Consider the following 71,615-nt stretch of genomic DNA (forward strand, 5'->3'; position numbering starts at 1 on the left):
GGCAATAACCTCCTGAATAGTAACGAATAGTAAGTAACTAAATTCATTTAACTAATTCCAGTAATTTTGAGATTCTTCTCAGTTTCGTACATTCATAACAATGAAAGGTTTCATTTCCCTGAAATTAATATCAATATTAATAATTGATTAATAATAATAATTATTAATATCAATTATTCTTGTCTTGTTTTTTTAAAAAAATTTTTTTAATGTTTATTTATTTTTGAGAAAGAGACAGAATGCAAGTGGATTGGAGCAGAGAGAGAGGAAGGCAGACTCCAAGATCCAAGCTGTCAGCACAGAGCCTAACATGGGGCTTGAACTCACAAGCTGTGAGATCATGACCTGAGCTGAAGTCGGACGCTCAACCAACTGAGCCACCCAGGGACTCCTATTGTCTTCTTGTTTTATTGCACTAGATTTTACTTCCAGAACCATGTTGAGTAAAAGAAATAATATAGACATCTTGGTCATGTTCCCAGACTGGGTTCAGTGTAGGTATTATTTTATTGTTTTAGGTAGACTAAAGAAATTCCCCTCTATTCAGCATTTTTCGGGTTTTTACCATGAATTGATGTTGAATTTTATCAAATGTTTTTTCTGTGTTTAATAAGATGATCATTGGTTCTTACATTTATTTTATCGATGCGGTAAATTACATTTTAAAAATGTTAAGCCAATCTTGAATTTCTAGAATAAAGTCCATTTGATCCTGATGTTTCAGCTTTTTCAAAAAAGATGCTTGATTTGATTTGCTTTTATCTTAGTTAACAGTTTTGAGCTTCGCTTCTGTTTATAAGAGATACTGGCCTGTAATAATGCTGTTCTCATAATGTCTTTCAGGCCTGGATCACAGTTATGTTGGTCTCATAATGAGTTGAAAGATGTTTTTTTTTTTTTCTGTAAGATTTCAGTAGGATTGATTTCATCTCTCTTTGCATAGAAAAATTACAAATGAATCTATCTACTCCTGGAAGTTTATATGAGTGACTTTTTAAATTGTAGATTCAATCTCTTTATTAAAAAAAATTTTTTTTTTGTTCATGTTTATTTACTTTTGAGAGAGAGAGAGACAGAGCATGAGCAGGGGAGGGGCAGAGAGAGAGGGAGACACAGAATCCGAAGCGGGCTCCAGGCTCTAAGCTGTCCGTACAGAGCCCCACTCGGGGCTCAAACTCACAGACCATGAGATCGTGACCTGAGCCGAAGTCAGACGCTCAACTGACTGAGCGACCCAGGCACCCCAGACACGGTGAGTAAATTATGGATTCAATCTCTTTAATAGGAATAGGACAATTCAGTTTCCTATTGCTTTTTGTGTCAGTTGTGGTAAATTGTGTTTTTCCAGGAATGTATCCATTTCATTGAACACGTCTCATGTATTGACATAAAGATGTTTATAATGCCTCTTTCTTGTTTTCAAAATATATTTAGGATATATATGAATATCATCTATTTCATTCCTACTGCTGGTATTTTGTGTGTTTATCTTATCGTCTTTTTGATTAGTCTTGTTCAGGGTGTATCTATTTTATCATTCTTTTCAAAGAGCCAGCTTTTTCACTTTGTTGATTTTCTCTGATGTATGTCTGTTTTCCATTGATTGATTTTTGCACTTATTTTTATAGAGCCTTCTACTTTGTGCATTTAAATTCCCAACTTTTTATGGCTTGCTGAGCCATAAAATTAAAAAGTTAAATCACTTATTTTCAACCTTTGTCTTGTTCTAATACCTGCAGTCAAAAATAAAAATTTGGGGGGGCGGGGGAGGGCCTGGGTGGCTCTGTCATTTAAGTGTTGGACTTCGGCTCGGGTCATGGTCTTGCAGTTCGTGAGTTCGAGCCCCGCGTCGGGCTCTGCGCTGACAGCTCGGAGCCTGAAGCCTGCTTCAGATTCTGTGTCTCCCCCTCTCTCTGCTCCTCCCCTGTTCGTGCTGTGTGTGTGTGTGTGTGTGTGTGTGTGTCTCAAAAATAATAGACATTAAAAAATATGTAAAAATAAAATTAAAAAAATAAAAATTTCCCTCTAAAAATGGCTCTAGCTACATCAGACAAATAAGAATATAATGCATTTCATTATTACTCAGCTCAAAAAAATTTTAATTCCATTTTGTTATCTTCTTTGACCCATGGATGACATAGATGTGTATTGCTTTCTGTTCAAACATTCAGAGTTTTCTGGTAGTCCTTCTGAAGTACATAACATTGAACCTTTGTTACAGTTGGTCTATGTTAGTGTTTCTTTAAGCTAAAGACATAGCCGTTACTCCTTTTGTGTGGTTCTTATGACTAGGGTTTGTCACTTACTGCTAAGGGGAAATGCTTGTGAAGTCTCAAATAACAGTACTGTTAACCAAGTTCCCTCCAACTGGGAGAGGCGTGAACTTTAACCTCTGTGTCCCCCAGAAGTATATGCCCGCTGAATCTCTAGAGAACATTATTGGCCTTCCAGCTGCTCTTTCCGACAGAGTTTTGGAACATCTTCCTGTGTGTGTGTGCAGTTGAGGGATTTGTCAATGACATAAGAAGAATACATAGAAATTCGAACTCCTTCTCCGTGGTTCCCTCACCACCAGAACTTTGTCCCTCGGGTTCTAGGTCTCCCCGGCCCAGCGCATCTACATCTTTGCACTTGACATCTATTCCAAAATGCTGGAAAATAGCACGTGTCCTCACGGGGATGCCCTTGTGCACCTCGGGTCCTGTTTCCCTTCTTCCACGGTTCGGAGCCCTTCAAGCCCCGCCCGCGTTGATTGCTCTCAGTGCCTTCGTAGTTCTTATCATGACGAATCATATTTCCTGCATAAAAAAGGAATAGTTTGTCTCTGAAGAAGAGAGACAAATGAGATTCAATGGTAGGTGAAAAGCAGGGGGCAGCCTCCTGCGCCCTAGAGTCGCTTCAGAAATAAGCTAGTGGCCGACAGAGCCGCACGGTAATACTATCTTTTAAACTTGACTATCAAAACTTCATGACAGAATGTTAACAATTAACTTTAAAGTAATATTTCAGATTTAGGCTTTTATCTTGGAAGGGTGGCCCTTCTTTTAAAAAACGATGCTGTTGGGGGGGGTGGGGGATGCCTGGGTGGCTCAGTCCTTTAAGCCTCCGCCTCTTGCTCTGGGCTCAGGTCGTGATCTCTTGGTCGTGGGATCAAGCTCCACACCGGGCTCTGCATCAACCGCAGAGAGCCTGCTTGGGATTCTCTCTCCCCCTCTCTCTCTGCCCCTTCCCCATTCTCTTGCTCTCAAAATAAGTAACCTTAAAAAACAAAACAAAACATTTTGAACCCATTCATTCACCAATCCTAAATTCTTATTGAGTAATTTGCTCATTGCCCCTTTCATATGAATGGTTCAAACTGTGTATTTGTGCTTTTCTTTTTCAATATAATTTATTGTCAAATTAGCTAACATAGTGTGTACAGTGTGCTCTTGCTTTTGGAAGAAGACAATAAATTTCAATGAGTATATTCTTCATTTATGGTTTTATTCTGTTTTCTTCTTTCACCCTTTTATTTTGAAATGATTTAATTTTCAAATAATTTCCGACAGACAGAACATTTACGAGAATATAAAGAATTCCTGGCTACCCTTCACTCCATTCTCCAAAGTTTAGCGTGTTTGACATATTATTGTACTTTCCTTTTCTCTTAATGTCATACTTTTTTGAAACTGAGACGGAGTTTGAATACGCATAGTCTTTTCTTTCTACTCCCAGTATTTTCTTAAAGCCATTCTTTTATATAACCAAAGAACAATGAATACAATCAGGAATTACCACCGATAAAATAAAATTATTTTTTTTTAATTTTTTTTTTCAACGTTTATTTATTTTTGGGACAGAGAGAGACAGAGCATGAACGGGGGAGGGGCAGAGAAAGAGGGAGACACAGAATCGGAAACAGGCTCCAGGCTCTGAGCCATCAGCCCAGAGCCTGACGCGGGGCTCGAACTCCCGGACCGCGAGATCGTGACCTGGCTGAAGTCGGACGCTTAACCGACTGCGCCACCCAGGCGCCCCTAAAATAAAATTATTTAATCCCTGTGGTTCATTCGGATTTCACCGATTGTTCCACTAATGTCCTGCACAGCAAAAGAAAACCCCAGATCATGTGTTGCATTAAATTCTTTTAAGATCTGAAACATTATTCTTCCTCTGTGTCATACTGGTGCGATTTGCTAGGAGGAGAACAACGCAGTTACTTGGTGGAACGACCCTCCTTCTGAAACCGTCAGAGGTTTCCTCTGATCAGATTCACACCACACATTTTTGAGGGATACCTAGAGTGACCTTATGCCCTGCCGACGCGTCACATCCGGGGGAATTCTGATTGGCCGCCAGCCGTCCATCACGTGGTCCCGGAACTGGCACCGCCCCCGGCGCGGAAGCCATTTTCCCCCTGGTCGGACTGCAGCTCCGCCCCCGCCCCCGCCCCCGCCCCCGGACTTGCGCCCTGGCGCCGCAGGTGGACGCCCCCGGCCCAGCGCGGTCCTTCGCCGGACCTCGGAGCGCGGAGCGCGGCTGCAGTTCCGGGGCGGGACGACGTAAAGAACTGACGGGACGCGCCCGGGGAGCGTCCCCTGTGGTGGCCCAGGTGCCTGGTGCGCGTCTACACTGGCTAGCCCCGGCCGGCCTCCGCTAAAGCTTCAGGCGGGTTTTCCGAGGAAAAGAGGGAGCCCTGCTCTCCGGGGCGTTAAAGTAACAGGGCCCGCTGCTCCCGGCGGGCCGAGGCCGAACTCGGACCCGAGAAAAACACGCCGTAGTCGGCAGGATTCGAACCTGCGCGGGGAGACCCCAATGGATTTCTAGTCCATCGCCTTAACCACTCGGCCACGACTACATGGGGCTCGAGCGGCCAGCGCAGGCCTTACCTAGAAAGAGCAGCGGCCGAAGGCGGGGAAAGGGTGGAGGCCGCGGGCGCCGGGAGCCGAGTCGCTGCCAAGTGTGTGCGACCTGCCGGCGGTTCCGGGGCCGCGGGCCCGCTGGAGGGGAGCCCGGCGCCCGTGACCGACCGGAGCGGCTTTCGGGAGGGACTCGGCGCCGCCGGCCGCTGTCGCGGGCGCAGGGCGGGGGGAGGGCTGCGGGGGGCGCCTTCCCAGAGCAGGACCCTGTGTTGATTCGTGTGCAAAGCAGGCGCGCGCTCTCTCTCCAAAGTCAGCGAGCGCCGGTGTGTTTTCTCTTCCCCGACTTGGTCTCCGCCTTCGAGTCCGAGGTCGTGGGGTGCCCCGGTGCCGGGAGTTGGTTGTGGTCTACTCGGGGTGCCCTGCTCACTTAAGAGGCAAACGATCGCAGGTGGAGAAATCACGTCGCCTGTAGAGAGCGAGGAAGAAACGAGAAAGGGAGAGACGTCAGTTAATCCTGTGGTTTGATGGGACAGCCTGCTCCGAAGGGGTAGACGTGAAGCAGTTATTATCCGTAACTTGTGCGGATCCCCTCGTCTTTTTTACTTGGCGTACACGTTTTTTTATCAAGCACGTTGTGGCTCTTTTGTTTTTGCTTAAGTCATCTGGAACGCTAGTTTCGATTGAGGTTTGATACCGAGGAAATATCCAAGATCTGTGCTTTGGAAAACACTGCAAAACAGCAATTAGTGATGTGCCCTTTGAATTACAATTAATCAACTGCTTGTTTGCTTTAGGGTGCCAGTGAGGAAGGAGTGGACACAGGTGCAACTTTGTTTTACTGGACTGAAAATGTTTTTAATGGAATGGGTCTAGGTAAAGGAAGACAATGCACGTTGAGCTGCAGGAAACAAAAGCTAGTCCAGTTATTATTTTAGTCCTGCTTTGGAAATAAACCAAACGTCCATCTGCGGTAGAAAAGACAAATCGTGAGCTGCTGTTGTTGTTTGTTTGTTTGTTTGTTGTTTTCTTATAAAATGGAATTTCATCCCACAGGGAGTGGAAGGAACTACAAGAACAATCACACGAATGAAACCTCCCACGCTAAGAATGAGCGAGGGGAGCCAGGCACAAAAGAGTACATTTATAGTGCATTCCATTGTTCGAAAGTTCAAAAACAGGTGGAACTAATCTATGGTGTTAGAAATCAGAATACTACTACCCTTGGGAGGAGTTTCTAGCATTCTGGTAATGTTTCGGTTTTCAAACTGGGTGCTGAGTCCATGGTTGTGCTGGCTTTGTGTAGACATACTGAGTTGTTCACTCTCTGATGCTTTGTTGTGTAGCTGTTAAAGTCAATCAAATATTTTCCTTTCAAAAGATCCTTCATCACTAGGATGTCATACTTTTTTGCTGCTGCTACAATGTATGTCACACCCAAATATTTATTGGTAACATACTTACTATTTGGAGTAAAAACATTCTGTGTTACCAAACTTCCAGCCATTGTGCAAAAAGACGCATTACTGAGGCAGAGTTATATCTTAAATTATTCATCTGTGCATTTTTCATGAATTTCTATCCTTTCCTGTTCTCTAGAACCCTCAGTTAATATGTTAACTTAAATAAACTGTTCAGAGCGTTGCATCCAGTAAAAACTCAGTAAACTTTGTCTTTTATTCACCAAATTATACCTTCTATGTAGGTAGTGTTTTTTGTTTTATTTTTTAATTGGTTGGTGCGTGGCACATGATAGCTGCTCAATTAATATTTTACCCATGTAGCCCCGGAGCATCTATGTGCAACTTCCTGTACTAGCTTCCATTTTATGTGCAGACCCAGTCACTAAAACTAATATATATGTGTACACACGCGTTCTTGCTGTCCTCAGTATTGAAAGTCTCTTTCGTGTAAGGGATGGCTGAAAATTTTCCAAGTCGTCAAAATCTGGTTCCCTTTTGCTTAACAGTTCTTTCCTCGACTTCTTTTTAAATTTTTGTAAAAAAAAATTTTTTTTTTTAACGATAGACATCAGGGAGAAGTCAAGCTGCACCTTCCACACTGTGCTTGGCAATTTCCTCACTTTATAACAACAGTCACTTTTCTTCCAGTTTCTCATTACGTGTCCTTCATTTCCTTCTGAAACCTTAACAGAGCAACTTTGATGGTCATGTGTTTTTTAATTATACACTTTAAAAAAAGTTTTAGGTTTACAGAAAAATTGAGCAGAAGGTATAGAGTTTCCATATACTCTCACTCCCCCTTCCCCCAACCAGTTTTCCCTATCATTAACATCTTGGGTTAGTGTGGTACCTTTGTTTCAGTTGATGAGCCAGTATTGATATTATTTATGCTGCTAGTTAATATTAGGGATTCACTGTGTCTTGTACGTTCTATGGGTTTTGACAAAAATATAATGACATACATTCATTACGCTATCATACAGAATGGTTTCGCTGCCCTAAAAATCCCCTTCGTTCTATTTATCCATGACTCCTTCCCTCTCCCCAGCACCTTGCAACCATTGTCCTTTGCAGTCTCCACAGGTTTGTCTTTTCCAGAATGTTATATGGTTGGAGTCATAAAGTATGTAGCCTCTTCAAATTCTTTCACTCAGCAGTATGCATTTAATGTTCTTCCGGGTGTTTTGGTAGCTTGATAGGTTATTTCTTTTCCTTGCAGAATAATATTCCATTGTCTGGACGTGCCATTGTTTATCCATCACCTATTGAAGGACATTTTGGTGGCTTTCAAGTTTTGGAAATTAGACTTTTATATGACCATGAGTTTTCAGTTCATTCAGGCAAATATCCGGGAACGAGATTGCTGGATCGTATTGTAAGAGTATGTTTTGTTTTGTGAGAAATTGCAAACTGTCTTCCAAAGTGGTTGTACCATTTTGCCCTCCCACCAGCCATGAATGAGAGATATATTCTTAAACTTGGGAAACTGTTCATGTCTTTACTTGGGGGGGTCTAGTGTTACAGAGATTAAAAGTGAGAGTTTGGGACCAAATTCCTAAACTCAAGTCCCAGCTTCCCCATTTGCTGGCTGTGTGATTTAGGCAAGTTATTCAACGTATCTGTGCCTCAGCTTCCTTCAGTTGTAGAGTAGGAATAATAATACAGAATAACTTCATTAGCTTGTTTTAGGAATTTAAAAAGTTAATAGATGCAAAGCACTTATTAGGACCCTGCCTGGCATAAAGTCATATGAAAATCATAGCTCATTGCATATGGTCACTTTTTCCTGATGGCCAGTTATCCCTATGTTGGCTTTCCATCGTCTGTCCTTTATATCACTTTTTCTTCTGCCTCATTCATCTTTTTCTTCTGATTCATGGAAGAGCTTTTTAAAAGAATATCCTATAGGTAACCGACTCACTTTTCACAGCATCCATTCAGTTCTCCAATATGACTTTAATTATGCTGCTGATGTTAAATATGCTCGCTATATATTTTTATCCTTTTTCATCTAGAATGTCTTTTTAGTGTGTTTTTTTCACATCTTGTTCTCACACATTTCTATCCTGTTTTCATTGGGTCGATGTCTTCTTGGAATCTACTGAGAATATCAACTTGTTCCCTGAAATTTTCTAGTGCCTCCCTTAGATCTTTTTTGAAATCTGGTCTTAGATGTCGTTTCTCCTTTCCTTTCCTTTGTGAATTTGTCTTTCATGTATTCATTGTTAGGATTTCCAAGTTTAATGTTTTGTCATCCAGCACTGACTTGACCTTAGGCCCTCTATCCAAAAGCCTGGGAAGCAGCACAGTCAGTTGTGTGGGCCACACATCGAACAGTATAAAAACCTACGGACTTCTATTGGGTTCTTTTCTGCCAGGGACACACCGACAGACCGGCGTTGGACTCCATTCGCAGCTGACGTAGGCTTACACCGTGCACTGCTGTAGGGCAGAACACGGTAACACCACTTCCCGCTTTCCTTTAGCATGTAAAAAGATGTGGGTCGCGACCCATTTGAAAGTCCTGAAGGCAATATAATGGGCCACGACAAGAAGTTTTAAAATGAAGAAATAGAGCCCTAAATATATTGAATGCAGAACAAGTAGTAAAGGCAAATAATGAATTGTGCAGTGTTTCCCTGCGTTTTAAAATTATACACGTGTGTAAATGTGTATCTCCTACACTACGTTCGGTCACACAAACTTGAGGGTCCCCAGGGTCCGGTTACTCCCACCAGAGACGTTCAGAAGCCAGAGACTGGCGCGGAGAACTCCCGGCCCCGCCCAACGGGAGCTCTGGGAAATGGAGTTCGGCGTCGTGGAGCATTCTGGGAACCGTAGTTCCGCGCGTCCGCCGGGCACGACGAACGGGGGGAGGGGCTCTCTCCGCGCGACCGGAAGTGGCCGTTGAAGCCGGCAGAGGTTGGCGCTGGGGAAGTGCACCCTCTTCGGCTCCCTTCGCTAGGTCTGGTGCCGGTCCCGGCGCTTCCGGACGCGCGAGCTGAGAGTGTGGAGCGCCCTAGAGGGAGGGAAGCCCAGGTATCACCATGGCAACCGCCAGCCTTGCGGCTGCGTGACGTCATCCTCCTCGCCCCGCTGGAAGCGGCCTCTGCGAGAGGGAGCTGGGGAGTCCTCGGAGGGGGCGCCCCTCGCCTCCCTCCGCGCGGGGCGGTTCCGCCCTGATCCCTTGGAGGGCTTTGTTCTTTTGTTCCGGTCTGGGAGGAAGGACTGGGAGCGGGCCCCGCCCCGCCGCTCCACCTTCCAGCGTTTCCACCCCGCAACAGGTGTGTCTTCCGTTCGCGAGCCGGGGTGTGAGCCCGCAAGTGGGCACGGAGGTAACGGGCCGGGTCTGGGGGCGCCTCTGGCCAGACTGCAGGGTGGGCACCAAGGGGTTTTTGAATCCGGGGCTGAACCTGCGTACTCGAGCTCCACTCTCTTTTTGTTCAGCGGGAGTGCCTGTTTGGTGGCTCTCGGCGGGCACTTCTCTTTTCCAAGGGTCTCTCAGCCACTGTGCAAAACTCAGAGGTGCGATTGTGACGCAGGCTGCTGACCCCGGGCTGTGTCTTTTAGGGCTGCCCCGCTCCGCCCGTGTAAGGGCTCAGCCGGCGCCGACTCCTGGCCGGACACCTGAGCCCCCCAGACCGAGGCCCCCGCTGGAAGGACGCTGCTTGAGAAATCCTGGTGTCCAGGCTCCGGAGGAACGGAATGAGCTCCTGAGATGGAAGGTAGTGGGGACTGGAGGGGGGACAGAGGGCTGATGGAGGCAAAAGAACAGTGAGGACCGGAAGATCGACTACTTGACAGAACTCATTGGTAGAGGTGGAAGTTGGGGGGGTGGGGTGGGGAGCTTATCTTAGGGATAGAGAAAAACTGCATTCCATCAAGGGGAGAGATTCTTACATTCATATGGAGAGACTTGCAGGAAGAGTTAAGTCTCCCCGGCTTCGGGATTGGGGAATGAGAAGGAGAGATGATTCAGAATGTCTGTGATCCTCACGTGACTTCTGTTTCTTAAATATTAGGATGGTAAACTTGCAGTCAGAAAAAATCTTGGTAATCATCCCTTCAGTGCAAGAATTAAATTTTTTTTTTTCAACGTTTACTTATTTTTGGGACAGAGAAAGACAGAGCATGAGCAGGGGAGGGGCAGAGAGAGAGGGAGACACAGAATGGGAAACAGGCTCCAGGCTCTGAGCCATCAGCCCAGAGCCCGACGCGGGGCTCGAACTCGCGGACCGCGAGATCGTGACCTGGCTGAAGTCGGACGCTTAACCGACTGCGCCACCCAGGCGCCCCCAGTGCAAGAATTAAAGTGTCCCTTGCTGATGGCCGTCTGTCAAGCCTATGCGAAGTGTGGCATCAAACTCCATTTTGGGTGCAGACTGTTCCCTTGTTGGCTCTTTTTTTTTTTAGTTCCTTCTATTAGGCAGAAGTGCCTAGCCCTGTAACTTCTGTGTTGGATCTTAGTTCTTGGTCTCCGAAAGCAAGAGACTGTTCTCTCTTCCACATTACTGCCCTCCAGAATGCGAATTCAGCTGTTACAACTCCTACTCGCACATTCTTTTCTTTTCTAAGCAAAACCGTCTCAGCTCCGTTGATGGATCTTATAGGACACATCTGGACCTCTTCGACTCTCCTGCAGGCGAGCATGCTTCTTAAAATGCATTGCCTGAAATTAAACATAGTTCTTTACAAATGCTTTGAAAAACACCTAAAAGGACGAATTTGTTTGAATTATATTTCTGCTGTGCAGCATCAGGTTACGTTTGTTTTGAAAAAAATCAGCGATATTGTGCTGTAAGCCCTAGATCTTTTTTACATAACCGTAGGGAAGTAGATTTATGCCATCCTGTGTAAGAGAATTGTTTTTTATCCTTAAATATCAGGACTTCACATATATGATTGTTTAGGGGTTTTTCCAGCTTGTCAGAATAATTACGAATCTTCATCTATTCAGTGTTTTTTTTTGTTTTTGTTTTTACATATATTTGTTGTAAGTAGGCTCCACACATTGAACTCATGACCTTGAGATCGAGAGGCACAGGGTCTACCGACCGAACCATCCAGGTGTCCCATTTATTTAGTGTTTTAACTGTCCTTTCCAACTTTATCTCACTGCCATATTTAATGAATATTCCTTTTATTTCTTTCTTCATGTCCTTGAACAGGTTCAGAGTAAGGACAGAGCCCTGTGACCTGTCATTATAGACTTTCCTCTGCATTGTCACTGTCTTTACATTGTTCAGATATGGCCATCAAGTCAGGTTTGGTTTAACCTATTATCATACAGTTCTTTTTTTGAATTTATTTAACATCATTAGAAGTCTTAATATTTCTTGTATTATTTATGCAGGTTCGAGATATATCTTATTGATTGTCAATTCTTTTTTTTTTTTTTAGGAGTGCAAAGAATCTCTTCTGTTTCTTACAAGTGCATATCTATCTAAAATTATCTCAAAACAAAACAAAAAGTTTGATTTTAAACATCAGCTGTTTTTTTTTATATCATCGAAGAACAATTATAGATTATAATAAAAATAACAATTCCATAAAAATAACAATAGCATCAAAAATATGAAATGGGAGAGGCGCCTGGGTGGCGCAGTTGGTTAAGCATCCAACTCTTGATTTCGGGTCAGGTCATGATCTCATGGTTTGTGAGACTGAGCCCTGCGTCTGGCTCTGCACTGAACAGCATGGAGCCTGCCTGGGATTCTCTCTCCCTCGCTCTCTGCCCCTCCCCCGCTCATGTTCTCTCTCCTCAAAATAAATAAATGAGCATTAAAAAAAACAAAACATTAAAACATATGAAACAGGAATACATCTAATATGTGTAAGCTCTGTACACTTAAAACTACAAAATGTTTCTGAGAAAAAGTTTTTTCTAGCTATATTTAGATATACTTGCCTCATAACATTGTGTAAGTTTAAGTTGTCCATAGTGATGATTTGATATATATTGGGAAGTGATTACCTCAGTAGGGTTAGTTATCACATCCACTGTTGATAGAAATGTCAATGGATATAATCACTATGGAAAGCAATACAGGTTCCTCAAGAAATTAAAAATAGAACTTCCAAATGATCCAGCAGTCCCACTTCTGGAAATGAAATCACTATCTTGGAGAAGTATCTGCACCCCCATATTTATTATAGTGTTAATCACAATAGCCAGGACATGGAAACAACCTAAGTGTCCATCAACACATGAATGGATAAAGAAAATGTGATATATGTATTTCCATAGTGGCTATACCAACTTACATTCCCATTAATAGTACACAAAAGTTCCTTTTCTACACATCTAGCAACACTTATTATCTTTTGTCTTTTTGATAATATTCTAACAGGTGTGAGGTGATAACTCACTTGGTTTGGATTTGCATTTCCCTGATACTTAATGATGTTGAGCATCTTTTTTTTTTTTTTTTAATTTTTTTAACGTTTATTTATTTTTGAGACAGAGAGAGACAGAGCATGAACGGGGGAGGGTCAGAGAGAGAGAGGGACACACAGAATCCAAAACAGGCCCCAGGCTCTGAGCTGTCAGCACAGAACCCGACGTGGGGCTTGAACTCAGGGACCGTGAGATCATGACCTGAGCCGAAGTCGGATGCTTAACCCACCAAGCCACCCAGGCACCCTGATGTTGAGCATCTTTTAATGTACCTCTTTGGTACATTTGTGTATCTTCTTTGGAAAAATGTTTATTCAGGTCCTCTGCCTATTTTTAAATTGGATTACTTGTTTTTATGCTGTTGAGCTGTATGAGTTCCTTACATATATTTTGGATATTAACCCCTATCCAATACGTGGTGTGCAAATATTTTCTCTAATTCCATAGGTTGCCTTTTCATTTTATTGATGGTTTCCTTTGCTTTTCTTTGCAGAAATTTTTTAGTTCGCTATAGTTCATGTTTGCTTATGTTGCTTGTACTTTTGATGTCATGTTGAAAAGATCATTGCCAAGACTAGTGTCAAGGAGCTTTCCTCCTAAGTTTTCTTCTAGGACTTTTAGGTTTTAGGTTTTGTTTAAATCTGTAATCTATTTCAGGTTAATTTTCATGATTGGTATATGACAGGGTTCATTTTCATTCTTCTACATGTGATTATATCTAATTTTCTTACCACTATTTTTTTTTTTTTTTTTTTACGTTTATTTTTGAGACAGAGAGAGACAGAGCATGAGCAGGGGAGGGGCAGAGAGAGAGGGAGACACAGAATCTGAAACAGGCTCCAGGGTCCAGGCTCTGAGCTGTCAGCACAGAGCCCGACGCGGGGCTTGAACTCACGGACCGTGAGATCATGACCTGAGCGCAAGTCAGATGCTTAACCGACTGAGCCACCCAGGCACCCCATCTTACCACCATTTTTTGAAGAGACTATTCTTCCACCCTTCTTTCCCCGCTGGGTATTCTTGGATCCCTTGTCAAATATGAATTGGCTAAACATAAGAAGGTTTACTTCTGGGCTCTCAATTCTATTCCATTAGTTTGTGTCTCTTTTTATGCTAGCACCATATTGTTTTCATTGCTATGGGTTTGTAATATAGTTTGACATCAGAAAGTGTGGTACATCCTATTTTGTTCTTCTTTCTCAGGATTGCTTTGTCTTTTGGGGGTCTTTTGTAGTACCGTATGGATTTTAGGATTCTTCTTCCTATTATTCTGAAAAATGCCATGGGAATTTTGATAGGGATTACATTGAATCTGTAGACAGCTTTGGGTATTATGGACATTTTAACAATAGAAATTCTTCTGATCCATGAACATGGGATACCTTTCTATTTATTTGTGTCTTCTGTGATTTTTTTTTTCATCAGTGTTTTGTAGTTTTCAGAGTAGAGATCTTTCACCTACTTGGTTAAATTTATTCCTAAGTATTTTATTTTATTGTTTTTGATGCTATTCTAAATGGGATTGTTTTCTTTTCTTTTTTTTAGATGCTTCATTTTTAGTGTTTAGAAACACCACTGATTTTTGTATGTTGATTTTGTATCCTGCAACTTTGCTGAATTTGTTGATTAGTTCTAACAGTGTTTTTGGAAGGCAGCTATGCTCACCACTATACCACTAATGCCTAACAGTGGTTTTGGTAGACTTTTAGGCTTTTCTCTATATAATATCATGTCATCTGCAAACATAATTTTACTTCTTCCTTTCTAATGTGGATACCTTTTATTTCTTTTTGTTGTCTAATTACTCTGGTTAGGACTTCTAGTATTATGTTAAATAGAAAAGGTGAGAGTGGGCCCCTCCTCTTGTCCCTTATCATAAAGGGAAGTCTTTGAATGTTTTCCAGTGAGTATGATGAGTAGGTTTGTTATATATGGTGCTGAGTTTGAAAAGTATTGGTGTTAAAAATTGTTGGAAGTATTAGGTAGAGTTCACCAGTGAAACAGTGGGCTTGTCTGTTTGGGGGGAAGGTTGAATACTGATTCAATCTCCTTACTCCTTATTGGTCTGTTCAGATATTCTGTTTCTTCATGATTCAGTTTTATTGGGTTGTATGTTTCCAAGAACTTATTTTTTATAGGTTATCCATTTTTTAAAATTTATTTATTTAGAGAAAGAGTTGAGTGTGTGCAGGGATGGGGCAGAGAGGGAGAGAGAGAATCCCAAGCAGGATCTGTACTGTCAACTCAGAGCCCAACATGGAGCTCAGTCTCACAAACTGAGATCATGACCTGAGCTGAATTCGAGTCAGATGCTCAACCAACTGAGCCAGCCGGATGCCCTGATATAGGTTATCCATTTTGATGGCACAGTAGTTTCTTGTGATCCTTTCTGTGGATCAGATTTCTGTGGTATCAATTTCTGTGGTAATGCTTCCTTTCATTTAAGCTTTTTCTCTTTTTTTCTTAGTTTAGCTAAAGGTTTTTCAATTTTGTGTGCCTTTTCAAAAAACCAACTCTTAGTTTCATTGATCTATTATTTTTCTGGTGTTTATTTCATTTACTTCTGCTCTGATCTTTGTTATTTCCTTTCTTCTGCTAACTTGGGACTCAGTTTGTTCTTTTTCCAGTTCCTTGAGTGCAGAGCTAGGTTGTTTATTTGAGAACTTTCTTTTTTCTTAATGTAGACATTTAGCGTTAATTCTCTCTTAGAACTAATTTTGCTATATCTGATAAGTTTTGATATTTTGTTTCCATTTTTATTTGTTTCGAGATATCTTTTGACTTCCCTTTTGATTTCTTCTTTTACTCTTTTGGTTGCTCAGGAATATGTTGTTTTGTGTCCACATATTTAATTTAATTTAATTAATTAATTAATTAATTTATTTATTTTTACATTTATTTTTGAGAGACAAGAGCATGAGCGGGGGAGGGGCACAGAGAGAGAAGGAGACACAGAATCTGAAGCAGGCTCCAGGCTCTGAGCAAGCGGTCAGCACAGCCTAACGCTGGGCTCAAACCCATGAACCGTGAGATCATGACCTGAGCCGAAGTCAGACACGTAACTGACTGAGCCACCCAGGCAGCCCTGTGTTCACATATATATATTTTTAAGTTTATTATTTCTTTTCAGAGAGAGAACGTGCATGCACGCACATAGGGGAGGGACAGAGAGACGGGGAAACAGAATTTAAAGCAGGCTCCACACCATCAGCGCAGAGCCCAATGTGGGCTCAGAACTCACAAAACCATGAGATCATGACCTGAGTTGAAATCAAGAGTCAGGTGCTTAACTGACTGAGCCACCCAGGCACCCCTGTGTCCACGTATTTTTGAATGACCTCCACTTTTCATATCATTGTTTGAGTAGATAGTGGGTATGATTTCAGTCTTCTTAAATTTACCAAGACTTGATTTGTGATTTTTCATATGATCTATCCTGGAGAATGCCCCTTGTGTCCTCAAGAAGAATGTGTATTTGGTGGTGTTGGATAGAATGTTGTATATATGTCTTTTAGGTCCATTTGGTCTAAAGTAGGTTCAAGTCCAGTGTTTCTTTGTTAATTTTCTGTCTGGATGCCCTACTCATTGCTGAAAGTGGGGTACTGAAGTCTTCTACTATTATGCATTGTTGTCTATTTCCCCCCTGAAACCTGTTAGTATTTGCTTAATAAGTTTAGGAGTTTTGATGTTAGTATGTATTTGTAATTATTATATCCTCTTCATGAATTGACCCCTTTATCATTATATAATGGCTCTTTTGGTCTCTTTTCACAATTTGTGACTTTAAGTCTATTTTGTCTGATATATGTAGAGCTACCTCTGCTCTCTTTTGCTTTCCTTTTGGATGGAGTATCTTTTCCCATCCCTTTACTTTGAGCCTAGTGTGCCTGTAAAATTGAAGTGAGTCTTTTATAAGGCAGTATATCAGTTGGGTCTTATTTTCCTTTATCCATTCAGCCACTGTGTTCCTTTTGACTGGAGAATTTAGTCCATTTAAGTGAAGACCTACTATTGCCTTATTAGGTTTTTTTGGTTTTTTTTCCGGCTGTTTTGTACTTCCCTGGCTCCTTTCTTCCTCTTTTGCTGTCTTCCTTTGTGAACTGATCATTTTCCATAGTGGTAGGCTTTGATTTCTTTAACTTTTGTGTATTTACTGTAAGTTTTGCTTTGTGGTTATCCTGGGGCCTACAGAAAACATCTTAGAGATAAAACAGTCTGTTTCAAGCTGATAACCAACTAAACTGCGATTCCATACAAAAACTCTATCTTATTACTGCCCTTCCTATTATCTGTCTCTGACATCACAGTTTACATCTTTTTATATTCTGTGTCTATTAATAAATTATTGTAGTTAACGTTTTTGTCCTTTAACCTTTATATGAGAATTAAATGTTGAACACACAACCATATTACAGTATTAGTGTTCTGAATTTGACTATATACTTATCTTTACCAGTGTGTTGGGTTTTTTTGTTTTTAATTTTTCCTTATTTATATTAGAGAGAGAGAGACAGAGTGTGAGTGGGGGAGGAACAGAGAGAGAGGGAGACACAGAATCTGAAGCAATCTCCAGGCCCTGAGATATCAACACAGAGCCTGACGTGAGGCTTGAATTCACGGACCATGAAATCATGATCTGAGCCTAAGTTGGATGCTTAACCGACTGAACCACCCAGGTGCCCCATTTACCAGTGTGTTTTGTAATTTCATGTTTCATGTTATTAATTAGTATACTTTTACTTCACCTTGAATGATGCCTTTCAGCATTTCTTGTAAAACAACTCTAGAGGTGATGAACTCCTTCAACTTGTGTTGTATAGAAAAGTCTTTATCTCTCCCTCATTTCTGAAGCATAGCTTTGCTGGGTAAAGTATTCTTGGTTTGAAGTTTTTTTCTTTTAGCACATTGCATATATTATCCCACTCTGTGCTGGCTGCACTTTTTTTTGCTGAGAAATCTGCCAGTAGCCTTCCCAGGACTTCCCTTAAATGTGAACAAAATTTTTTTTTCCCTGTTCCTACTTTTATAATTTTCTCTTTGTCTTTGATCGTAGACAGTTTTATCATTATGTGTTTTAGAGAAGATGTTTTTCAGTTGAAATTATTTGGAGACCTGTGAGCTTCATGAACTTGGAGGTGTTAGTCTCTCCCAAGATTTGGGAAATTCTTAGTTATTATTTCTTTAGATAAGCTTTCTGTTCCTTATTTCCTTTATTCTTCTGGGACTCCACTAATGTGTAGATTGTTTTTCATAGGCATTCTTTTTTTCCTTTATCTTCCTCTGAATGGATAATTTCGATGTTTACTTATTTTTGAGAGAGCGAGAGATGGGAGTGAGTGGAGGAGGGGCCGAGAGAGGGAGATACAGAATCTGAAGCAGATTCTTATCAGCACAGAGCCTGACACGAGGCTCTAACTCCCCATGAGATCATGACCTGAGCCAAAGTCGGACGCTTAACTGATGGAGCCACCCGGATGCCTCTGAATGGATAATTTCAAATGACATGTGTTCTACCTCACAGGTTCTTTCCTCTCCATGGTCCAGTGTGCAACAGGTGTCTTCCATTGCATTTTTCATATCCTTCATTATGTTCTTTGGCTCTAAAATTTGTTTTGGTTTGCTTTGCCTTTTGTTAATGATGTCTATCTGCTAAACTTCTAATTTTATGTATTGTTTTCCTAATTTAATTTAAATATTTTTCTGTGTTTTCTTCTAGCTCACTGAACATCTTTAAAACAATTATTTTGAATTATTATTATTTTTTTTTTGTCATGTAAGTCATAAATCTCCATTTGTTTGGGGTTAGTTAAAGGAAAATTGTGTTCCTTCAGTGGTGTCCTGTTTTCTTGGTTTTTCATGTTTCTTGAAATCTGGTGTTCCATCTTTGCATTTAAAGAAGTAGTCACCTTCTCCTGTCTTTACTTACTGGTTTCAGGAAAACAAATACCTCTGTCAGGGATTCTGAGGCTTTCTCTGACCTTCTATGGCTATGTCTGCCTCACATTTCTTATTCCCTCTTGGCTGGGAATTCTTAAAGTTGTGTGCCTTCTCTCAGTCCTGCAAAGCCAGGCTGAGTGCTGACAGACTCCCATTTGCTCTCCTTGGTGGTGCTGAATGCTGAGGGCTTAGTGCTTTCTCTCAGCCCTGCAGGGTCAGGTCGGCCCTCTGCATGCGCTCACTAGTTGTCTACAAAGTCTCGCTCTCCCCTCCATCAGGAGTGTCCATAGGGAGCCAGCCATAGGGCCAGGGGTGTTGTGGGGAGGTATGTAGGGCACTGGAGGTGCCCATGGGCTAGTTGGGGGTATCTGCAGCTGGAGCATCCCCAGTGGGTTGGCTTCCTGAGGGCCCATGAAGTGGCTTGTAGGATCTGTGGTCCTTCATTTCCCTCTGAGAGCACCGACTCCTGTTCTCTCAGCTGCTCCCTGTCCCCCAGTCACACGGTCTCTGGCTGGGTGGGAAGGAAGTGGTTCTCGTTGGCGGGAAGCTGAATATTCTCACAGTCTCACTTTCCCCTGTGGGAGAAATAAAGGGCCTTGAAGGTCTCTCGGCCCTGAGCTTTACCACCTTGGGGGTGGGGGGTGATGCAGATAAAGTGAAACTGCCTCTTGCATCTTCGGAGCATCTGGTCCTGGGTGTGCTGAAGCTTCTCTGTTGGGCTCCTGGACTTCCACACAGACCACTGTGAACCATCCCTGGGTGATTGTCTGAATCGTGTTCTTTGAGGGAAGATGATAGAAAACTCTTACTCTGCCACGTTGATGACATCCTTCTCCTCAGTTCTCTGCCTATCATATCTTTTATGAACGTTCTTTTTAATTCTGAGTTCCTCAGAATTATTGCCAGAGTAATTTCATTGTAAGTCGTTGCCTTTTGTTTTCTTTTTGGGATTTTTCAGTTGTTTAGTTAGGATTACTTTTCGTGAACCGCCGTCCCTTATGGTCCTGATACCTGTAACATGTAGTGAGCATCTGCTGTTGCCAGGCACCTACTTGCTTTCTACAGGTGTCACTGGTGTTGGTTCTGTGGGTTTCTGTTACTTGAAATCAAAAGCATCTTACCCATGTTTCTCATTTCTGTTTTCCTAAAGTTTTGGGTACATAGCTGTACATGGTCATTTCCTTCTGTCCATGGATGGATGCATGGACAAAGATGTGGTACATGTATACATAGATATATGCACACAATGGAGTATTACTCGGCAGTCAAAAAGAATGAAATCTTGCCATTTGCAACTACGTGGATGGAACTGGAGGGTATTTTGCTAAACAAAATTAGAGAAAGACAAAAATCAGATGACTTCACTCATATGAGGACTTTAAGAGACAAAACAGATGAACGTAAGGGAAGGGAAACAAAAATAATATAAAAACAGGGAGGGAGACAAAACATAAGAGACTCTTAAATGTGGAGGACAAATTGAGGGTTAATGGAGGGGTTGTGGGAGGGGGGAGAGGGGAGGGGCTAAATGGGTCAGGGGCACTAAGGAATCTACTCCAGAAATCATTGTTGCACTAGATGCTAACTAATTTGGATGTGAATTTAAAAAAACAAGAATTGTTAGCAACACTAAATAAAAGACAAAAACTTAAAAAAAAAAAAACAAAAAAAAACCTCTTGGGGCGCCTGGGTGGCTCACTCAGTTAAGCATCCAGCTTCAACTCAGGTGAGGATCTCAGGATTTGTGGGTTGAAGCCCCAGATCAGGCTCTGTGCTGACAGCTCAGAGCCCAGAGCCTGCTTCAGACTGTGTGTCTCCCTCTCTTACTCCCCCTTCCCCACCCCCATCTCAAAAAGTAAACATAAAAAAGTTTAAATAAAAACTATAAAATCACATCTTCATTTTTTTTCCTCAAAATTTCTATTACAGATCAGTTTTCCCTTACTGATCAAATTTAAGTCTAGAAAAATAAACAGTTCCTTTTGTTGCTTCCTCTGTTTTCTGAGAACCGGGCTTCCCTGGTAACCATTACTCTGAATAGACCTCCCCAAGAGCAATGTTTGTTTTTGTTGGTTGACATATCAATTATATACATAAAGTGCACAAATCTAGAGTATAGTGCTTGATTAATTTTTTATGTATCATATACCAGTGTAATCACCACCACATTAAGATATAGAATGTTTCCGATGCCCCAGAAGTTTCTCTTGTGCTCCTGCCCAGTTGTTATCCCTCCAGAGGTAATCACTGTTCTATTACCATAGACCAGTTTGGTCTGTTTTTTTTTTTTTTTTTATTTAAGTGAAATTACATAGTATGCGTCTTGTTATGTTTTTTGTTTTGCTCAACATTATGAGTTACATCCATGTTATTTGGTATATCGACAGCTCGTTCTTTATACTGTTGAATAATATTCTGTTGTATGAAAATGTCATGGTTTATTCATGTTGAAAGATGTTTGGGTTATTTCCGGTTTGGGGCTATCATCAGTAAACCTGCTATGAGCAGTCCTGTACAAGTGTTTAGGTGGTTGTAAGCCCTCACTTTCATGATTGTAGGCACACGAGTGGAATTGCTGAATTCACAATGAACATGTTTAAAGTCAGTATATACCTGCCAAACACGTTTTCTATGTGATTGATAAATTTACAGGCAACTGCACAAAAGTTCCAGTTTCTCTATGTCCTTGCCGCAGTTAGTACTGATCAGGTCTGTTTAATTTTTAGACAATCTAGCGGGTAGGTAGGATGACTAATATATGCTATTGTGATATTTAATGTTCATGAATAGCAGAGTTTCAAAGGGCCTGGGAAGTAATCGTATCTTTTTTTCATTTAAAAAAAAATGTTCATAGATTTTTGAGCGAGAGAGGGAGGAAGAGAATCCCAAGCAGGCTCTGCGCCGTCCGGGCGGAGCCCCATGCAGGGCTCGAACTCATGAACCACGAGATCGTGACCTGAGCCGAAATCAAAAGTCAGATGCTCAACCAACTGAGCCACCCATGTGCCCCTGGAAACAATCATTTTTTATTCAGATGTTGGATATAGCGGAGACGGCAGCAGAAATACTTTGCCTCAGTTAACAGGGAACATAGATTGAGTTGAATGATGCTGTTAAGTCTAGAGACAGAACTGTGAGAGTAATGCTTTACCTCCCGAGCCTACCGATGAGGGTGCCACGTGCTAGTCAGCATTTATCTTGTCTCTTTTTTTGGATTCTGAGAAGTAAAGGAAATGGCATAATAGTTCCTGCTATTCTCACGTAGAAAGATAATCTGGATTTAAGATTGCAGGGACCAGCTAATGTTGACACGACTCACTGTGGTTTCTTCTTCTCCAGATCCGACCTCTTCAGAGTCCACCCTTCTCCCAGGGGGCCATACTCTCCTCCCACCAGCCAGTTTTCACGTAAGTCGGAATGATCCCAAATGCCATTTTAGTCCTTCGAGTGGATTGTGTATTTTTTGCTGTGGGGCATGTTCATTTAAAAGCCAATGTTGGGAATTCATTCTGGGCTCCCACCTGCCCAGTGACCTTGTTCGGACCTCTGCTTCTTCAGCTTGACTGACACGTTTGTGACTTAACCTCTTGCTTCGTATCTTGTCATGCTCCAACAGTGAGAGAGCAAAAGAAGATCAAGTCTTGACTTGATCCTTAACTTGAATAGGCCAAATGACCGCTAAAAACCAGAACAGGTAAATATAAAACAGGTTAAATGAGTACCGTGAAAATAGAGAATGCAAAAAGTGTGTGGTCTGGCGGGGTCAGGAGAGTTTCACGGGGATAAGGGATTTGTGTTACTAGTACAAGGATGGGTGACATTTGGATATATTTTTTTAAATGTTTATTTATTTATTTTGAGAGAGAGTCAGTGAGTGGAGGAGGGGTAGAGAGAGAGAATCCCAAGCAGGCTCTGTGCTGTCAGCGGGGCTGGAACTCATGCACCGTGAGATGGTTACCCGAGCTGAAATCAGGGAGTTGGACGCTTAACTGACTGAGCCACCCAGGCACCCCTCGGTATGGAGAAGATTTTGAGCAAAGGTTCACAAGTAAGAAAGGTGTCACATAGGGTTCATGAAGATTGTGGGAGCTGGTTTCTTTGGGCAGATGGTAAACAAATGGTTGAAGAAGTTGGAACAGGACAAGCCTCTGATGTCTAGACGAGGTGTTGAAGGCTTTATTCTGTAGGCCATTCATGAACCATTAGTGGTTTCTGAGGAGGGATTGGACAGGACAATGTTTTAAGAAAAAACAGTAACTGAGAATTTAGGAAAAAAAGGTAACCATTATTCCACCAGGTATAATTAACCTCAAGCCCCCCTTTAATCAGGCTCCTTTTTCTTAGATTTTTTTCCCCTACTTCTTGTCCCACAATGTAATCGTCAAAGAAATGACCCCAGTTCTTCCTACTTTGAGCTCAGACTCAAAGACTCTGGTAGGTCTTTATTTTTTATTGGTGAATGATATGATAATAAACTGTGTATATTTAAAGTGTATAACTCGGTAAGTTTTGACGTACACGTGCACTCATGAAACCATCACCACAGTCAAGACAGTGAAGATACCCAACCAGAGAACATTCTCTGTATGACTGAATCTTTTTGAATCTGAGACTTTTGTTCTCATTATAGTCTATCTTGATAAATGAGCAGTGAGCACTTGAGAAGAATGTGTATTTTTTCAGGTTGTTGGGTAGAGGATTCTAAGAATGTATTTGTTTCCTTTTACAAGGTTAATGGCTTGAACCCACACATTTACTGGCTTAGTTGCAGGGGTCAGTAGGCTGGGCTGCATCCTCTGAAGGCTCCAGGGCAGAATCTGTTCCCTTCTTCCAGCTTCTCGAGGCTGCCTGCATTCTTTGGCTTGTGTCCCCTTCCTCCATCTGCAGACCTCTCTGCGACTCTGACTTGTTTCCCTCTTCACATCTGCCCTGTGACCTTCTTGCCTCCCTCTTGTAAGGACTCTTGATTACCTTGGGCCCCTCATGCATTCTGGGATATTTCCCCACCGGGATCGCTTCTGCAGTGTCTCTTGTATGAGATAATAATTTCATAGGTTTTAAGGATTAGGATGTGGACATCTTTGGGAGGGCCACTATTCCATATACCACACGTGTCATTTAGGTCAAGTTGTTGTTCAAGTGGGTTTTTTTTTAATATATATATTTTTTATTTTTGAGAGAGAAAGACACAGTGTGAGCAGGGAAGGGGCAGAGAGAGAGGGAGACACAGAATCCGAAGCAGGCTCCAGGCTCTGAACTGAAAGCACAGAGCCTGACCTGGGGCTTGAACTCATGGACGGCAAGATCATGACCTGAGCCGAAGTCAGACGCTTAACAGACTGAGCCACCCAGACGCCCCTCAAGTGTTTTATATCCTTACTGATTTTCTACTTGTTTTATCAAATGTTGTGATAGGGATAGTGAAATTTGGGGCTGTTATTATATAGATTTGTCTATTTCTCCTTGCAATTCCATCGGCTTTTCCTTCATGTATTGTGAAGCTGCTTCTAGGTGTGTAAACATTTAGGATTGTTATGTCCTCTTAATCACCTGACCTTATTTATCATTGAGGAATGAACTTTTTATTTTTTATGCCTGGTAATGTTGTTTGTCTCGAAACTTACTTTGATATTTGCTTGGTGTCAGCGTAGTGTATCTTTTTTCATCCTTTGCTTTTACTTTGTGTCTTTATATTCAAAGTGAGTTACTTATAGACAACATGTAGTTCATTGGGTTTTGCTTTTTCTGTCCAGTCAGGCAATCTGCCTTTGCGCTGGGGTGTTTAGGCTATTTATTTAATGTGATTTTATATCTAATATGATACATTTACATTTAACGTGATTGTTGAAGTGATCAGTGTAAGTCTGCCATCTGGCTTTTTTTTCTTATTTGTATTGCCTTCATTCCCTTTTTCCTCTATCCGTACCTTCTTCTGGAAACTTAATACTGCTTAGGATTCCAGTGTGTTTTCTTCACTAGCTTACTAGCCATAACTCTTGGTTATTTTATCTGTTGCTTAAGGTATACACATTTATTGCCATTTACTTTCAGGCGAGGCTGCCCTTCAGGAATAACGTAAGAACCTTCCAGTAGTGCACTTCCAGTCCACTCCTCCCAGTTTTTAATGCAGTTATTGCCATATGTTTGTTTTTCAAGAAATTTTATTTTTTTCTTAATATTTTTTTAATGTTTATTTTTGAGAGTGAGAGAGCATGAGCTGGGGACGGGCAGAGAGAGAGGGAGAGAGAATCCTAAGCAGGCTCCATGCTGTCAGCGCAGAACCCGACTGGGGGCTCGAACTCACGAACCATGAGACTATGTGACCTGAGCCAAAACTAAGAGTCAGACACTTAATCGACTGAGCCCCCCAGGTGCGCCCCCAGACACGTTTTACTTGTACACCTGTTATAAATCCCACAATACTTATTTTTGTTTAAGCAATTACCTTTTATAATTTTTTTTTTCAACGTTTATTTATTTTTGGGACAGAGAGAGAGCATGAACGGGGGAGGGGCAGAGAGAGAGGGAGACACAGAATCGGAAACAGGCTCCAGGCCCAGAGCCCGATGCGGGGCTCGAACTCACAGACCACGAGATCGTGACCTGGCTGAAGTCGGACGCCTAACCGACTGCGCCACCCAGGCGCCCCAAGCAATTACCTTTTAAAGAGCTGGAAAAAATAGTAAGAAAAATGTATATATATTTATCCACCCAACTACTATTTCTAGTGTTTTTCATCCTTTATGATGTACATCAGTGATTCACAATTATGGTGATTTTGACCCCGGGGACATTCGGAAATGTCAGGAGACATTTTGGTTGTCCTGACTCAGTGGGAAGTGCTGTTGGCATCCGGTGGGTTGATGCAGTGATGCCCCTCCCCCCCCCCGGATTATTTAAAAGAATGATCTGGTCCAAAATATCCGTAACGACAAGGTTGAGAACCCTTGGTGTAGGCCCTTATTTTCACCTGGTATCATTTCTTCTTCTGCATGAAGGTCTTAAGATTTCTCAGAGCACCTTTGTAGCCACGGAATTCCTTCAAATTTTTATATCTGAAGAAGTCTTTATTGTGCCTTTGTTTTTCGGTTCTACGTTGACCGTTCTCCTCTCTACACTGTCTGTCCTGTTCTACGCTGTTGCTTCGTTTCCTCCTCTGTGCACTGTTTGCGTCGAAAAAGCTGCTGTCATTTCTCTGTTCCTTTATATTTATTCACGTGCCCTGTTTTTCAGGATTTTCTCCATCACTGGGTTTGAGCTATTTAATTAAGATGTGTCTCGATGTAGATTTGTGTCTCTTATACTTGGAGTTCATGGAGTTTCTTCGATCTGTGGGTTTACAGTTTTCATCAAGTTTAGAAAAAAAATTTATTTCTTCAAATTTATTTCTTCAAATGTTTTCTCTGCTCCTCTCCTCTTCTTTTCTCAGGGACTCCAGCTACACACGTAATGGGCCACTTGAAGTTGCCCAGAGCTCCCTGAAGCTACATCTTTTTACATGTTTTTTTTCCTCTTTCATTTTTGATAGTTTTTATCTCATTGTCTTTGAATTTATTAATCTTTTCTTCTTCATCCCTAATCTGCCATGAACGCTATTCAGTGTGTTCTTCATCTCCAGACATTCTCATTTTTAGCTCTAGACGTTCCACTTAGGTCTATTTAAAAAATGTCTCGCGTGCCTCTATTAGCTTTTTGAACATACGGAATGCGGCCAGAATAATTTTTAATGTTCTCATCTGTTAATTCTAGCAGGTGTGTTAGTTCCGGGTTGGCTTTAACTGGTTATCTTCCTCATTATAGCCTGTATTTTCCTGCTGCTCTGTATACCTCATAATCTCCGATTTAAATCTCTGATTTAACTTTGTGTTGGGTTCTGCATAGTTTTGCGTTCCTGTCAAATATCCTTGAGCCTTATTCTGGGATGCAGTTATGGTGCCCGAACCAGTGTTTCTTTCAAATCTCGTTTTGAGGTCTGTTAGGTGAACCAGGACCGTGTATGGTCTAAGGCCACTTATTGCCACTCTTGAGACACGACCTTCCTGCGTATTCTACCCAATGTCTAGTGAACCGTGAAATTTTCCACTTTGACCGATGATGAGAATGGAGACCGTTTCCAGCCCATTTTGAACGCCAGTACCGGGCGATTCTCTCCCTGCCTCCGGTGGCCTCTTCGCAGCCACGCACGGCTGGGTACTTGCTGGAAGCTCCAGCGGGAGCCTCGGCGGTTCTTCCGGCTTCTCTGCTCGCTGTCTCCTCCGCGGCCCTCTGTCCCGCGGGCTCTCGAGGCAGGAAGTGGGAGCAGCTGTACGGCCCACCTCACCGCTTTACCGATTCTTAGGGATGGCTGTCCTTTGTTGTAGCAGATTCGTTGTCTTGGAAACTGTTGTTTCGTATGTTTTGTCTGGGAGTTGTTGGTTATTTCATGCAGGAGTGTAAATCCAGTCTTGTTACTCTCGTCTGGACCACAGCTTGATCTTCTTGAAGTTTTGCGGGGTTTTTTGATGTTTGTTTCAGGTAGAGAGCACGAGCAGGGGAAGGGCAGAGAGAGGGAGACACAGAATGCAAAGCAGGCTCCAGGCTCCGAGCCGTCAGCCCAGAGCCCGACGCGGGGCTCAAACCCATAAACTGTGAGATCATAACCTGAGTTGATGTCGGACGCTTAACCGACTGAGCCCCCGAGGCGCCCCTTGCGGTTTGTTTTTGATCCCTAAGCTTTCTTAAGGCTGGTCTAGCCTAGCCTTACTCTGGGTCCATTTTTCGGGCTGCCCACGACCACCCTTGAATTCGGTGATTTGTCAGAATGACTCGCCCAACTCGGTGGCAAGACTTAGGGCTAAAGATTATTACAACAAAGGACACAAAACAGCGTGAGAAGGGAAAAGATCCCGAGCGGAATCCAGAGACATCAGGTACACGCTTCCGAGTCCTCCCTCTGTGACGGGTCACGCAGAGGCACTTCCTTTCCAGCTGGGACGCACGGACAGGGGAGGAGACGGGAAGCCTGCTGGAGTCCTGAGCGGCTCTGGGCGGCTGTGGCGCAGACCCCGAAGTGGGCGCCGCCGTGTGCGCGTGTCTTCACGTGCGGACAGGTCTGGGACGTGGCGCGTAGGCACACGGTAACACCGCCGTCGGGGACTCCCAGGCATTCGTTTCCAGGGCTTGTTCACGTGTCCCTGCAGCTTAGCAAGCGCCGAACAGCCCAGACCTGCCGCTGTTCCTCTGGCCTCGCTCCTGGAGTGTGCCGGAACGTATGGGAGTGGAGCGTGCGCGTCCCCTCCGCTCTGGCTCTGTCACCGCGGCAGCTGTCCGTGTGACAGAGCTTACGCCATAACGTGCACGTTCCTCCGCGCGCAGTCCTGAGCCTCCGGCGTGGTCTCGGGGAGACGCCCGCCCGTCGGGGATGGGCCCTGCCTCCTGCTGTGGGTCCCTAGCGCCTCCGGGGCGGAAACGAGGGGGTGCGGGGCTCAGGTGACCGGTTCCCCTCTCTCCGTCTGCCTGCTGTTCAAGCGCCAGCGTGTTTGTTTCGGGGCGTGCGCTCGCTTGCACCGGGAGAGCCCGTCCGGTCGCTCTGCTGTGGTTAGAGGCAGAAATCTCAACAGTTACCAATTTCAAACCAAATTAACTCACCCGATTTCAAACGCAGAATAAAGACAAAAGTAGGACGTCTCCCGTCCTGCCTCCGAGTCCCACCACACAGCGCCACTGATATTTGGTTGTGTCGTCTTGTAGGTTTTTTTCTGTCATTTACGTAGAACTTGCCTGTTCATAAGAACAGAACCAGGATCAGGCCATGTATACTGATCTTCGTATCACACGTCATTTCCTAATTAGGGCACATCGAGCTGCTTCATTTAAAAGTCCGCGTCAGGTGCGTAGCGCGGATACACCACAAAGTCTGTAAGCACTGTCCTGTTAATGGGCATTTGCTTGTTTTCCCTCCACGGTGTTGCGAGGGGACTGGTGGTATGTCTTTGCATCCGAGGTGTTTCTGGAGAATAAATTCCTACAGGCAATAACGCTGGATTCACGGATACGTGCATTTCAAGTTCTATGGCTCCCGTCAGATTGCCCGGGAGACAGACCGCGTGTCCCTGCCAAGCTGCACATGCGCGCTGCCCGCGGCGCTAGCCGGCCTGAGCTCCTCCCACCGAGGTGGCGGTGGAGTGGGGCATTTTTTCATGGCTTATTTAACACTGTCGGGTGAATTGCCTGTTTGGGTTGTTGGCTTTTTTTTTTTTATTGATGTGGGTTCATCGGGCTTCTTTTGCTATTTGTGGGATCTCAGAATATTGCCTTTTAATGGCTTGGGAAGTTTTACACATTTGTGTGGCGGTGTGGGTCAGTCTGTCTTAGGATGTTTGCTTTCTACACTGCAAGATTATAAACCCTACCTCTTATTCTATTTTTGCTTTTTCTTAAAATTGAATTTCGACTCAACAGAAATATTTGTGTGCCATGAAGGAACCCACCTTCATTTTTTTCTCTGGACAGTCACTGTTATGACACCGTTTGGGGACTAATTCAGCTTTTTCAAACTGATTTGATGGTTGCTCAATCCATATATTCAGTTCTTATAACCATGGGTCCGTTTTTGGACTGTTTTGCTACATTGAGTTTTATTCCTTACTCGGCCACTCAGTTTTAATTTATCTTAATCTTTTGGTATACATCTTGGTATACTTTGAGATGTGATAGGGAATTCTCCCCAGATTCTTTCAGAAACATTTTTGATTGTTACTGAACATTGTAGGTAGTAAAACATTTCATTTTTGTTAGGTGTATTATTAATACTTGATAGACCTTAGAACACAGAGGTGACGATGACTGACCACAACAAAGGCCTCCATTGACTTACCACTAATTGTATGCCAGACCCTAAATGTGTCACGTTGACTTCTTATATAGATCTCACAGGGAGCCTACGAACGAGGTACCGTTTTTATAGTCACTTCACAAAGAGGAACCATCAGAGTCCTTTTCCACATGGCCCCGCAACTGTCTCGCCTTGCTTCTGTCAGTGTTGCCGACTTGGCCCTTTCCCCGGGTTAGTGCGTTATGGCTGAGGAGAAATATGTTTGCTATTTCAGGAATCCGTGACCTTCAAGGATGTGATAGTGGATTTTACCCAGGAGGAATGGAAACAGCTGGACCCTGTACAGAGAGACTTGTTCAGGGATGTGACGCTGGAGAATTATACACACCTTGTCTCTATAGGTAAGGGTCTCTCGGAGTTAAGTGTCTGTGGGTGTGGAGGAGGAGGGCTCTCTGCTTCGGTAAGTTTTTGCCTCTGATGAAGTTAAGGAAGCAAAGATTGCTAAGTTTTGAAAAGGTTTCTACTCTCCTACCAGGTAGAAGTACAACCTAGTAATTTTTCTGAACCCACGTCAGTTTCCAGATTAAACCATGTCTGGGCATTTGGACCGCTGAGGCTTTATGTGCTGTTCAGAGCCGTCGGATTTGTCCCACGGGGCTTTTACTGCAGCCAGACACCTTTTTTTCCCCCTGTGAGCAGGACTCCAAGTCTCCAAACCTGACGTGATTTCCCAGTTAGAACAAGGGACGGAGCCATGGGTGGTGGAGTCCGGTGTTCCGGGAGCTACTGGCGGGGGTAAGTACTGGGGACCTGAGGCAAGAGCATCGTCACTTCTAGGCCTCAGCCTGGCAAGAGGTTTTTATGGCTGAAATCTAGATAGATCTGTTTTTCTTGAAAGCAGCTCCCGTGGCGAAACGAGAATCCATCCGGACTCTTGGGCTTTGTGAGAACACTGGGGCCTTCGACATCTGTTCTAGTTTTATATTCCTCTCCCAGGAGGCATCCTTCCTGCCTTGTTCTGAAGGCAACCTCTTAACCTGGACTCCGGTGGGTTCCATCTTTCCCCACCTCCTTTGGGACTCTGATCTAACTGTCTCTTAACTATCACCTCGCTGTACAGCCCTACAGGGTTGTTTTCCCCCCTTTTTTTAGATCTACAGGCTCTATTACTAGGCCTTTCAAACGGAAACAGTAACCTAAATTTCTGAATACTTTTACTCAACACTGGTCATCCTTTCGGCCACCATCCAGGCTGCCTCCTTGCCTTCCCAGCCAAACTCTGCACGAGCGAGTCTGTGTCTGCAGTCTTCCGTTTTATTCCTTACGCCTCCGATCCTACGACTCAGACCGTCCTTGAGACTGTGAATAACTTTCTTGTAAACCGTGAATTCCCAACTGCACAGAGAGACCTCTTCAGAGATCTGACCCTGAAAACGTATACAGACTTAGTCATACAAGGTAAGGGATAGATCTGCAGAGTCAGTGAGCTGGGGCGGGGGTTCTTTTCTATGGAGAAAAGAAAGTACTCTGTGTTCAGATTTGGGAAGTGTTGGATCATCTAAAAGTTTAGCAGGTTTCTTGCCAGAAGAACTCAGATTTTCAAATACGTAGTTGGCCATTAGGAATTTCCAACAGGGTTGCATGGAATGGCACATTCTGCCTCAAACCCTCACCCTCCCAACAGTGAATCCTTTCCAAACTGCACAATTAAAATAGTTCCCTTAGAGGCCCCCTGGGTGGCTCAGTCCATGGAGCGTCCGACTCTTGGTATGATCTCACGTTCTGGGAGTTTGAGCCCCACATCGGGCTCTGTGCTGACATCGTGAAGCTTGCTTGGGATTCTCTCTCCCTCTCTGCCCGTCCCCTGTGTGCACTCCCTCTCAAAATAAATAAATTTTTTTTTTAAGTTTTTGACAGAGACAGAGTGCAAGCATGAGCTGGGGAGGGGCAGACAGAGAGAGACCGGGGGAGACACAGAATCCGAAGCAGGCTCCGGGCTCCGAGCTGTCAGCACAGAGCCTGACGCGGGCCTCAAACTCAGGAACTGTGAGATCACGTCCTGGGCCGAAGTCGGATGCTTAACCGACTGAGCCACCCAGGCGCCCCCAAAATAAATACATTTTTTAAAAGAAGATGGTTTCATGGAACACAATTTAGAAAAGTGACTTAAAAAAAAAAAAGCTTTTTTTAAGTCATGCTTACACATTAACTTTTGGGGAAAAAAATGGTCAAGTTTTATTACAAATTAAAAACGAAGTTTTTAAAAATTCCAACTTGAGCAGATGAAAAAGCAATTTAAAAATATGTATCGAAAAATCCTAGATTTTTCACAAAGTGCTTTAGTCATTACCAAAAAGACTTATTTAGGTAAAAATACTAGACCCCTCATGTTGGTGTCTCATGTACATGAGCTGCATACATAGCTCATGTAGGTGGTGGTTCCAGTGACCCGGTCCGTAGGTAGAAGACAGTCCCTTGAAATATCTGGCTCCATTCTTTGGTTTACTTTTGTTCCTGGGACGTGACCAAACGATGGCCATCTTGTAAGCTGGCTGTTGGTCCCGCCCACTTCAGCCCTCAGAGCAGACTTCCTCTTAGCTGCGGACCTGGCACTTTTTGCCTCCGTAAAAGCAGTTTACAGATTTACAGAAATGTACAGGTCATCGGAAGCGGTAACAATACCTGCACCGAAGTGGCTCCTGGTCCTTGTATTGTCTTCCTTGCCCTCTTTCTGCCGTCTCCTCTGGGCTGTCTTGGTGACCTGGTCTCTGCAGAATCTTGATGCGTAGCCGCGATCCCTACGGTCTCCCCGGTGTGTGGCAGTCCGCCCGTCCGCGTGTGTGAGTACTTCTCCACGCACAGGGGTGTTGCGGTCCTGCGCTCGGTGCCCACAGCTTCACACTAGTAAAGTGCAAATGCCTTTCTGCAGTAGGAACGGTGCGGTTCAGTCTGGCCTTCTGGAACTTTCTCTGTCGTAGACCCTGGGTCTGGAGTTCTCTCTTGTCTAGCAAGAAAGCCGGATGCAGGATTAAAAATGTGAGAGAGGCTAATGTCGGGAGGAGACAAGAGCCCCGAGCAAGGGTCTTGCTTCGTTTTTATTAGGATCAGGAGGCGTACAAGCCTGGGGACGGGCACGTACAAAGAGACCGTGAAATCCATGAAATCGTGAAGGTTAACTCATGGGCGTGGGGGGAGGGGGTTTTGAAGGTAGGCGGTGTTGGGGGTTTGGGTCAGTACAAAATAAACTCCTGGCGGAAGGTTGGAAGGTTGGGTCTCGGGGACTAGGGGGAGCCTGCACCTCAGGGTCCACAAGCGCCTTTCTTTTGCTAATTAGCTCCGCTCTGGGTGACATCATCCCATGGTGGTCTATAGCCCTCTGTACCTGTTTGCCTAATTGGGTCCGTCCTTCCTGTGAAATCAGCTTCCTGCTACTGTACTAAGTCGGGGGGGACGGGGTGCTTTCCGCCCTGAAGCCTCATCTTGTTTAGCTCCTCCTGGATGCTGTCATCCTTAGAGTCCCTATTCTTAAACCTCTGCCCCTTTACCTGATCTCACCCACCTCCCTCGTCTACCCAAGCAGGGCCTTGGGCGTGTTCCTCCTATGGCTCGGTGCGCCCTGCGCCTTGGAAACCCAGTGGTGCAGGCTCGGGAGTTCCCGAGCTCACGCCCCACGTCCTCCAAGCCTTCCTTCTCCGCCCGCCGCTGCCCTTCTGGTCATTCCGTTGGTTACCGCGCAGACGTGACAACGTGGAGAGCACGTCCCGGCTTCCCCTGGGACTCCGGGGCTGGAGACGAGCCGCCGAACGGCCTCACAGGCCGCGGTCTCCACCTGCTCACCGGGAAGCGCTTCTGGGAGCCGTTCCTCACGGGCACGTGCTGTACACGTGGCTTGCCAGGTGCCGTTCTCTTAAGGAAACGTACCGTACCGGTTTCTTACGCGGAGGCTTGGCCGTTCCCCAAGACCCGTGTCGCGTGGACCTTCCCGTCCCTGCCGGGGACGCGCCGCTGTCAGGAGTCCGCCTGCGCCATTCCCCAGGGCGCCAGGGACGGAGAGGGGACAGGAGAGCTCTGGGCGCCTGCTGGCAGGGACCGTGACGAGGCCGGCAGCACGGGACACTCGGGGTTCCCAGGGGTCTGCCGCAGCCTCCTGTTGTCAAAGGGACCAAAGAAACACGTTTTAAACGCGGCTTTTGATCTTTCCCGACTCGACCGGCGTTGACGGGCCTAGTTTTAGTTGTCGCCTGTGTCTGGGGCAGCGCTCCGCCTCCTGCCCGTGCCGAAGCGCCGGTCTGGCGCCGCTTCTGTTGTTTGTTTGCTGATAAACTGCCTTGTGTGTAGATTATTACGTATTCGACTCTGCTTATGTTTTATTGAGCCCCTCCCCCGAAACGTTCCTGTCACTTCCGCAGCTCTCGCTTCCCCTGAAGCTGATCTTTCCTGTTACTTGAGCGTCTGGGTCCTTCTACTTTGGGCATCTTCCACGCCCACAGACACCACCCCAGTCTGCTCCGTCACTGCCTTTTCTCGTTCTCAAAATGCCGAAAATTGACCTTGTCATCTGCCTGCCTTGAAGTATTTCCTCTGTTGACAACTTCGCGTCTCTGGCAGAGACAGGCTGGGTCGTGTTCCAGGCTAAACACCGTGGTCTTAGCCAAGTCTTCCCGTTCTGTCCCTACTGGGAATCTTGATTCCTTGATTTTTGTTTTGCTGTTCAGTGGCAAGGGATCCCACTTCAGACCACCTCCGTTAGCCTATCTGTGTCTCCTCTTGGCCAGCTCTGTGGTCTGTCCTTAATCTGCTGTGACCTCAAGTGGCGTTTCCTTACTGGCTCTTAGAGATGATCTGTGATGTGGAATTAGACATTGTCTCGCCGCTTTCGGATTTTATTTATGGCTCTCCTTGGCTCTTTCCAACGTTCTCCTCAAATAATAGGGCTGCGCTCGAAAGTCCTCAGGACTTCCCAAAAGCTTTGTTTTTAGCTTCATTAGATCATTCCCACAAGGGCAGTTATTTTCCCGCCTTCTGAATAGAGAATATAGGTGTTTTCTTTTTCTTGCAGACCATGACATCGGACCAGAAGATAGCCAAGCAGTCCCAGAGCCGGACATTTCTGAAGAGCAGCCGTGTCACGGGGCAGTGGTGGAAAACCACAAAAGGGAAGACCCTCACGGTTCTGACTTTTCAGAAAGTTGGGGGTACGAAGGCAGTCTGGAGAAGCGTCAGGCACACCAGCAGGCGCTGCCAAGAGAAATAAAAATAACCGAAAAGACAATACCCGCTTGGGAGAGAGGCCCTATAAATAAGGACTTTGAAAAAAGCATCAGTGTAAGCTCAAACCTTGTGACACAAGAAACATCTGCAGAAGAGACCGCTACTAAGACGAGCGTCAAGCAGAATACAAACCCGGTCAGAAAAGAGAAATCTTGTAAGTGCAACGAATGCGGGAAAGCGTTCAGTTACTGTTCTGCTCTCATTCGCCATCAGAGGACGCACACCGGGGAGAAGCCTTACAAATGTAACGAATGTGAAAAAGCCTTCAGCCGGAGTGAAAACCTTATCAACCATCAAAGAATTCACACTGGAGATAAACCCTACAAATGTGATCAGTGTGGGAAGGGCTTCATTGAGGGTCCGTCTCTTACTCAACATCAAAGAATCCACACTGGAGAAAAACCCTATAAATGTGACGAATGTGGGAAAGCCTTCAGTCAGAGGACCCATCTTGTGCAGCACCAGAGGATTCATACTGGGGAGAAACCGTACACCTGCAATGAGTGTGGAAAAGCCTTCAGCCAGAGAGGCCACTTTATGGAACATCAGAAAATTCACACAGGAGAAAAACCTTTCAAATGTGATGAATGTGACAAAACCTTCACCAGGAGCACGCACCTTACTCAGCATCAAAAAATTCACACCGGGGAGAAGACCTATAAATGCAACGAATGCGGGAAGGCCTTCAATGGGCCCTCGACATTTATTCGTCACCATATGATCCATACTGGTGAAAAACCCTACGAATGCAACGAATGTGGGAAAGCCTTCAGTCAGCACTCCAACCTCACCCAACATCAGAAAACACACACCGGGGAGAAGCCGTACGACTGCGCCGAATGCGGAAAGTCCTTCAGTTACTGGTCCTCCCTCGCTCAACATCTGAAAATTCACACCGGAGAGAAACCTTACAAGTGCAACGAATGCGGGAAGGCCTTCAGTTACTGCTCGTCCCTGACGCAGCATCGGAGAATTCACACCAGGGAAAAGCCCTTTGAATGCAATGAGTGCGGAAAGGCTTTCAGTTATCTCTCCAACCTGAATCAACATCAGAAGACTCACACCCAGGAGAAAGCTTATGAATGTAAGGAGTGTGGGAAAGCCTTTATTCGGAGTTCATCTCTTGCTAAACACGAAAGAATTCACACCGGTGAGAAGCCCTATCAGTGTCACGAATGTGGGAAAACCTTCAGTTACGGCTCCTCCCTGATTCAGCACAGGAAGATACACACCGGAGAAAGACCTTACAAGTGTAACGAGTGCGGGAGAGCCTTCAACCAGAACATACACCTCACGCAACACAAGCGGATTCACACGGGAGCAAAGCCTTATGAGTGCGCGGAGTGTGGCAAAGCCTTCCGGCACTGTTCCTCTCTTGCTCAACATCAAAAGACTCACACGGAAGAAAAACCCTACCAGTGTAATAAATGCGAAAAGGCTTTCAGCCAGAGCTCTCACCTGACTCAGCACCAGCGAATTCACACGGGAGAGAAGCCCTACAAGTGCAACGAGTGTGACAAAGCCTTCAGCCGCAGCACGCACCTGACCGAACACCAGAACACGCACACGGGGGAGAAACCTTATAACTGTAACGAGTGCAGGAAGACTTTCAGCCAGAGCACGTACCTCATCCAGCACCAGAGGATTCACTCGGGAGAGAAGCCTTTTGGATGTAGCGACTGCGGGAAAGCCTTCCGATACCGCTCTGCTCTCAACAAGCACCAGAGACTGCACCCGGGCATATGACCCTGGCGGGAACATCACAGACGTGGCGGACACATTTGCTCCGGCCTGTCCTTTGGTTAAGTGCTGAAGATTCAGAGTGAAGTGAGAAACTGCCTAAAAGATGTTAACTTTTCACGGTCGCACTATGGAAGGGAAAGTACATTGGGATGAAGTAATCCAGTGGTTTCCGAGCAACTTTGTGACATTGGAAAATTCGACTGTTTTAAGCTTCACTTTGCTCCGTGAATGAGGGGATTTGGAGTGGACGCTTTCAAAGGTTGTTTGGAATTTTATATTCCACTTTTTTGTGTTCACAGTGTACTCTTGAACGGGGTCACTGCACGTCAGCATTTTGCTGTGTCGCATCTAGAGTGTGTATATTTATGCATGTTTTGCCAATAGAAAGCGTCTGTGCTTCAGTAACTAGGCTGGGGATCTCTTATGCTTCTGTTCTGATGCATTTAAGTTGATTAACTGGTTCCTAATAAAAAGAACTGTAAAGCATTCTTAAATTAATGACTCATTATATAGTGGCTTACGTCAGTGTAACGTTAAACCTTCCTGTTATTTTCTCTCCTGGTTTTAACATTCTAGCTCATCACAACCTACAAAGATCCTCTTCTGTACCTGAAACCAGTGTTATTTAACCCTCATTGCATCGTGGAATCACTTCAGGAACTTTGTAAAATTCTGTTGCCAAGGCCCTGCGCTCAGAGACCGGCCTGGGGGGTTAGACCAGGCACACTCCTGCCGCGCACCCTGGAAAGAACAAGGGGGCAGGCTTCATTCCCCCTCCTTGAATTGTAGCTTCTTCCTGCAGCTCCTCTTACAAGCCTCACAGATCGGCTGCTGTACACAGTATAGTTTTTGTGATATCTTTTAAGTTGGGTTCGCACAGGCTCTGGGGTGTAGGGTCAACTTATTTCCTCACCACACTGCAGAAATTAAGCAGCTGTGTAAAGGTCATTTTACCTGCTTTTCCTTGGCCCCCAGATTTCTGAAGCAGACGACCGTGCCCACGATGCCCCCGGCAGGCAGGGCGACGCGTCAGCCAGAAATCAGCATCAGGTTTCCTCCGGATGGAGTCTGACGATCAGGTAGCTCTTTTAAGGGGCACCTGACAACTTCCCAGCCTGGCCTTGAGAATGGAGAGCTCTGACAACAGGGTAGCATAGAAAAGGAGTTCTAGACTCTTCTGCAGGTGAGGTTTGGGGGAGGGGGCGCTGCAGATTTTCACAAGTGAAAAAAAAAAAAAATCCATGCAGTCTTTTTGGCTTATTTATATAAATGCCAGTGACCCACACTGGGATTTGGGCCCCTCCTTGACTGAAGATGCCAGACGGTGAAAAACAGAATTCAGGAAATAATGTAGCCATTTAAACCTCAGGACCTTTTTCTGTCGTAACTTGACGCATCTATAAAGGAACGTCACCTTGGTATTCCTCAATTTCTCGAGACTTCTGTCACGTAGGACTTAGGTCGTCCCATTGGGGAGAGATAAGACTGGCCAGGAGGACTGGACCCCGGTCACAGGGTAAGCTCTGGCTGGAATCTGAGCCGCTCAGATTCCAAGGAAATGAAGCCTCTGCATCTGTGGGAAGGGTCCTCATTTCAGAGGAGATCCCCAAATGGGAAACCCCGCGTCTGTCTGCAAGGAGAGGACTCCTGTCCCTGTACCACCGATTCCTAAATGAACAGGATTTATGTGGAAATGCGTCCTGAACCCTGAAAGATTCCACTCTGTTCCCTTAACTTGATCCCTTCAGAGATGCTGTCAGGTCAGATGCGGAGCCCCGGGACTATGCGGTCACTGCCTAACTTCATCCTCTTCCATGCCTCCCCCTGTGCCGGCCCACCAGCTCTCCAGACTGTGTGCTAACCACTCCCAGTATGCCAGGCCCCGACCAGGGACGAGCAGGGAGACTCCGAAAGTTAACGTGACCTTAGTTTCTGTATCTTTCTGAGTAGCCCACAAAACCGTATCTCCTAGTTGTCCCGGAACACCTCCCAGGTCCCCAGGCGGGCAGACTACCAGCCGCTGCTCAGACGCGTCCGTCTCATCGCCCACTGTGGTGCCTGGTGTCCTTTGCCTGACGTGTCCCCTAGCCACGGGCTCTCCTTTTTTCCCTCCTCACTCCTATTTGAAGAACCGAGAAAGGAAGTTACTTTAAGCGGTATGTCTTTTTTCCCCTAATTTTGTTATTTATACGCCACAGACACCTACCATAACGTAGCTACAGATTTACGTAACGTGCCGGATCCCAGTGTGTCGGACTAGACGGCGGGGTACAACTAAAATCTAAAGGGGAGATTTGGAAGTTAGAAGTTACAGCTTTTTAAAAAACTTTAAAAGAAGTTACAGCTTTTTCCTTGAAATTATGATCAGCCCAGAAAAATAGAGCGGTTCAGTTTACATCAGAGGTGTAGCCACGACCATTGACAAGGATCTCAGCAGTAACCCAGAAAACAACACTTTGGGAGGCAAGGAATTCTCTATGATTTCTAAAAAATCCTATGACCTTCATATGTAGTTCTAAGGGTGTTTCAGCGTCCAAGACTGTCCAGTCCCCATATAGAGACCAAGCATTTTTCCCAAGGTCCTAGATCGGCAATTTCCTAGTCTGTCGCCAGATTATAAAGGGCCACCTCACTGGGTTTTTGTCCAATACCTTGGTGAGGGAAGCAGGAAAGGGGGAAATCTCACATAACCTAGTCGGTCTTCATTAAAAGTAACTCATCCACAGCCAGTGCCTGAGAGTTAGCTGGCCTTACAGTAGTGGGGCTTCAGACGTGGACCAAACCAAATCTGCTTTCACAGAACTCACATTTATTCTAAATAAATGTGTAAAATGCCAGGGCGCCTGGGTGACTCGGTCGATTGAGCGTCCAACTTCTGCTCAGGTCACGATCTCACGGCTTGTGAGTTCAAGCCCCGCATTGGGCTCTGTGCTGACAGCTCGGCCTGGAGCCTGCTTTGGATTCTGTCTCCCTCTCTCTCTACCCCTCCTCTGCTGGTTCTTTCTCTCTCTCAAATATAAATAAATATTAAAAAAATTTTTAGATGTGTACAATGCTGAGCGATGGTATTTTAAATAGCACTAAAATAGCACAGATGGCTTGTGGGAAACCCCCCTAAGGGCTGCCCTGCCGATGCAAATCAGATGGCCGGAAACTCCTTTCTCAGGAGAGGGTCCGTTTCCAAACAGAGACTGAAGGAATGAACTAAGTAGATACCTGGGAGGAGAACTTTCCAGGCAGAGGGTGTGGCCTGGAAGCATTTGGCTGTGACGGAAGCATTTGGCTGTTCTAGGAACACCCGCTGGAGCTCGGTGAGTGGTAGGAGAGGTCAGATGGCTGGAAAACATTCACGCAGGGCCTGCCTGGCCTTGGGACGATTTGGCATTTTACTCAGAATGAGCCGGTAAGTCACTGGAGCCTACTGAGCAGGGGAGGGATGTGATTTTGGTTATGTTTTAAAATGGTCACTGGGGCACCTGGGTGGCTCAGCCGGTTAAAAGTCCGACTTCAGCTCAGGTCATGATCTCACGGTTCGTGGGTTCAAACCCCATGTCGGGCTCTGTGCTCACAGCTCACAGCCTGGAACCTGCCTGGATTCTGTGTCTCCCTCTCTCTCTGCCCCTCCCCTGCTCATGTTCTCTCAAAATAAATAAACATTAAAACAATTAAAAATGAATAAAATAAAAGGGTCACTTGCTGTGATGTAGGGAAGAGACTGCAGGGTCGAAAGTACCAGAAGACTCGAGCGGGACACTACTCCAAGAAGTCCAACTAAGGGCTGATGGCAACTTGGACAAAACCGTAGCAGTGAGTGGTAGGAAGCGGTTGAGGCCATATTTTGAAAACACAACAGACCGGTTTGCTGACGGTGTGGACGTGGAAGCATGAGAGAAAGAAACCAGAATGGCTCTCAGGGCTTTGGCTCGTGTAACCCGCAGAAAGAAGCTTCGGTGTTCTGAGCCGGAGGTCACCAGAGAGGGCGCGGGTTCACACGAGGGGGTGACGAATCAGAATTCAGTTTTGGAACTTGTTTAAACATGGTAAAAAAAAAAAAAAAAAAAACCACACACACCAAATACAAGCGTACAAAGAACATATCTGTACAACCAGCATCCCAGCAGCCCCTTTCAAGCCCCTTCCAGTCACAACCTCGCTCTTCCCCAAAGGTAACCGCCGTCCTGCATTCTAATACCACAGATAAGTTTCACCGGTTTTGCTCTCTGCTCCTACAAACTCGCAAAGCTGGAGGCTTCTGTGACTAGCTTTTTAAACTCAGACCGTGCGTGTGAGGCTCACAGCTGCAAGGAGCTGTGCACGTAGCACCGTCTCTCCGTCCTACCAACAGATGCATCGTTCCGACCGTTTCCAGTGCGAGGCAATTCCGAATAATGGCACCAGTGACATTCGTACGTGTCTTCTGTGCACGTGTACCCATCTGTTTGAACACCTAGGGGTGAAATTATGGCATCATGGGGGGGGGGGGGGGGACACGCGTTCAACTTCAGTAGACACCGCCAAACCACTCGCCAAAGCGGAACAATTTCCCCTCCGCCACGCAGTAAGTTTCTGTTGCTCTGCATCTTTGCCAACATTTGCATCTGTGTGTTTAATTTTAGCGATCGGGGCCAAGTGTTGCTTCGGATCCTTTAGACATCCAGGTGTAGGCCGCCAGTAGGCTGCCAAGGAGGCAAGTCAGGAGCACGAAGGAGAGAAGTGCACTCTCTCCACAGCCTACGGTGTATATTTAAGATCGTGGGACTGGACGGGCTGGCTTAGGAGGAGAGCAGAGACAAGAGTTCCGAGGACGGGGCCCTTAGGAATCAGAAAGCTGAGACCCATGCAGAAGGCAGGCAGCAGGTGAGGCGGGACAGTGAAGGAGCGCAGTACACGGAAGCCACACGCGAACTGTGTCTCAGAAGGCGAAGACGGCCGACTGGGTCTCCCTCGAGGCTGATACAAGATGAAGGCTGAGCACGTCAGGTTTGGCAGTAACGAGATCAGCGTTGCTCTTAAGAGCAGCTCTGGCAGACTAAAACCTGATTGGAGGGGGGTTCGCAGACTAGGAAGGAAACAGTTGGAGAAAGCCAAGGCTGGGCACTTGAGTTTTGCTACAACGCGAAGAGAAAGTCGGGGTAGTTGCCGGAAGAGGGTACCGAATGGATGAGATCTCCCGGTATGTTGGAACGCTGCCGAGGCTGAACCAGTGATGATCTGGAGAGGAGTCGCCATAGGCGGCGGCGGCGAAGCCCTGAAGGGAGGGGGAGCGGGCTGCCCTCAAAGCAGGAGGGAAGACCAAAGCTGGTGGAGGCCCGGTGTGGAAGCGCTCCCCCGACCGCTCCCGCCGCTTCGTCGAATTGGGTCCTCAGCTGAGCCTGAGCAGTGGGTGAAGTAAGGAGAGGCCTAAGGAAAGGAGGGCAGGAGAGGGGGGACTGATCTGACTGAGGAAAGGCGGGGCTGGAGGGCAACGGACAGTCCCTTTGAGGAATCTGGCCGTGAACGTCAGATGGGACCAGCCACCGTCCCGGAGTTTCCTTTAGCGACGGTCTGCTGTTCTGTTCTGCTGCAGGGGGGCAGGGACGGAATAAGCCGGAAACCGGATTTAACCGGGAGTTTTCTAGGAGAGTCTGACCCAACAGAAGGTTAAGAAAGCAAGGGAGGTTGTGAGAGACAGCTTATAATAATGGCTCTTGGAATTTAAGCGGGGAATGGAGAGAGGGAAGCAAAGATAAATCCACAGGTCTCGCTGTTTGAGGTTTTGTTGGGGTTGAAAAAACTAAGTGACAGTACTAGAGGGAGGAAGCTGAAAGGGTAGGAAGGAGGTGGCAGTCAGGCCGCGGCTGCTCGAAACGGGGCTTCTGAGGAGTGTACTCACTGGTAAGGACACGAGGCCCAGAGTGTGACCGTGGGTGCAGATGTCTGAGGAGGAAGGGAGGAGAGGAGGGCCGGGCGTTAGACGGGTTGCCTGCACGTGCATTAAAATCCCCAAGGAGAACAGTCCCGGGAAGAGTGAGGCAGGTGCCGTATCCTCCGGCGGACGAGGCAGTGACCTGGGGTCGGCGGAGGACCTCAAGGAGAGGTTGTGGGTGGCCGACTCTGTGCTTTGACGGCAGGTGTCCTGGTGGAGCTGGGGGTTCCAGGGAAGAGGCAGAAATGACGGCCCGTAACAGGCGACGAGGAGCAAGCAGGACACCTACCCCACCTCACCCCACCTCCGGGCCAGTAAGTCTACGTGCGGGAGAGCTGCATGGGAAGGAGAGCAAGAAGGAGAAGGAAAAAGTGCCAGAATTATCTGAAGAGTTGTTTTCAGAGTCTGACGCATTTTCTTGTCAAGCCTCTCACTGTGACAAATGCAAATGAGAAAGTAGATTGGATCATTTGGAAACATGTTTTTTAATGATTGTTTGTTTTGAGAGCGAGCGAGCTGGGGAGGGGCAGGGAGAGAGAATCCAAGCGGGTTCTGCGCTGTCGGGGCAGAGCGTGATGTGGGGCTCGATCTCACGGTGGGTGAGATCGTGACCGGAGCCAAAATCAAGAGTCTAATGCTTAACTGACTGAGCCACCCAGGCACCCTGACAATTTGGGAACATTCTGAATCAAGACCGACTAGTGACCACAGAGCCTCACAGTGCACAAGCCCCTGGGCACAGCACCTCAGATGGCAGGCACTCAGTATGTATAACCGAGTGACTGGCTGAAAGTGAAGCGGGGGAGGAGAGGGGTCAGTACTCATCTTCACGATCCTATGTTTACGTTTCGGAGGAAAAATAACCACGGCCCAAGCCCCCAGGTCAATTACAGCGTCCAGGCAGAGAGAAGAGGAGGGGGAACGGAAGAAAACGGGCACAGGGCCCATGACGGAATGGGCTGGGAGCTGGAGGGACTTGGAGAGGCAGAGTGACAACGTGGGGCGATCCGCAGGTCCCACAACCTTCTGAATCACACAACCAACGCCCTCCGCACAAATTTCACATTTCATCCACACCTTCGTTTTCTGATAGCAACGCTTTCCTCTACAGATCTGACCGCCAGGAGAGAACGCGATGTTTGTGCTCATTACAGAGTCCAGTCCTCACCACAGCTGCACTTTTGTTAATACGTTAGCGTCCTGTTTTATACGAGTCTCAAATGAGCCATCTGACTTGCGATGGTCAATGTGAATATGTTCTGGTGCACCTGGGCTCAGACGCTTGGAACCAGGCCCTGGACAATGACGGCGGCGATAATAACTACCATTTATTAAAAAGCATCATTCCAGGCCACTTAACACGCATTATCCCATTTTTTAAAACTACAGGCCTAGAAGGTCTGCGTTGCTACACCTGCTTTTAGAGATGATAAAACAAATTTAAACAGTAAAGTAACTTTTCTGTCAATTATATAGAAAGTGGTGGAATGAGCATTCAAATTCTGTTCTGGCTTGGTTCCAAGTCCGTATTTTTCCACCTCATTGCGAAGCCTAAGAGTAAGTCACCAAAAGTAATGCTACCCTCTGGGTGTTGAGTTGACCGGCTCCCCTCCAGTGGCAAGAGTACACAGTGGCGCCCCTCTTACCATCTCTGTCACAGCTTTATGCACTCAGAGTTCCAGCGCTGGCATTTTCCTCGTCAGGGGGCGCCTGGGGAGGCTCGGTTGGTTAAACGTCTGCCTCCTGATTTTGGCTCAGGTCATCGTCTCACGGTTCGTGAGTTCGAGCCCCATATCGGGTTCTGTGCTGACGGTGCGGAGCCTGCCTGGGATTCTCTCTCTCCTTCCCTCTCTCTCAAAATAAACTTTAAAAAAAAGTTCCCCCCCAAAACACAAGCTAAATCTCTTAAAAAAAATGACAATAACAACTTTTGATGAAGCTCCTTGTCAAAAGCTTTTGAAAACATAAACCACAGGGACGCTGGGGGGCTCAGTCGATTAAGCGTCTGACTCTTGATTGCGGGTCAGGTCATGATCTCCTGGTTTTGTAGCTCGAACCCCGTGTCAGGTTCTGTGTAGATCCTGCTTGGGATTTTTTCTCTCCCTCTCTCCTTCTGCCTCTCCCGTGCTCGCGCTCTCTCTAAATAATTAAAAAAAAAAAAAAAAAGGAAATGTAAATCACATCATCATCATCAAGGCAAACTTCTTCACTGGATCAGTGTTCCAGAGGACTGCCAATGTACCTTCAATTAAAAATTAACAAACAAATGATCAGTACTGTCTTTTTCTTTTTTTTATGTTTTACTTATCCTTGAGAGAGAGCATGAGCAAGGGAGGGGCAGAGAGAGAGAGCGGAACACAGAATCCGAAGCAGGCTGCAGGCTCTGAGCTGCCAGCACAGAGCCCAATGTGGGGCTCAAACCCACAAGCGGTGAGATCACGACCTGAGCCAAAGTCGGACACTCAACAGACTGAGCCACCCAGGTGCCCCATGATCAGTACTGTTTAAATGAACATGATGATCATGAAGCAATGGACACAAGGTAGCATTACTATTTAAACCTGAAATTAAATATCCTGACCATCAATGGAACTTCAGGTTGCTAACCTCTCTGTACATCACAGAGCTACAGGACTGTTAAATGGATGCTGTTGCACTTCCTAAAACCGATCGTTAGGTACCTCAGCCACTTGTCACCACCTTTCAACAGAGCATCCCTTCAGTGGAATCAGACCGATTCATTCAAAATCAATGTGCCATATGTGCATTAGACAGAAACCAATGCGTAACCGATTTGCTGAAAAAAATCAATTCATCCATTTTACCAAAAACGTAACTCACTATAAAATTACAATTGGGTAAAGTGGGAAAAGAAATAGGTAATGACAAAAGTGAAAGCACTGATACATGAATTCTAATATTTTAAGATTTTTGTAACATTTCAGCTGGGCAATTTTCACTTTTCTAGCATAAAAAATGTTCATGTTGAAAAAAATCAATTTGGCGAAATAAAGATCATAAGGTAGTTTCATTTCCTACCCTGTTATACAAAAAAGACTGGACTCGGTGACCCCAAAACTTGGGTACAGGATTCCTACTCTACGTGTGAGAGACACCGGTCGTCTCTTTGCTGAGAGACAATGCGGGGGGAGGAGGGGTACTTCTCCAGCTTTACATCGTGCAGCTGACTCTGAAGGTCTGGAGAAGGTCTCAATGCTGCTAGCAATCTGCTGGTGGCCAGGGTACAATCTAGGAGAGTCACTAGAGTGCCGTCTTCAATATGAAATAAAGTACTGGCTGTGAGTGGCCAGAAAAGCAAAGTAAGAGCTACCACCTCATTTGCAACATTGACGGAATAATGACAAAACTTTCCAGAGACCGGCAGAATGGAAAATGACACTGGAAAATGTGAAAGAACTCAAAAGGCGCCCCCGATCTCATCACACGTAGGCTGTTCAAGTGTGTAAACTCAGTTGCCGGAAGCACGCCTGTGAGGAGCGGAGACTGCACAAGGACGGAGGGGAGAGGGGTCCGGTGGCCTCTGCTCCGTGGCCCGGATCTCCCCACGGCTGTCGCTCCTTATCCCTCATGACGGCAGCAAACACGTGTCCCAAAACACGGCCACAGCGATGTGGCTGTCAACCCCCCCCGCCCCCCCTCCCCCAGCTGGGTGCCCCGGTGGCCGCCCTGGGCAGGACTCGGCGGAGGGTCACAGACGTAGCTCCGTGCTCTAGGGACCCCCTCCTGGCTGCCGCCACCCTGGGAACCGCAGTCCTCCCCCCCCCCCCCATCCTCTGTCACCTGCGCTGCGAGCGGGGCCTGCGCCTTCCTGGCAGACTGCGACACCCTACTCCGTCTCATCCCCTTGCGGTCCCTGCGGCCGGGCAGCCGGGCAGGACAGCGGAAACGGCACTCCGCGTCACCCTGTCATCGGCCGCGGTCCTCTGTCCTGCACGCCGCTGCACATCCACTCTCCCCTCCCTCCACGTGAAAGGTCTCCCGGAAAGTTCTCGGCCCTCCACGCAGAGGCCGCCTGCGACGGGGCCTTCCCGGTTTGGATGACCGGGCTGTGACGGCAGGTGGAATGTGTGCAAAGCGCACAACCCCCGCAGGACTGCGGCTCAGTGTGGGGCCACCTCGGCCGCCCCGACCCCACACAGCAGCCCCTCCCGTGGTGTTTCGGACCCCGGGGGCCTGGGTGCTCTCCCCAGGGCGCCTCGTTCTCTGGAGCGAAACCCTTTCCTCCTGGCCCGGTGCACCTGCGGGGTCCCCTGCCCCTGGGGCGACCGCACTACCCGCGTCCCGGCAGAACACGGCCGGCTCTCAGCCAGCACTCGTCACGCCTGCGCGGCAGGACTCAACCGCCCGCCTGCAGGAGTTCTGGCTGCGCGACAAGAACATTCTGGAGAACGGAGCGCCCGCCCGCGACTGGGAGGGAACAGGCCGCGCCGGAACCACGCACGCTCGCCTGCCAGGGGCTCCTTCATGTCCTAGTGTGTCCGGGCTGCGGGGCGTCGCCCGTCGTTAAAGGCTTCAGAAATCCGGCAGGACAAACTAGTGTTGAACAAACACCGACCCCATTACCTTTCCCCTCTAAGCTGCACTTACTACATTTTCGTGGTGGTCCGACCTTCCCGCGACGGCAGAGGGGTTCCCAGGGAAGATCGTTTGCTGCGACAAGGGAAAGGTCAGAGAACTTTCTCCCTCTGGATCTGTCCCTGTAAACAGGTGTGGAGAGGAGGGAGAGGGGGACCAGCGGGAGTGACCTCACAACGGGATGGGACCTGTGTTCCGGACACCGGCCTGGTCACACCCTCCACCTCAGACGGGCTTCCAGGTGCCTGAGGCACGGCTGGGCCCACCCCTGAACCCAGGGGACTCATCCCGGTGGGGACCAGCAGGAAAGCGTCCGTGACTCCGCCGCACGTGGCCAGACGCGGAGACAAGGCCGGACAGGCGGCGCTGGCTCTTGGGCGCACCGCTCGCGGAAGAGGACGGTGACCACGCGTCTGCGGGGAGAGCACTCGGCCGGCAAACGACAAGAGCGGGAAACGGAGGCTCGGAGGCGGAGCCAGTTGAGGGGCCTTTGCCAAGGCTGCAGCTGCGAGCTCACAGGTGAACGAGGCCAGTGAGAGCCGCAGGAGAGGAAGAAGCAGGGCTGGGCGATCAGCTAAGTGCAGGAAGAAGGGGCAGGGGACAGCCGGAGCCGACACCGACACCGTACGCACCGAGATGGCAGGACAGACGGTGACGGAAGGGGAGGGCGTCACCTGGCATTTGGGTGGGACAGTTCCTGCTGTGCCTGACCACCCCGCGCACTTGAGGGTGCTTATCATCACAGACTCCTGCCACTAAATCCAAGGAACGCTCCCCAGTCACCGTGACCACCAAAATGCCCTCTTAAGGGCTGGGGACACCACTTGACAGAGTAGCCAGTGTAAAAACCTGGGTTGAAGATGACGAGTTCCTTTGCAGAGATTAGTCTGTGGCACAACAGAATCCTGGTCTGGAAACACGTGGGAAAATAGCTGGAAATGCAGGTCTTGACCATGAGCAAGGCTCTGAGGGGAGACGCAGACCGGAAACTCAGACTGAATGGTTTCCGCTGCACGGAAAGAGAAAAGGGGCCAGAGGAGATGCCAGAGACGACACTTTGGAGAATGTCCACGGTCAAGAACAGAAGAGTCAAAGAAAGAAAGAAAGCGAATCAGAGGACTAGGAGGGTCAAAGCTCGGAGAGGCTGGATGAGGACACTCCCGGGCAAGATCGCGTGCGGTGGAGAAGGCCGCCTCCTGAACGAGTGGGACCAGGAAGCGAACAGCTGGCAATCAGGAGCTAGTGAAACCCACAGAAAATTGAAGTTTGGGGATAGGTAAAAATAGTCACATGGCTCAGAAATCACAGAAATATAAAAAAATAGATTTAAAAATGTGTCGCTCCCACCTCTGTCCTCCACCTGTCTAGAAGTCCCTATCAAGTGACCGCTTTAAATTTTTTTTAATATTCATTTTTGAGAGAGAGAGACAGATAGACAACACAAGTGGGGGAGGGAGAGAGAGAGAGAGACACAGAATCCAAAGCAGGCTCTGGGCTCCAAGCTGCCAGCCCAGAACCCAATGCAGGGCTCGAACTCACAAACTGAGATCATGACTTGAGCTGAAGTCGGATGCTCAGCTGACCGAGCCGCCCACGCGCCCGTCACGTAACTACTTTAATTAATTTGAGCACCCTTCCAGAGTTCTGGTGCAGATAAAAGCAGATATAAATTCATATTCTTGTTTCAATTCTTTTTTAACACAGAATGTTATCCACCTGGCTTTTTTTCATTCAAATATATATTCTGCAGATCTTTCCACATAGAGAGTATCTTCACTTTTTTTTTATAGTATTGCATCATTCTCTTCAGAGAAGAACCTATAGATATAGATGATATATAGATTTAAATGCAGAGAAATAGAGATTTTTTTTTTTTTTAAACTGGCTCATGCAATTGTGGGAGCTGACAAGTTGAAAATCCGTAAGGCAGGCCAGCAGTTTGGGATCCAGATAAGAGCTGATGTTCCTGTCTTGAGTCCAAAAATCCCACAAGCGAGCCTGCAGGCTGGCAACGCAAGCAGGATTTCGGTGTTACAGTCGTGAGGCAGATTCCTTCTGCTCCGGGAAATGTCAGGTTTTGTCCTAAGGCCTACAACTGATTGAGTGAGGCCCACCCACATTCTGGAGGGCTATCAACTTCATTAAATATCACATCTACAGAATGCCTTCACAGAAACATCTAGCGTTGGACCGAACGACTCAACACCATAGCCTGGCCAAGTTCACACACCAAATGGACCATCACCAGCCGCAGCGTTTCACCGCGTGGACAGCCGGAATTTATCTGACCAATTCTATGGACATTTAGGTCCTTTTCAGTTTTTTGCTATTACAAACTACTCGGTGAATTACCTCGTACGTGTGTCATTTAAAACACGTGCAGATGCGTGCAACTGTCAGATGTGGCCCAACTCCCCTCGGCCGCGCTGCCTACCGGCAACATGAGACTCTTTCCCCACCGCCTTGACAAGGACTCTGCTGTCAGACCCGGGGATCTCTGCCAGTCTGACCGATGAAAACGGCCCCTCCGTGTAGTTTTCATTCTCCTCGTCTGTGAGCAGAGAGAGTTGAGTTTCAAGGGGATGGGTCAGATTTTAGGGGCCAGGGAGCCAGTGGGTGATGGTAAGTGTACGACTGAAGAAACGGCAGTCTAAGGGGACAGAAGTGTGGCAACCTTAGGACAGAAGTGGCTTGCTGGCTGGAGTAGCATGTGGGTTTGGTGGAGATGCTTTTAAACAGAAGAGCCCCACTAGACTTGTTGAAAGTGATAACGAGATGAGTCACCGGAGAGACCGACAGAAAACTGAGGCGAGCGGGAGAGCGGAGTCACGAGGAGACACAGAGAACGACAGCTGGGACGCGTGGCGGCCGGGGCCCAGCGGTGGGTGTGGAAAGCGTGGCGGACAGCAGGCCGTGGGCGGGGAGCAGCCGGCAGGCCCCTTCTGAAGGCACAGGGGGAGGAGAACTTTCGGAACAAGAGTTAAAAAGGGAAGGCTCGGAGTCACCGGTGGGCGAGGAGAAGCACACGCGGCAGATGCCCACCGCCCACAGGCCCGGGGACTCCTGCCCGCCGACACCCCCGGCTCCAGACAGAAGGCCAAGGTTTGCCCGATGATTCATCCATGTGGACACTGAGATTCAACAAATATTTACTGAGCATTTACCCGGCGAGGCACCCTGATGTCACTCGGAATGAAATGAGACCAGGAAATGGAGCAGAAGGCTATAAGCCAGACGCCGAAGTCAGGTGTGTCTGAGAGGGCAGGAGGAGACGGGGGAACGTGAAGGTGAAAGGCATGTTCTGGGAAGAGCGGAGATTTACTTTGGTCTCACAAGTACTGTGGAAAACCTGTGAGAAGATAGGTCCCAGGAAAAGAAATCACTGAGCATCACAGAGAGGACTGGAGGTGACAACTGTTCGTTTGCGCAGCGGTCACGGGGTGACTTAAACACGAGGCAGGAGAATGAGTGGACCTCATTGTCCCCAAAAGAATCCTTGTACGCATAAAAATTATTACAGAAAATTTCAAATAGACACGGAACAGTACAGCGAACTCCAGTGTATCCCTCACTCAGCTTCCATGATGCCAACCTTGTTTAGCCATCACCTCCTCCTTCCCCACTTTTATTTATTCCTGGGGTATTTTTTTGAATATTTCTTTTTGGGAGAGTGCAAGTGGGGGAGGGGCAGAGGGAGGGGGCCAGAACCGACTCTGAGCTGACAGCCGGACTCAACTGTGAAATCCTGACCTGAGCCAAAGTCTATGCTCAGCCAACTGAGCCATCCAGGCGCCCCTCCCGGAGTATTTTTAAGACCCAGATAGACTCTATGACTTGAACCTCTTAACCCACAAAGGGCTTTTTCTTCCTTTGAAACATAACCATGATACCCATACCACAACTAATAAAATAATTTTATAAAGTTGTTTTGAGAATACCTGACTGAAGCATTTGCTAGGGGTTCCAAATAAAAACACTGGTGCTTAGAAACCCTGAAAAGAAATGCTGATACAGGGCAGGTCTTTGATAGTACTATGAAAAATTCCAATGTAAACTATTAACACTGGTGGACGTTCAAGATGAATATGTAAACAATTTGTTACATAGAAACCAAAACTGTTTTGTTATGTGTCGAGATGTATATTTATATACACATCTCCATACCTAGCATGTGCAGATATAAACACATTGATATGGGGGGCGGGGCTGAAATAACAATTACTAATATCTGAGTGACGGGACAAGTGTTTATTTTCTGCTTTTCATCCCTTACGCTTCTCGGCCAGTGTGGAGGGGGCCGAGGAAGGGCGGGGGGGCCGGTGCTGGGGGAAGGATCGTGGCCCCTTTGGGCAGGATTAAGTGAAGGACTCTTCTTCAGTCTCCCAGTCCACAAATCAGAAATGCAGATGAACAGATAGGAGGCACAGAAAGTACATGTTAAACGAATAAACAGAAGGGGGAAAGGGAAAGCTTCACTCTGACTTATCTTGTGAGAAGCAGCAGCCACAGATTCAGGGTGCCTCCCCAAAGAGGCCCAGCAGCACCTCCCCGGCACCTGGCGAGCTGCCGCCCACCCGGCACCCGCAGACTCCTCCGCGGGAAGCCAGTGACGTCCCGCAGGGCCCAAGACTTCCGGGAAATGGAGTCTGGGAGCTGGGACGATGCGGGGGCTTCTGGGAACTGTAGTTCGCAGCCGTGGGTTCAGGGCAGGCCGGGAGGGGCTCCGGCCGCTGGGACCCAGCTCGGCCTTGCGCGGAGGCCACCTCCACTTCGGGGAAGGGACGCGAGGCTCCCCGCGTTCTCACCTGTCATTACCGTTGGTGAAGGCTGCGTGTCCCCTGGCTGCACACGAAAGCAAGCTCTGGTCTACCGAAGTTCCTGGGAGATCAGCTTTGCCGCCCTTGTCTGCCAACAGACCCGTGCCTCCCAGTGCGTCTGCGCAGCAGCAGCGACAGGGTAGGACCAAGAGGCTGAGACCACCGCGTGCCTGCTACTCTGGGCAACAGGAATCTTTACCAGGAAGAACAAACCTGACCTACAACTTTTCAGCCTGAGATTGTGGGGAAGAAGGGTCACCTGAAGGAACTCATCCTAAAGCAGAGGTCGAAGCCAGTGCTCATTGCTTTCCCAGGGAAATTTAGGATTAAGGTAGATAAAACCACAAAGTCCTCTGGGAGTATCAAAGAGGTGGTGAGTGGTGGAGTTTTTTGTTTCAGAGTCTGATAGGAAGATATGGCTAACAGAAAGATGAGATTCAAGAGAAGGCGAAATCCGTCTCCAAAGGGTGAAAGGCGAAGAGCAGACATCTCGGAAGAGAACTCTGAAGAAGGCTGGGGAAAACGAACGTCTCTCTTGCTTCGGCACCGGGTGCCAGCGGAATGCATGGGACCTCTGTGACGTCACCCTCACGTCAGGCCATGCAGACCACTTCTCTCCCTTTAGGCTCTGCCATATGCCATTGCAGTCTAGGAAACTCGTAAAAAAAAAAAAAAAAAAATGCTGAGTTGCCTCTGATGGTTCCGGGGAAGGAGCAACAAAATTACCAAATCTTACTTTGCAAAGATGCATTTCCTTGCAGGGAGGCGTGGTAGAAGAGAAGTGCTTGCTCCCCAGCCCCAGACTACCTAGGTTCAAGCCCCGGCTCTAGTTTACTTGCTGTGTGACCTTGATTAAATTACTAGCCCCTACTTCAGTTTCCTCATGTTTAAAATATGGATGATGTCAGGGATGGGTTTATTTATTTATTTTTGAGACAGACGGAGAACAAGCAGGGGAGGGCAGAGAGAGGGAGAGAACCTCAAGTAGGCTCCACTCTGTCAGCACAGAGCCTGACACAGGGCTTGAAGTCCCAGACGTGAGATCATGACCTGACCCAAAATCAAGAGTCAGGTGCTTAACCGACTAAGCTACCCACATGCCCCATGGACATCCTTCTTGGGGTTCAATAGATTCAATAAATTCATGTAAAGTTTTAGAATGGCGGCTTATAGATAAATAATGTCAGCCATCTCTTTATTGTTACAAGTTATTAAATAAGATCTGAGTATTTTTTAAGTGCCTCCACGTTTTAAATTTCTTATCAGAGCAGTCTGGTGGAATAAGTGGAAATGAAGAACAGACTCATGCTAAGTAGCTGACTTTTGTTCAGGGAGTAAGTAGCATTGCTGGGGCTGGAAGCCTCATCTCCTGGAGAATTCTTTTGACCACTACCACATGCTGTCCCTGTTCATGGCCTTCTAGCTTGTATCTATGAAGCCACAGTGATTCTGGACACACCTCAGAGTCAAGTAAGGGGTTGGGCATTCAGGCAGTCCTCAATTTATAAAAAGAAACTGACCCCTGCAAGGGCTAGAGAGAAATTTCTGAGTCCTAAGATGATCTCTGCCTGTTTCAAAACATCTACGGAGAATGTTAAGTTCCTTATTTCTTTTGGTGTATACAGTATGGGATTACTGACAGACACCTCTATGGAAAAGTAAACTGGTAGCACACCGAATTACTTGGTTATCCTCTCCCTTCACACCAGAGGAAGCCTCATTGCAAAACCTCGCTGACCTCAGAATGGCAGCTACAGACACTGACTGCTCTAAGAAAGTGTTGGGTTCTCACGTCCACAACTCAGAAAACACCTTTCCCACATTGTTATGATGGTTTGTGAGTCAAACACATCAGGGATGTTATTCACTGCATAAGCTTTAAGATTAAAAAAATTTTTTTTAAGTTTATTTTTTGAGAGAGACAGAGCGTGAGGGGATGAGGGGCAGAGAGAGAGAGACAGAGACAGAATCTCACCAGCAGTGAGATCATGACCTGAGCCGAAATCGGACTCAACCAACTGAGCCACCCAGGTGCCCAGCATTTAAGATCTGACCTAGCACCCTAACTGCCAAGATTTCCTAGGAAAAATAGTTTCTAAGTTGCTGGCCTCTAGGATTTAATTTGTGGATAAAAGGGAAATTCATTTTGGTGTGGCAGTGACTGAGGCCGGGAGACCCTCGTTTATCTATTCGACAGGCATTTCTGGAACGACTACTGTGTGCCAAACACTGTTTTGTAGCTGTGGGCACAAAGGTGAACGGGAGAGACAAATTACCTGCCCTCATGTCTGATTCGGTCAGGAGGACAGGCTTTCATCAACTAATCACGTAAGCTAGAAATTGTGAAGGAGCAAAATGACGTAGTCTGGGAAGTCACTGGAAGCTCCCAGAGGAGGGGACAGCTGAGCTGAAAGCTCACTGATAAGGAGCACATAGAAGGTTGTATTAATCATACTTCCTTATTTTCCAGATTCTCCCCCTACCCGCTGTTTTCTCCATGCTGTGGCATTTGGAACCTCAGAGCCTGGAGAGGGACTGTCCCTTCCCAGGATTAGCCACTTCCTAGTGACAGCAAACACCTCTCCCCACACAGCTTATCTTTCCTACATAAACCGAGCAACCTAGAGCCCACTGTGGCCTCCCACCTACCCCGTGGCTCACTCTCAGGTACGAGGTACCTGCTCACTCGCAGGTAGGAGACAACTCAGGACGGCCCCTCCGCTCCCCCACTGGAAATAATTCAAATTAGCCAATTCTAAACCTGCCTTCCCTTCTCTGCCTGTTCTGTTCCACAGGAAACACGAACAAAGCTGTGCCCACATTTTCCTCCAACCTCTTCAGCCTCCAGACCAACCATGGGCCTCCCCCCTGTGGCCAGGCCTGCCACTTGGGGCCTGCTCCTGGAGGCATCTGTGAATAACAAACTCTTTTCAAAGGCAATCACCTGATCTCCTGGTGTCACTGTACCTGAATAACAAGACCTACCTTTTAAAACAATAGGCAAAGAAAACAAGGAAGGGTTTTGAGGCAGAGGGGCTAAGACAGGTGAGCACCTCTGAAAACCCAGGAGAAGCCCAGAGCTTCAGGAGCACAGTGGCCTGAGAGGGTAGGAAGAAGCTGGAGAGGTTAACGAGGGTCTCTACAGACGGTGGGGGCCATGTTTAGAATGCTGATCTTTGGGGGCGCCTGGGTAGCTCAGTCGGTTAAGCGTCTGACTTCAGCTCAGGTCATGATCTCACAGTTCATGAGTTCGAGCCCTGCATCACAGCACAGAGCCTGGAGCCTCCTTCAGATTCCATGCCTCCCCCTCTCTCTCCCCCTCCCCTGCTTACACCTGTCTCTCTCTCAAAAATAAACATTAAAAAAATGTTTTTAATTCAAGAATGTTATCTTTATTCAGATTGAAAACGGATTTCTGTTGGTGGAAAAGCAAACTGGTGCAGCCACTCTATGGAGTACGGAGGTTCCTCAAAAACTTACAAATAAACTACCCAACGATCCAGCGATTGCACTACTAGGTATTTATCCAAAGAATACAAAAATAAAGATTCGAAGGGGCACATGCATCCCAATGTTTATAGCAGCATTACCGACAACAAAGTATGGAAAGAGCCCAAATGTCCATCGACTGATGAATGGATAAAGATGTGGCATATTACTCAGCCATCAAAAAGAATGAAATCTTTGCAATCACGTGGATTCAGCTAGAATTACGCTAAGAGAAATAAGCCAGTCAAGGAAAGGCACATACCATATGACTTCACTCATATGTGGAATTTAGGGAACAAAAACCAATGAACATATGGGAAATGAGGCAAAGAGAGAGGGAAACAAACCATAAGCAACTCTTAACAATAGAGAACCAACTGAGGGTTGATGGAGGGAGGTGGGTGGGGAATGGGCTAGATGGGTGATGGGTATCAGGAGGGCACCTGTTGTGATGAGCACAGGGTATTGTATGTAAGTGATGACATCACTGAATTCTACTCCTGAAACCAATGCTACACTGTATGTCAATGAACTAGAATTTAAATAAAAATTTGAAAAAAAAATACAATACAAAACTGTGAAGTTTTGTGAAGTTTTGTGGAGCATGGAAGTTTTTTTGTGTCTCGAGTCCACGAAATACAGCCGGATCAACATTAAACCATCCTGCACACCTAGAAAACTGACTTGAGGATTAACACAACAACCTGCACAACCAGAACCACAGAACTCAGCAGGTAGGCCGTGCAGTGTTTAACTGGGGGAGAGAGAGGCCACAGAGGGCAGAGAGCTGTTTTTGCTTGTGGAGACAGGGGGCAGGAAAAGCACCTCCCAATGAAAGCAGCTGGAGAGAAAGTGGAAGAGTGGAAACAGCCCCACAGATGGAACCAAAAAGGGAGAAATGAGAAAGGAGAGGGCTTAAATTCCATGGAGACTCTATAAAGGGGGAGCACAGAGTCTGAAACTCTGCAGTTTGATACGTGGAGGTGCTCTGGTGGGAAGGGCGAATCCCAGGAGCAGAGTGAAGTCCGGGGGTCTTTGGGCCACACAGGGAGAGGTGGTGTCCCTGCTGGGAGGACATCTGGTAGAGGCTGTGTGGCCTCCCCACAGGCAAGGCCCCAGTGGACCCGGGAGAACAACTACATTCGCTGGTGCTGGAACAAGGTCCTTGGGGGTGAAGCCTGGCACCAGATGTGTGCTGTGATTTTCCATAATCCCTGAAAGGCTGACACGCTGCTGCTACACAGTCGTGTGTGCTTTTGCTGGGGCAGGCTGGCACCCAGCGGTAATCTCTGGGCATCGGCAACATCACGGTCCCGCGAACGTTCCTGGGTGCAGCTGGCACCCGGCCACTGCTCGGTGAGACCCTCCTACAGAGGATCTGAGCAGGTACAAGCCGCAGTCCCTCAGAAATAAGAGGTCGGGAAACAGCCGCATCAGAGATAAAACTCAGGAGGGAGGTGCTGCCTGGGGCTCGGTCAGGACAGTGTAAAAGCAGGGAGTGGATGGAAGCCAGAGAGAAAGAAAGGATGGGTGCGTGACTGCTGATCAGGAAGAACAGAGTTTTGATACTAGAGACTGGGTAGCTAGGTGACGCCATTTTTGCCCCAATTGTGCATGAGCATACACACCTACAAGCACCACAACAATCCACCCCAGTAGGCTAGAAGCGCCATCTAGTGGAGAACAGAGCTGGTACACTAAGCCCCGCCCAACTGGGCCAACCTTGCTCTTCAGGAACACAGATCTCTCTGCCCGCTTAGTTTAGGGACTATAAAGCACTTCATAGTTTGACTTCTACGGGAAAACAAAGTAATGTCAATTGTATTTCAGTCTGTTCGCTGGTCCATCTATTCAATTTTTTCTTTGTCTTTTTCATTCTTTTTTCTTGAATTCATAAAGAAAACATTTATTTTTATTTTCAATTTTTATTAAAAAATTTTTATTTTTTCCTACTATATTTTTTACTTGTGTAAATTTTTTTCAAAGTCTATTGTAATTCCATCATTTCATTTTATTCTATTTCAGTGTACTCATTTTTTCAAGTTTTCAAGCGATTTCTTTTTTTTTTCCTTTCTCCTGTTTTCTCTAATCTATCAAGCCCCTTTCAACACCCAGACCAAAACACACCTAGGATCTAGCACTATTTATTTGATTTGTGTGTGTCGGGGGTGGGGGGGGTTGTTTTTAATTTTTTAATTTTAATTTTTTAACTTTAATGTTTTTTACCTCATTAATTCCTTTTCTCCCTCCAAAATGATGAAACAAAGGAATTCACCCCAAAAGAAAGAGCAGGAAGACATGACAGCAACACAGATACAAGCAAGATACATGAACCAGAATTTAGAATCACGATAAGAATACTAGCTAGAGTCGAAAATAGATTAGAATCCCTTTCTGTGAAGATAAAAGAAGTAAAAGCTAGTCAGGATAAAATAAAAAAGTGCTATAACTGAGCTGCAATCACAGAGGCAAGAATGGATGAGGCAGGGCATAGAATCAGTGATATGGAGGACAAATTTATAGAGACTAATGAAGCACAAAAAAAGATGGATACTAAGGCAAAAGAGCGTGATTTAAGAATCAGTGACTCATTAAAAAGGAACAACATCAGAATCATGGTCCCAGAAGAGGGAGAGAAAAAGGGGTAGAAGGGTTATGTGAGCAAACCATAGCGGAAAACTTTCCTTACCTGGGGAAAGACACAGACATCAAAATCCAGAAGGCACAGAGGGCTCCCATTAGATTCAACAAAAACCAACCATCAACAAGGCATACCATAGTCAAATCCACAAAATACTCAGGCAAGGAAAGAATCATGAAAGCAGCAAGGGGAAAAAAGTCCTTAATCTACTAGGGAAGACAGATCAGGTGTGCAGCAGACCTATTCACAGAAACGTGGCCCACCAGAAAAGAGAGGCAGGATATATTCAATGTGCTGAATCAGAAAAATATGCAGCCAAGAATTCATTATCCAGCAAGGCTGTCATTCAAAATAGGAGAGATTAAAAGTTTCCAAAGCAAAAAAATTCCAAAGTGGGTTTGTAACCACTAAACCAGCCCAGCAAGAAATTTTAAGGGGGCTCTCTGAGGGGAGAAAAGACTGACTAAATAAATAAATAAATAAATACCAAAACCAACAAAGACTAATAAGGACCAGAGAACACCAGCAGAAACTCCAATTCTACAAGCAACATAATGGCAATACATTCATAACTTTCAGTACTCACTCTAAACGTCAATAGACTAAATGCTCCAATCAAAAGACATAAAGTAACAGAATGGATAAGACACTAAGATCTATCCATACGTTGTTACAAGAAACCCACTTTAGACCTAAAGACACCTTCAGATTGAAAGTAAGGGAATGAGAACCATCTATCATGCTAATTGTTGACGGAAGAAAGCCAGAGTAGCCATACTTATATCAGACAATCTAGACTTTAAAGACTGTAACAAGAAATGAAAAGGGTATTATATCATAACTAAAGGGCCTATCCACAAAGAAGACCTAACAATTGTAAACATTTATGCTCCAAATGTGACACCCAAATATATAAATCAATTAATCACAAACATAAAGAAACTCATTGATAATAATACCATAATAGTAGGGGACTTCAACATCCCACTTACAACAATTGGACAGATCACCTAAGCAGAAAATCAGTAAGGAAACAATGACTTTGAATGACACACTGTACCAGATGGACTTAACAGATATATTCAGAACATTTCATCCTAAAGCTGCGGAATATACATTCTTCTCCAGTGCACATGGAATGTTCTCCAGAATAGACCACAAACAAATCAGCCCTCAAAAAGTACAAAAAGATCGAGATCATACCATGCATGTTTTCAGACCACAACACTATGAAACTCGAAAATCAACCACAAGAAAAAATTTGGAAAGGTAACAAATACTTGTGAGACTAAAGAACATCCTACCAAAGAATGAATGGGCTAACCAAGAAGTTAAAGAGGAAATTAAAAAGTAAAAGGAAGCCAATGGAAATGACAACACCCCAGCCTAGGACCTCTGGGATGCAGCAAAGGCAGTCATAAAAGGGAACTATATAGCAATGCAAGCCTTCCTAAAGAAGGAAGAAAGGTCTCAGATACACAACCTAACCTTATACCCTAAAGAGATGGGAAAAGAACAGCAAATAAAACCCAAAAACAGCAGAAGACAGGAAAGAATCAAGATTAGAGCAGAAATTAATGCTATCAAAACAAAAAACAAAACAAAACAAAAAACCAGTAGAACAGATCAATGAAACCAGAAGCTGGCTCTTTGAAAGCATTAACAAAATTGATAAACCACTAGCCAGTTTGGTCAAAAAGAATAAAGGAACCCAAATAAATAAAACCAAGAATGAATGAGAAGAGATCACAACCAACACAGCAGAAACACAAACAATAATAAGAGAATATTATGAGCAATTATACGCCAATAAAATGGGCAATCTGGAAGAAATGGACAAATTCCTAGAAACATATACACTACCAAACTGAAACAGTAAGAAATAGAAAATTTGAACAGACCCATAACCAGTAAAGGAATCGAATTAGTCATCAAAAATCTCCCAAAAAACAAGAGTCCAGGGCCAGATGGCCTTCCAGGGGAATTCTACCAAACATTTAAGGAAAAGTTAACACCCATTCTCTTGAAGCTTTACAAAAAATAGAAATGGAAGGAAAACTTCCAAACTCTTTCTATGAAGCCAGCATTATCTTGATTCCAAAACCAGACGAGACCACACTAAAAAGGAGAACTATAGACCAATTTCCCTGATGAATGTGAATGCAAAAATCCTCAACAAGATATTAGTCAACAGGATCCAAGAATACAACAAAAAAGTATTCGCCACAACCAAGTGGGATTTGTACCTGGGATGCAGGGCTGGTTCAATATCTGCAAAACAATAAATGTGATTTATCACATCAATAAGAGAAAGGACAAGAACCATATGCTCCTCTCAACAGATGCAGAGAAAGCATGTGACAAAATACAGCATCCTCTCTTGATAAAAACCCTCAAGAAAGTAGAGATAGAAGGATCATACCTCAAGATGATAAAAGCCATATATGAAAGAGCCAACACTAATACCATCCTCAATTGGGGAAAAACTGAGAGCTTTCCCCCTAAGGCCAGGAACAAGACAGGGATGTCCACTCTCACCACCACTGTAGAACATAGTATTGGAAGTCTTAGCCTCAGCAATCAGACAGCACAAAGAAATAAAAACCATCCAAATCGGCCAGGGGGAGGTCAAACTTTCACTCTTTGCAGATGACATGATACTCTATATGAAAACCCAAAAGATTCCACCAAAAAACTGCTAGAACTGATCCATGATATCAGGAAAGCTGCAGGGTATAAAATCAATGCACAGAAATCTTTTGCATTCCTATACACCAACAATGAAGCAACACAAAGAAATCAAGGAATCAATCCCATTTACAATTGCACCAAAAACCATAAAATACCTAGGAGTTAAATCTCACCAAAGAGATAAAAAATCTATATACTGAAAACTATAGAAAGCTTATGAAAGAAATTGAAGAAGACACACAAAAAAAATGGAGAAATATTCCCTGTTCCTGGATAGGAAGAACACATATTGTTAAAATGTCAATACTACCCAAAACAATCTACATATTCAATGCAATCCCTATCAAAATAACACCAGCATTCTTCACGGAGCTAAAACAAACAATCCTAAAATTTATATGGATCCAGAAAAGACCCCAAATAGCCAAAGCAATCTTGAAAAAGAAAACCAAAGCCGGAGGCATCACAATCCTGGACTTCAAGCTGTATTACAAAGCTGTAATCATCAAGACAGTATGACACTGGCACAAAAACAGACACTCAGTTCAATGGAACAGAATCGAGAACCCAGAAATGGACCCACAAATGTATGGCCAACTAATCTCTGACAAAGCAGGAAAGAATATCCAATGGAATAAAGACAGTCTCTTCCACAAGTGATGCTGGGAAAAGTGGACAGCGACATGCAGAAAAATGAACCTGGATCACTTTCTTACACCAGACACAAAAATAAACTCAAAATGGATGAAAGACCTAAATGTAAGACAGGAAGCCATCAAAATCCTCCAGGAGAAAGCAGGCAAAACCTCTTTGATCTTGGCTGCAGCGACTTGTTACTCAACACGTCTCCAGAGGCAAGGGAAACAAAAGCAAAAATGAACTATTGGGACTTCATCAAAGTTAAAAGCTTCTGAACAGCAAAGGAAACAATCAGCAAAACTAAAAGGCAATCAACGGAATAGGAGAAGATATATGCAAATGACCTGTCAGATAAAGGGTTAGTATACAAAATCTATCAAACTCAACACCCCAAAAATAACCCAGTGAAGAAATGGGCAAAAGACATGGATAGACACATCTGGATGACATCCAGATGGCCAACTGACACATGAAAAAAGGCTCCACGTCACTCATCACCAGGGAACTACAAATCAAAACCACAATGAGATAGCACCTCACACCTGTCAGAATGGCTCACATTAACAACTCCGGCAACAACAGATGTTGGCAAGGATGCGGAGAAAGAGGAATCTTTTTGCACTGCTGGTGGGAATGCAAACTGGTGCAGCCACTCTGGAAAACAGTATGGAGGTTCCTCAAAAAATTAAAAATAGCACTACCCTACGACCCAGCAATCGCACTACTAGGTATTTATCCAAGAGATACAAGTGTGCTGTTTCGAAGGGACACAGGCACCCCAATGTTTATAGTAGCACTGTTAACAATAGCCAAAGTAGGGAAAGAGCCCAAATGTCCACTGACAGATGAATGGATAAAGAAGATGTATTGTGTATGTGTGTGTGTGTGTGTGTGTGTGTGTGTGTGTACACATATATATGTATATACCCATTTTATGTATGTACGTGTGTATAAAATACATATACACATACATACACACACATACATACATACAATGGAGTATTACTCGGCAATCAAAAAGAATGAAATCTTGCCATTTGCAACTATGTGGATGGAACTAGAGGGTATTATGCTAAGCAAAACTAGTCAGAGAAAGACAAATATATGACTTCACTCATATGAGGGCTTTAAGACACAGATGAACACAAAGGAAGGGAAGCAAAAATAATATAAAAACAGGGAGGGGGACAAAACGTAAGAGACTCCTAAATATGGAGAACAAACAGAGGGTTACTGGAGGGATTGTGGAGGGGTGATGGGCTAAATGGGTAAGGGGCATTAAGGAATCTACCCCTGAAATCATTGTTGCACTATATGCTAACTTGGGTGTAAATTAAAAAATAAATAAAATAAAATAAGAAAATTAATAAATCTGGTAGCACTAGGAAATAATAGCCTCTCACATAACTCAAATTTCTTCACCTAAGGTACTTTCTGCTTTCAATCTAAAATGGTCTTAGTACCTTGTTTGTTGTTTACAGTATTTATATTATTTCTATATATGTTCTCTCATTGGAGCTACATAATATCCCGGTTCACATTTTCTTGTTTATATATTTTTTAAATTTTACAAGTATTTGTTTTGTTGCTTGGTGAACTGGGGAGACCCCAGGCCCTGAGTCCATCCCAAAGATGTCGCTGAAGGTTCTTGGTCTCCTCATGAGAAAGAATTCAAGGACACATGACGTGATGTGCAGTGATACAAGCAGCAAAACTTATTAAAGTGAAAGGACACTCTTTACATGTGAGAACAGGTGAACTCGAGAGAGAGAGAGAGCTGGTGCCCTGGGGTTTGGGTTTCATTTTTTATTGACAGTTGTTAACAAGGGGGTGTGTGATATCCATTATTTGAGGTGAGGATTTCTTGGAAGGGTTTTGTACCTTACCTATTATTTGATTGGCGGTTTCCAGCCTACTTTGTTAGTCATCATGGACCTGTGGCTTGTTCTGGAATGCTGTGTAGACAGGCCTCTGAGTTTCCCAAAGGTGACCATGACTTCCTCTTGGCGGACCTCCACGCACCTTGTTGGAACCTAACTAACTCACTTTAACAAGCTGAATTGGCATCCAAATAATACCCATATATTATGATTTAGTTTATTTGTCTCTTGCGACTTTTTAATCCATGAAGTCTTCTTCCATGTATTTTTTTCTTGCAATTTTTTATTGAATTAGCTATGTTGTTTGTCAGTGTTTCCTATCATTGTACTAGATTTTGCTGGTTGTATTTCCACAGTGTCATTTAATAGATTTCTTTTGTCCCTGTGTTTCCTGTAAATCAATAGGTCCAAGAGGTTTGATCAGATATATCTATATTATTTCTATCTTTATCTTTATGCTTTTTATATTTATATATAATTTATAAATACATTTAATATTTAAATGTTTATTTGTTTTGAGAAAGACAAAAAGCATGAGTGGGGAAGGGGCAGAGAACCAGGGAGACAGAGAGTCCCAAACAGGCTCCTCGCTGTCAGCACAGAGCCTGACGCGGGGCTCAAACTCACAAACCGTGAGATCACGACTTGAGTCAAAGTCAAGAGTTGGTTAACTATCCCACTTTGGCTCAGGTTATGATCTCACAGTTTGAGAGTTCGAGCCCTGCCTCAGGCTCTGTGCTGACAGCTCAGAGCCTGGAGCCTGTTTCAGATTCTGTTTCCCTCTCTCTCTGCCCCTCCCCTGCTCGCACTCTCTCTCTCTCTAAAATAAAACAAAAACATTAGAAAATAATAAATACATCTATATTGATTTTAAGGGGCAAGGATACTTCATAGGTGGTGTTGCACACCTCTATCACAGGCACAGAATGGCAATGCTGTCAGCCACTGAAGATCATTGCCTCCATCAATTCCTTATCTCTTGATTTAGTTCGGATTTTAAATATTTGTCTACCTTATTTCTCTCGACGTATTATTTGTTGTATTTATTTGTTCTTCTGTTCCTTGTAGTCTAGTCTTCACTTCTGAAATTATTATTTTTTCAATTCTTTCTTGAGTTTTGTTCTTTTCCAAACTTTTGTATTTCTGATTGTGATATCATGAAAAGAAATTTGTACTTGGTCTTTGCCTCAGTTCCAGAGCTCCTAAAAACCCTTGTAATTTGCTCAGTAATAAAAACAACAGAAGCAACTACTTTTATATTTCATTTTTGTCCCCAGCTCCAGAAACAAGCTCCAGAATGAAAAACATGAAGGAGCATCTTTTGTTATTCACAAAAGCCCCACTCAACCACCTTGAGTTAATGTTAATGAGGTGAAGATCTTTAGGGGCCGGAAGCCCCTAAGGATGGGCGTGCTGGTTGTCAGGGGAACCAACCAGGTGGCCAGAGAGTTGGAACTTTCAGTCCCACTTCCTTCTTCCAAGTAGGGGGAGAGGGGCTAGAGGTTGAGTTAATCACTAACGGCCAGGGACTTAACCAACGGTGCCAAGGTAATGACTCCATTAAAACCCCAACCTAAGGCGTTCCGGGAACTTCCAGGTTGGTGCGTACATCAAAGTACCAGGAGAGGGCATGGAAGCTCTGTGCCCCTTCCCACATACCTCACCCTACACATCTCCATCCAGCCACTCCTGACTTGTGTCCTTTGATCAGTACTTACACAGCAGCACGGTGTTATTTACTTCGAAGTCTTCCAACCCCTTTCCTTGTCATTGCTTTGCTAAATCAGTACTCCTGGGATTAACAATAATACCAGGGTTTGCAAGCATAATTCCTTCCAGAAACATGCCTGTAATCCAAAGCACTTGTGTATCCAAGTGAATTTCCCCCCAAAAAATAATGGAAACTCAGATGACTCATTCCACAACCCAGAAATATTCATATAAAAATGACTACAATATTGTAATATAATACAAAAAAATCAAGAAAATATAAAGAAAAATAAACAAATTAGCCTGCACTTCCCTTTGAAAATTTTCACGGCTGGTGTGAGGGAGGCAAGACAGAGGAGGGTTCTTGTGTAGAAAGACTTTCACTATCACTGACAGAATCACTGCCACCTGTTGGCTCAACGGAATCTTTCTCTGCATGGGGCCATTGTATACGCTCGCACGGATGTTGACTACAGCGCAGTGTCGATAAACTCTTGTCATATACTGTATTTAATGTAACTGGCGACGAGGCAGCAGAGGAAAGGGCCTATATCTGCAGGCAGCCTGACCTAGAATGAAGCAAAGCATTCCTAAGCTCACTTTTCTGGAAAAGCAAAGGACTGTCCACAGGTGCTTGGAAGTAACAAAAAATACACTAGTGCCAGTTACGGGCACCTTCCAATGTGCTGAAAAATCACTGATTTGTGCCAAACACCTCGGCCTCAGTCTGAGCATCTGAGCATGGGAGATGATCACCCACAACCCCGGGGAGGGGGGGAGGGGGGAGGGGGGAGGGAGGGAGGGAGGAGGAAGGGAGGGGGGGAGAGAGAGAGAGAGCGAACACTATTGGCTCAGTTGTGATCATGTGACATTTGGTGTTCTGTACGACTGGTATTCCAAGACATCACTTGTTTAAATTTATTAGAAACGTCTGCTCATCTTGCAGAACATTCGCAGAACAAGTTACTCGCAATCCAAGGTTTTACTGTATATCAAATAATCTGTGAAGTTGCCCTCAGTTCCTCACAAAGAGCTCACTACGAGGAATAAATGTGTGGGGTGGTGATTATAATACGTCTGAGGTCTTGGTGCATAAGACTGTGGACTAGGAAAGTTAAATGCACGCAAATTGGTCTTTGAATAGCTAACACTCTTTTATCTGAACAATGGAAAAGTCCCAGATACATTTTAATTAGGTTTCACAAGATGATAAATATGACTGACCTTGTTTTGTTCTCATATCAGTTTGTTCCCCACAGTTATGTTCTGTCTGTCACTTATTCTGCAAACTTCTCAGCCATCATTACTCCCAACATTTCTTCTGGTCCTTTGTCTCTTTCTCCTCCCGGTATTCCCATTAAGTATGATACACTTTTTTTGGTAACTGCCTGACAGTTCTCGAATATTCTGTTCTGCTCTTTGTATTCTTTTTTTCTCTTTGCTCTTCAGTCTGGGAAGTTTCAACTAACATATATTCAAGCTCGATGATTCTTTGCTTGGCTGTGTCCAGTCTACTGATGGGCCTATCAAAACTACTCTTCATTTCTTTACAGTGCTTTAGAATTCTAGCATTTCCTTTTGATTCATTCTTAGAGTTTTTGCTTACATTATCTATCTGTTCTTTTATGCTGTCTTTTATTTTTTTTTTTAATTTTTAAATATTTATCTTGAGAGAGAGAGCAAGCGAGCAGGGGAGGGGCAGAGAGAGAGACAGAATCCCAAGCAGGCCTCACAGCGTCACTGTGGAGACCGATGCGAGGCTTGAACTCATGAACTGTGAGACATGACCTGAACCAAAATCAAGAGTTGAATGCTTAACTGACTGAGCCACCCAGGTGCCCTTTATGTTGTCCCTTTTAAAGCTCTTAACATATTCATCATATTTTAAATTCCTAGTCTGATAATCCCAAAATCTTTGCCATACTGGAATCTGCTTCTCATCAACACTTGCTTAGTCTCTTTAGCCTCATCTTGTGCTTTGTGGTATACCTTGTAACTTTCTATTGAAATCCAGATACAATATATTGGGTAAAAGGAACTGAAGTAAACAGGCCTTTAGTGTGTGGGATTTTATGTTTGTGCGGCTAGGAGTTTGACTGTGTTTAATATTTTCTTCAGCCATAGGTGTCAGAGGCTAATTTCCTCTCTGTCCTTGTTTTTGTCTCCTCTGTTGTCCTTGGGTTTCCCTAGAGACTGTTTCTTAAATATAGCCTGAGTCTTATTATGAAAGCAGGCAGTTAGTTAGGCTCTGACAGGATGTCTGGAGGCCAGCAAAGAGGAAGCCATGCCCAGCTCTGGGGAGGGTCAGAGGTCTGTCCAGGCAGCATTCATGAGAAGCCCCATCACACCAGATGGGCCCAAGATGGCAGATGCTATGACAAGAAACCCTTGACCAAAAACAGAAAAGACACAAAACCTTGCTTCCAAGAAATCCACCGCTCCACCACCACCATGCGCAACTGTCAGTAAAAGACAGAAACCTAAACCCCAAGGGCACAGCTCACTCTCCCTGGAGCTCACCCACTCTCACAACTTGAGAGTGTACCTTCATTAGAATAAACGCCCTCTTGCGTTGCTCATCCACTGCGTTGTCTGCCCTTTCTCATGACAAGACCAAGAGCATTCGGTGATGGTTTTGGGGCAGGCTGGGTTGAGGTCTCAGGGCCCGGAGTCTCCCCTGTTCACCTAGTAACATTTCAGCTTTTTCATGTGTAATCCCCCGTTATCATACAGGAACCACACTGACATGTGGTAAGATGTCAGGGTGGGTGGGGAAGTGTTCTCTAATCTATGGTTAGGCATCAGTCTTTTAGTGTGCTTGTGACCTGCGCTGGGACTGTCACAAGTACTTCTCAGTACTCCTCCTCCCTTTTAAGAGAGACAGGAAGGCAAGGGGGGCTAGGATTGGGAACTTCCCTTCCCCCATGTAGCCAGACTCTAGTGAAACAGTTTTCTTTGAGGGCATTTGTTACGGAGAATGGAATAGCTCTGGCTGTATTTCAAAATCACTGCTTCCAGCGGGGAAAGGATTTTTCTCAGATCTTCACAGTGAGAAGGGCTCCTGGAGGTAACCTTTATAATAATGCATAATGCAGGGCTCCACAAAGGTTGGACCCCCCGGTTTTTTAATTCTCAAGTTAGACCATGCTCAGTCTTCAGGAATTAGTCAATCAGCCTGTACTTAATCCCATCAGTAACTGGCTCCAGCCTCAGTTTCTGCTCTTGGTAAGTTATGACGCTCCGTGTCTGCCTATCTGTCTCTCCAGTTTTCAGGCGGTATTTGCCCCATGACTGCAATTCTCTGATGAATCGAAGAAGAGTTGCTAATTTTCAGTTTCTGTCGCTTTACTTGTTGGGAGGATGGGAATGATAACTCCCAAGTTCTTTACATGTTGGACTGGAAACCAGAAGTATGTGTTGTGTGTTACAGAGTTGATGCTGTGTAAGAACAGAACTGCTTCTGAGATTTTTCTCTGTTGCTGTGAAAGACATAAACTCTGAGTGAAGACCCTTCCATATTTGGCAGACTGATAGGGCTTCTCACTAGTATTTATTTATTCCTTGATGTTAATAGATGACACGAGACCAAAAGATTTCCCACACTGATGAGATAAATGTTTTGAACCTGTAGGTGTCAAGTCATAGTGGGAGATGAGTTACACTTTGCTGGGGAGCAAGAATCTCCTGTCCCCTTCAAGGTCCTTCTAGCTGGACTAGGAATCAAATTGACATGAGACACATGTGACAGGAGAAAATCAAATTTAACAGTGTACGTACAGGGAATCCACACAGACATGACATTCCAAAGATAGCCACGCAAAATGAGGGACACATGTCATTCTCAACTAAGGAGAAAGGAGTAGAGGTCTGGGACTCAAAGGGCAGGAATGCAATTCTCAGGAATAATGAAAAAGAGTACATGTTTGGTAGGGGCGCCTGGGTGGCGCAGTCGGTTAAGCGTCCGACTTCAGCCAGGTCACGATCTCACGGTCCGGGAGTTCGAGCCCCGCGTCAGGCTCTGGGCGGATGGCTCGGAGCCTGGAGCCTGTTTCCGATTCTGTGTCTCCCTCTCTCTCTGCCCCTCCCCCGTTCATGCTCTGTCTCTTTCTATCCCAAAAATAAATAAACGTTGGAAAAAAAAAAAAAAAAGAGTACATGTTTGGTAAACAAACATTTGCTGGTAAATGAATGGGACACAGAGAGGACGCTTGTCAAATAGGTCTTGCTAGGTTCCTCCCTGTCCCACCATACCTAGTTTATATCACAGTGTACTTACCCATGGCGACAGCTCTCTTCCCGGAGAAGGACCTCTATCTAAATTATTCTTAGGCTGTTGTTGGGGAAGGTAAATAGCTTTTCCTGAATCTGCTGGGTTTTGATTGCTTTTTAACTCAAAACGTTCTTCCTGCCAAAGTGGCCCATCTCGCGGCGGCCTGCTGCTGGCCCCTACAGCTTGAAGGTCTCCTCCTGTTCACAACATCTGTACGGCCTTTTCCGGCATCGGTGGTTGATGTTTGACAAGGTGTGCGGAGCAAGTGAAGGCCTTCCCATATTAATTTCATCTGTTTGGTTTTTCTCCAGCATGATATATTATGTGCTGAATAAGCCATGCGTTTTGGTTGAAAGAGTTCTCCTACCCTTATTGAGTAAGATGTGAACTGTGACGACAAGTGTTCTTGCATTTACTGAGTTCATATGGTTTCTCCCCCGTATGAGTTCTGATGTAGTAAGATAGAAAGGAGGGAGAAGAAGTGGGAGAGAGGGACACAGGAAGGGCGAGGTATTGAGGGTAACAGAGAAAGGGAGAGAAGAAAGACATCTGTCAAAAAATGTTCCCACATTCACTGACTATATACGAATTCTATTTTGCACGGGAAGGAAGGTACTTCAACGAAATGCCTTTTCCCACGCAGTGTGTTCATAGGGCCTCGTCCCCGTACAGATTATGCGACACTGACTCAGGATAGGCATGCTGGGTAAAGGATCTGCCACATTCAATGCACGCATAAGACCTCTCTTCTTCTTCTTTTTTAATGTTTATTTTTGAGAGAGAGAGGGTGAGACAGAGCATGAGCAGGGAAGGGCAGAGAGAGAAGGAGACACAGAATCCGAAGCAGGCTCCAGGCTCTGAGCTGTCAGCACAGAGCCTTACAGGTGGCTTGAACCACGAACCATGAGAACATGACCTGAGCCAAAGTCGACGTTTAACCGACTGAGCCACCCAGGTGCCCCCAAGACCTCTCTTCTTATGGCTTCTCTGATGATAAATAAGGACTCTGTCTTTTTTTTTATCTTGAATGAGACTGGAATGGTGTACAAGTCTTTCCTATAGTCATTACAACAGTATGTTTTCTCTTCAGTAAAAAAGATCTGATGTTTCATTGCCTTTGAATTCCATGTGAAGCTTTTCTCATATATGGTACAATTAATGAGATCTGTCCATAAGAACCCTTCGTTGTTCAGTGCATACTGCCTTAGCTTTTCCAAAACCCATCACTTTCATACTGCTGCTCCACAGTGGGGTTTTTAGGTAAGTGGTAATTTTTGTGAAGCCCCTTTCTTCGACAAGGCACTTTCTTGTGATGTGTTCCTACACAATTCCTTCTAAGCTTTGCTAGTCTCCCCAACACGAGATTCTTCACACACAGGGTGCTGAGGAAGGTTTTCAAAGTATCTCTCTGGGACTGCTTATTCAGTAATGCTCTGCCTCTGCTCTGAGATCACTGACTCCGCCTAAGTTCTCATCCCTGAATCTGAAGCAAACAAAAAGACAAAGACCAACTTTTCTGTGTGTTCATTCCTTAGGCGCTTCCTCTTTCAGATAATGAAAACACAGCAGTAAATACAATAAATAAAAATCTCTCCTCTCGTGAAGCTTACATTCTAGTGACGGGGTAGACGAGAAAAATTTTAAAAGGAAAGTACCATGTATATGCTATAGGTAAAAATAAAACAAGACAGGGGGACAGAAGATTCCGGTAGGGTTTGTGTTGCAATTTCAAGTAGGGTGACAAGAAACAGCCTCACGCTGAGAAGACGACATAGGAGGTGAGGTCTGGGCGGAGGCCACCCAAGCAGAGTAAAAGGCAGATGTGGAAGTCCTGGGGGCAAAAGCAGCCAGGCCGCTGAAGAACAAGAGGAGGCCAGTGTGGCCAGAGGAAGGAGAATGAGAAGCAGAGCCACAGAAGGTTAGATTCAAGGGGTCGTAAGGAGCCAGACTAGGTGGGATCTTGTAGGCCACCCCAAGGGCTGTGGCTTTGGCTTTTACAATGAGTAAGACGAGAAGCCACAGGACAGTTCTGAGCGGGGGTGACACGATGAACAAACATTTGAAGAGGGTCCCTCCTGGTCGTGTGCTGAGAACAGACTGTGTGTCTGTGTGTGCCCGGGGTGGGAAGGGGGACAAGGACGAAAACAAGGAGACTAGTTAGAAGGCGACACTCCAGCAGAGACAGGAAGGCAGCCTGCGTCAGGGTAGAAACAGTGGGAAACAGTTTGATTCTGGAACAATTCTCAAGCAGGGCCAGTAGGATCTGCTGCTGGACCGGATGTGGGATGTTTTTATTTTCAATTGCCACACTGCTCAAGAGTCCTTTTAGACTATGAGGTTGTAAGGAAATTGTTAACCGCGGGAAGAGGCCTATCAGAGAAGATGAAAAGTAAGGGAAAATATTAGAGAATGGTTCTCAAGGACTCAAATCTCCAGCTTCCCAGGAGAAGCCAATGTTCTGAAGAAACCAACTGGCTAGGTTAATACAGCTCCAGTCCGGGGTCCTGGAAGC

General features: G+C 45.5%; 1 protein-coding gene and 1 non-coding gene across 5 annotated transcripts; one reads left to right on the forward strand and one right to left on the reverse strand.

Annotated features, from left to right (window-relative positions):
- Positions 1-4,758: 4,758 nt before the first annotated feature.
- TRNAS-AGA (transfer RNA serine (anticodon AGA)) lies at positions 4,759-4,840 on the reverse strand. The gene has a single exon. It is a non-coding gene; the product is annotated as a tRNA-Ser (tRNA).
- A 4,344-nt stretch (positions 4,841-9,184) lies between these two features.
- ZNF184 (zinc finger protein 184) lies at positions 9,185-36,963 on the forward strand. Of its 4 annotated transcripts, none has more exons than XM_040460345.1 (6): positions 9,185-9,588; positions 9,875-10,029; positions 21,978-22,045; positions 29,726-29,852; positions 30,151-30,246; positions 34,511-36,963. In XM_040460345.1, the coding sequence occupies exons 2-6, from the start codon at positions 10,023-10,025 to the stop codon at positions 36,466-36,468; spliced, it is 2,256 nt and encodes a 751-aa protein (XP_040316279.1). In that variant the 5' UTR covers positions 9,185-9,588; positions 9,875-10,022; the 3' UTR covers positions 36,469-36,963. The 4 variants fall into 4 exon arrangements, with proteins under 4 accessions (XP_040316279.1, XP_040316278.1, XP_040316276.1 ...); XM_040460344.1 differs by lacking the exons at positions 9,185-9,588; positions 9,875-10,029 and adding exons at positions 10,630-11,371; positions 11,473-11,568; XM_040460342.1 differs by lacking the exons at positions 9,185-9,588; positions 9,875-10,029 and having other exon boundaries at positions 21,604-22,045.
- The last annotated feature ends 34,652 nt before the right edge of the window (positions 36,964-71,615 follow it).

This window comes from Herpailurus yagouaroundi, unplaced genomic scaffold, assembly GCF_014898765.1.
Source record: "Herpailurus yagouaroundi ecotype Mexico unplaced genomic scaffold, PumYag 250, whole genome shotgun sequence".
Taxonomy (NCBI): domain Eukaryota; kingdom Metazoa; phylum Chordata; class Mammalia; order Carnivora; family Felidae; genus Herpailurus; species Herpailurus yagouaroundi.

Coding starts and splice junctions, on each gene's coding strand:
- ZNF184 (XM_040460342.1), top strand. CDS start 21,941: ATGTTGACACGACTCACTGTGGTTTCTTCTTCTCCAGATCCGACCTCT. Junction 29,853..30,150: donor TACACACCTTGTCTCTATAG/GTAAGGGTCTCT, acceptor CCCTGTGAGCAG/GACTCCAAGTCTCCAAACCT. Junction 30,247..34,510: donor TCCGGGAGCTACTGGCGGGG/GTAAGTACTGGG, acceptor TTTTTCTTGCAG/ACCATGACATCGGACCAGAA.